General features: G+C 37.8%; 2 protein-coding genes and 1 long non-coding RNA gene across 4 annotated transcripts; 2 read left to right on the plus strand and 1 right to left on the minus strand.

Moving 5' to 3' along the window:
• The first annotated feature begins 788 nt into the window (after window positions 1–788).
• rtn1b (reticulon 1b) lies at window positions 789–40,122 on the plus strand. Of its 2 annotated transcripts, XR_014536853.1 has the most exons (11): window positions 789–1,307; window positions 1,390–1,863; window positions 20,138–20,887; window positions 21,714–22,490; window positions 36,447–36,654; window positions 37,392–37,530; window positions 37,832–37,901; window positions 38,020–38,066; window positions 38,157–38,215; window positions 38,857–39,009; window positions 39,042–40,122. XR_014536853.1 is itself a non-coding variant. In XM_083561949.1 (10 exons), exons 2-10 carry the CDS (start codon window positions 1,671–1,673, stop codon window positions 38,897–38,899), a joined length of 2,286 nt encoding a protein of 761 aa, XP_083418075.1. In that variant the 5' UTR covers window positions 789–1,307; window positions 1,390–1,670; the 3' UTR covers window positions 38,900–40,122. The 2 variants fall into 2 exon arrangements, 1 of the variants encoding a protein (XP_083418075.1); XM_083561949.1 differs by having other exon boundaries at window positions 38,857–40,122.
• Window positions 40,123–41,037: 915 nt separating this feature from the next.
• rd3l (RD3 like) lies at window positions 41,038–52,116 on the plus strand. The gene is made up of 4 exons (XM_083561864.1): window positions 41,038–41,195; window positions 49,260–49,309; window positions 50,246–50,545; window positions 50,638–52,116. The coding sequence occupies exons 2-4, from the start codon at window positions 49,269–49,271 to the stop codon at window positions 50,975–50,977; spliced, it is 681 nt and encodes a 226-aa protein (XP_083417990.1). The 5' UTR covers window positions 41,038–41,195; window positions 49,260–49,268; the 3' UTR covers window positions 50,978–52,116.
• On the minus strand, window positions 46,343–50,339 carry LOC310737516. Its single transcript, XR_014536840.1, has 3 exons — window positions 50,267–50,339; window positions 47,100–47,147; window positions 46,343–46,900 (listed from the first exon to the last, which is right to left on the minus strand). It is a non-coding gene; the product is annotated as an uncharacterized lncRNA (long non-coding RNA).
• Window positions 52,117–52,644: the final 528 nt, after the last annotated feature.

Genomic DNA, 52,644 nt, shown 5'->3' on the forward strand with positions numbered 1-52,644 from the left:
TTACGCTGGATGCCCTTCCTAACGCAACCCTCCCCATTTATCCGGGCTTGGGACCGGCACTAAGAGTGCACTGGCTTGTGCAACCCTAATGGCTGGGTTGGCTAGTTTGCTAGTTGGTTACCAATAATCTGCCTTTGTATCCTCTGGATTAAATCTCTCTAAAAAAAAAAAAAAAAAAAAGGTAGTATTGTAGTGTAGTGTTTTTAGCTAGCCTTTATACCCCACATGCCTTAATGGACCTTGGGATCTCATGATCCTGTTGCCAGTTAACTAGTTGTCTTTGCAAAAAAAACTTTCTGGTACTATCCACCAAATACCAGGAACATCCCATAAGACCTACTTTTTTTGGAAATGCTCATACCCAGCATTTCAATTCTGCTTCCAATAACTTAAAGAGATGACTGTTTAATTACATTTACACTCTTATCCAGAGTGACTTACAACTGAGTGGTGCTGGGACTCATGACCTTCTGATCAAAAGTTCATCGTCTTAACTACTAAGCTATCACCTCCTGTACACTTGCTTTCTAATTAAAATATCCCACCACGACAGATGCTATTGTAATTCAGCATGTGTGAATGTATATGTGTGTGTTATTTATAATTTCTTCCAGTATATAATATTGTATTGATAGGGCCAGTTTGCAAGTAATCTGCCTCTGTATCCTCTTGAGTGAATCTCGATAAGAAATAAGGTAGTACTGTAGTGTTATTTTGAGAAAGTTGTGCTCTGGGTTCCTCTAAACAGTGAGAGTGTTTTTAGCCACACTTTAATCCCCACATGGAGCCTTGTGGGCTCATGATCCAGCTGACAGTTATCTAGCTGTCTTTCCATGGACCACTTTCTGGTATTATCCACAGCATCCAAGGAACGTCGCACAAGACCTGCCATTTTTTGGAAATGCTTAGAAACTACGTCTTCCAATAGTTTTGAGAGCTGACTTATCATTTACATTTACACCCTTATTCCTAGAGACTTTCAGCTGTGGTTTAAAGGCCTTTCGGGATGCTGCTGGGATTTGAACTCATGACCTTCTGATCCAAAGTCCACTGCTTTAACCACCAAGCTTGCTTTCTAACTAATATATCCTCTCGCGACAGGTGCTATTGTAGTGCAGTGTATATGTATATATCTGTGTGTGTGTGTGTGTGTGTGTGTGTGTGTGTGTGTGTGTGTGTGTTATACAGTACATGCCAGGTATTCACACAGTGTATACAGTAATATAGTATTGATAAGGGCAGCTTGCTAGTTGGTAATCAGTAATCTGCCCCTGTATCCTCTGGAGTGATTCATTATAAAGAAAAATGTAGTGTAGGGTATTATTTAAAGAAATTTGTTTTTTCGGTGTCCTGACCGTAAACAGTTAACAGAGTGTTTTTCATCCTCAGTCCGCGCCCGTCCTGAGCCTCAGACACGGTGACGTCAGCGTCCAAGTGCTGAACTGAGCGAGCCATTTTCGCAGGCGCGTGAGGACGAGCTCAGATCGACAACGCTCGCGCGCCGCTCTGTCTGTTTTTATTTATTTTGTGGTTGTTGTCGTTTCGTCCTCCCTCCCTGTCCTGATCGTCTGCTCCTGTATTTGCGTAATTTTTTTGGTTTTTTTCCCCCAAGAAAGAAAACCGAGAAAGGAAAAAAAAAGATCGGTGTGTCTGAGGCGCATCGCGCAGACATGTCGGTGAAGCCGAGCGACGAGGAAGCATCGGAGGGCGCGTGGTACGGAGACGATCTGGAGAACATGGAGCTGTTCGGGAAGAAGAGCACCTCGGGCCGCTTCGAGGAGCGCGAGGGCGAGCGCGAGGGCGAGCACAAGCAGCACTCCCAACATCCGCCTCACCCCGTCACCATGGAAACTGCATCTACAGGTAACTTTCATTAGGCCAAAGAGGGCAGTTTTACTTTTACTTCACGCTTTTAGTCCCAGAGAAACTCCTGAGATCTCAGGGTTTGTAGATGGTGGCTCGAGAATAACAGCTGCTTTTACCGACTAACTTTTATCCCGAGGCCATTGGACCGGAAGCTCTACCTGTGTCTGTCCAGAAATTATCGGGTAGGGTTTTTATATAGTCACGTGGACTGTTGTTCTGAGTGTTACAGATGTGCTGTAGTTGATTTTATTGTTAGTTAAAATGTTACTCTTTTAAAACCTGGACTGTCCACATACCCCAGCGTAAACACAGACACATGGCCATCACATCCATTATGTGCCTCATCCCCAAATGTTTATTCAAAGTCTGAAGCACACAGCTGACCTGAACATCTCCTACTGTAGCGTTACAGTTTCCCTTCACTGGAACTAAGAGGCCGTAATGTGTCCCAGCATGACAATGCTCTTGTGCACAGTGAGCTACAAAGACATACAAGATTGAAGTGGAGGAACTGCGCAGTGTCCTGCACAGAGTGTCCCGGACCTCAACCCTTTACCGAACACCTTCGGGATGAAATGGACCACTGACCTAACAGACCTTCTCACATTACATCAGTGCCTGACCTGTGTAATGCTCTTGTGGTGGAATAATCGCAAATCCCACAAACCCCACAGCAATGCTTCAAAGTGTAGTGGAAAGCCTTTTCAGATGTGATTATAACAGCGTAAAGGGAGTAAAGTTCAACAAACACAAATGGATGTGACCGTGAAGTGATAGATAGATAGATAGATAGATAGATAGATAGATAGATAGATAGATAGATAGATAGATAGATAGATAGATAGATAGATAGATAGGAAATATTAGGCAGAATGTACAGTAAGGTATATATAGATACACATAAATAAAGTAGTAGTGCAGATGTATGTAAGGCACAATATGTGTGATGAGATTGAGGAGTATAAAAATATGTAATATGTACATTGTATGTACAACTGCACAGAAGTTATATACAGTGTTTATACAGTGATCTAACGGTGTAGTGTAGAGTTCAGTAGGTTGATGGTGGATGGGAAAAAAGCTGTCCCTGAACCTGCTGGTTCTGGTGCGTATGTTCCTGTATCTCCTTTTTGATGGCAGGAGGTAAAAGCGTTTGTGACTGGGATGTGAAGATTGGGTGATGATGAGGTTGTGAGCTCCGCGCAGACATCTGCTGCGGTGAAGGTGTTCAATGGAAGGTAGTTGGGTGCCGGTGATGCGTTGGGTGATTTTGATCACCCTGTGCAGGGCTTTACGTTCGCACACAGTGGAACCTCCGTACCATACAGTGATGGAGTTGGTCAGGATGCTCTCGATGATGCAGCGGTAGAAACTCGTTAGAATCTTTTATTTATATATTTATATATATTTATTATATATTAATCTTTTATTCCTTTATAATACAAAAGGAAATAGGTGCATATCTCTCTCTCTCTCTCTCTCTCTCTCTCTCTCTCTCTCTCTCTATCTCTCTCTCTCTCTCTATATATATATATATATATATATATATATATATATATATATATATATATATATATATATATAATACATATCATGGGTATATACATATCATAGTATACATATTTATGGAAAAATGCAGTTTTGTTGTATAATAAGCAAATAGATGACATTTAAAGTATCTCCAGTGGTACCAGTATCTTCTTAGTAACAGAGATGACTTCTGTTAGCACCATACCAAAACTTCACCAGCACGTTAAGAGACAATGTGGACTATGATTACTTGGAAGATCTGTATCACTGTTGTCCAATTCAGATAATATTCAATCAATGACGCCAGTATAAGCTCAACATGGATACTTGAAACAGGATCACATTCCTTATTTTTGTGGTAGTTGTGGATCACTCCTTGCCCCGCTGTTGTTTTGAGTTTTAATGATTTTATTTCTTTTGTTCAGAGAGACTAATGGAAATCTAAGCTCTATGCAGGTGTAATATAATGTCTCATTTGCTTCTTTTTGCTCTCGAGACTCAGGAAGTAATAATTAATGAGCGTGATATAAGTGAGCAGTAATGTTGACTGATCCCTTTCTAGGATGTGTTTAGGATTTAATAGCTGAGGCTTATGCATTTTTTTTATTCCAGTGATAAATTAGTACTTTGCTAAACTAATGTTGACTGACTGCAGAGGTTCTTTTGCACATCTGATTCAGGTTCTTCTTAAATGTGTTAATATAGTAAAAGTATCTCCACTCAGTTTTTTTTCGGCTGATAAAAAACTGTTATTTAAATACCGCAACTAAACAGTCAGCTCGGATTTATAATATAAATATGTGTATGGCGTTTTTGTTGTTCTTTCAAAACCCCATGCTGAAGCTGACTAGCAGCTGCTAGTTTTTCCACATCGCCCGAGGGGTAATCATGTCCAATCACGACTTTAGAACATTCTGCCAGCTTTAACTGTTTCTCCCTTCTTTCCACTGCCATCTCCTCTGTCTTGGGTGTTGGTGCGGTTTTGAAGCGAAGTTATATTGCAGCCCAAAACAACATCAGATTTTGTAACTGAGCCTCCAGACAGAAAAGTAGAAATATCTGTTTATAAAGCCTTTGTTGCTATGTTTGCATGTTTCGCATTGCCAGAACGCGCAGATAACCCCTGGAAGTGTGGAAAACAGGAACACTGGCGTTTGCTAGAGTGGAGCAAGTTAGGTCAAGGAAATCACTATCATCTGTCTTTTGTCTGGAGCTCCAGTTACTGAGTGTAATGTTTAGGGGTATCACTTTATGCTTACATCATGGCCTGATCTGTCTAATCTGACCTTGTGCTCGACGATTGATTTGTCCTTTCCCGGTTTAAAGTGAGAGATTGCTTCTCTCTACATGGTGTCTTATATTTGTTTTCCATCACAGTATAGGCCGTGACTAACCTTCCTATAACTATAGATGTAAGTGCTGATTAAAGTTCAACACATTTTTGTATTCAGGTCAGTTAATAATCACTGAAATAGTGTTTTACAACTATGCCTTGGGTACACTGTATCCTGTTTGGCTAAGAAGCCAATATAAAGAGATTTCTGGTTTGTCTTGTAACCCTCAATTATATTTCATGGACTAACACACATGGAAACTGAAAATATTTCATTGGTTTGTTTTTTTGGACCGCTGCTGCATAAAGATCAACATTTGATACACTGGGAATTATTACTTGTTCAAACTCGAATGTGTTCATGTGTCATTAATGTGTTTTGATAGAGACGAATTCATATAATATTTTGTAATGAATACTAATTTTAAGGATTGAATTAAAAGCAAATAATGGTGTTCTAAATACAAGCAGAAAGATCGGGTTACTTACTCACGAGTCCCACAATATGCAAGGGTTCTTGTATTAATTTCATATCTGGGTGATGTAAAGGCCCCTTCCTGAAGCCGAGACAATGGTAAGAAAACGCCCACAAATGATGTTTGTCTGGTCAAGGTTATCTATTGTTGTCTATTGTTGTCTGAAAATGTTCAATCTCATGAGCAGTTCATGTACGCACTCTACCCCTCTTAGAACTCATACTATATTTACTCAGTGGATGTGCTTTATGTTCTGTTTCAGGAACTAATACATTATGCGAGTAGAGTGAAGAAAGTGAAAGCTAGCACCACATTATTAGCAGCTCTATCTGCAATTCCTCATACATACGAAGTGCACAGAATAGAAGAGATGAATATGACTGATTGGAGCTTTGCTGTGAATGTGCAGCACAGTCACTGGCTAGGAATGTGGCTCACAATAATGTATTTTTTTTCTTCCTCAGTCATGTTGTGTTTCTGTATATCTGCAGTTATTTCCAAGCTGGCAATAAGGCTTAAAAACAGATTCATAAATAACCATGTGTTTTTAATTTTTTTCCCAGAGCAATTATCTGTATATCTGGATGTATAAAACCTCCACAGACATTGGATCCAATGGAAATTTGAATTTCTTCTCATAATCTATGAGGTCTTATCCCTTAGCAACCATGCGTCTAACATTAGCATTGATGAACATTTCAATAATAGCATAGTAGTTGCGCAGAGCTGCCGTGGATGCTACGCATTGCTCAATTCTCAACTATAAGCAAGATAAACATAAATGCTTTAAATTCATACACATGTTCATCAATGAGCTGCCATTAAGCTCAATTGCATGGTTATTTATTAACATACATGCAATATTAAATGGGTTGTTGGCATGTTCATGATTGACTTGTACATTTAGAGTAATATATAGAATGTATGTACAATATAATAATCTGTGCATAAAACCATTCTCTGTGGTTAAATAAACTTTATTAATGAATATATATATATATATATATATATATATATATATATATATATATATATATATATATATATATATATGAATATAATGAATATCTATAATGAATATACTGTATATATATATATATATATATATATATATATATATATATATATATATATATATATATATATATATACTTCATTAATAAAGTTTTTTTACCTCAGAGAATGGTTTTATGCACAGATTATTATATTGTACATACATTCTATATATTATACTATTGGTTGGTAAGATGAATACTATTACTAATACTAATACTATTACTAATACTTACTTACCATTGGTAAGATGAATACTATTAAACCATTCTCAGAGGTGAAAAAAACTTTAGAGTTCAGAGAATGGTTTTATGCACAGATTATTATATTGTACATACATTCTATGTATTATACTAGATGTAGACTATACACACACACACCCACACACACACACACACACACACACACACATACGCACACATACGTGTATATATAATACATATATACCTGAAGGGCAGGTGTTAAATATATTAAATATAAACCTTAAATATATGTCCACTAGACAGAATTATGTACAAATTATATATTGTACTGTATGTGTCTGACAAATCAGTATGTTTACTGTATGAAGCTTTAGTGAAACAATTATAAAGTTTATTAGGTTGTATTATATTAGATATGTACTGCACATGCACCCGGCTTATCCTATAAGCTTAAAAAAAACAAGCCCTTAAAAGGCTTTCATTTGCATTTACACCAGTGTACAGTACATCCATGTCTTCATACATTTCTTTTAAGTTTGCTTTGTGTTTAATAAGCAGTGGAACGGCCATGATAAGTTACTTCTATGGGCCTATTCTCTTGTATTATAGGAAAACTATAAGCAATACATTTTTTTCTGTTGTATTATAAGACGCATTGATCTTCAGTGGTTTATCCTAGCCAGACTTCTAGTTCATAGTTTAGTTCTTTGTACACATTGCACTTCATGTCCACTGAGTTAGGCCATCTTCTTTTGTGTGAAGAGCTTGATGATTTTGAGGATGTCATTTCCTGCAGGTATTGAGGTTAATCGAGGTGTGCTCAGATTTAGCATTGGTTGGTAAGATGTTTTAAGTGTTTCTTATAAGTAGAAATTTACACACAATGTCCGCCTTAGTACCGGTTCCTAGCAGCTCACCTTCTCCCAAATCACACAAGATGCTGAATGAATGACAGTGTGATGTGTGATGTGGTATCAGAAAGTTTCAAGACTAGTTTTGTAATGCACAGTCACAGGGATCACCGACCTTCATAAGTCAGAGTGCCAAAAGACGTGTACATCGCGAGCAGTGCAACTGGAGCTAATCCGAACACGTGCATTACCACGACTGCTATTCTGACCACGTGCGCATTTTCTCACCAGACTCTCCCCACGCGCGGGTTTGTCTCCGGAAGCAACACGATCTCACTTCTGCATTCGCCCTACTCACCAGATTTGTCTCCTGCGGACTTTGCCCTCTTTCTGAAGATGAAGATTCATGTCAGACAATATAGGCGATACGACCGGCATAAATACTGTTATTTTCTAAATATAATAATAATCGTGAATCCACTGTGTTGTTTTTTTGTTTATTTTGCTAGCTTGGGGGTTTGAATTTAGCGGTAATGTATTATGTGTTAGCGGCCGGAGCAGCCCCTTTAAGAAGGTAGCGGATGGAGGTAAGGCATGTGACCGAGGCATCATGACATGCATCAAGAGTGAGTCATAGACAGATGTGGTGGAGAGAATCCGGAAATGTTCAAAAAATAAAACATCTTTCAGAATCAGATAATAAATAAAATGGAAATAATGTGGCCCGGTACCAATTGACCCCCGGACCAGTGCCAGTCTGCGGCCTGGGGGTTGGGGACCACTGAGCTAACAGATACTGCAATTCCGTTATTATATAATGTGACCTTTTTTGGAACATAAGGTGAAGGTTAAAAGGTTAAACCAATAAACGTTATAGGTTTATAGGATAAAGGCTGTTTGAAAGTACAAAACAGAGGCACCACATGCGCATGAACCAACATTATATAGTTGATATAATGCTGTGCTTTTCTTGTAAATGGGACTTAGTTGTACCAGAGTGCTTCAGTCTTATGTTAAAATTTATCTGACTGAGTAGAATACGTCCATAACTCCACTAGTTCTCGAACTTGTTAAATTTTTCACTTGACGTGAGTTGGCATGCCTGTGATTGACAGCTGTGAGGTTATGTTGCCCCGTCTGTTATTGAGCTCTTCCATTTGCGCATAAATAATGGAGTGGATGGTGAGAAGCATAAAAGCATCAGTGTGAGACAAATGAACCGGAACAGACGCGGGAAGAAGCCCATCCAGTTTTTACTCCCAGTCTTCAAGACACTGTTCTACTGAGAGTGCATATTAAAGTGTTCATTAAAAAGGAAGTAGTTTCACCTTTAATGGTTTTGAAAGTAGTAAAAGGTGTGATTCAGACAATTTCCAAAACTTTTTCATGGGGGGGCATTTTTTGACCTCTCCTCAGGCATTTACGATAGTACATTGAATGTCATCAGATTCTGAAACCACCCGCAGGGGTGGAAAAAAAATCACTTACCCAGGCACCTTGAATAAGCAGATTATGTATCAGGGCTATTAGTTTGTTATTAGTTGTTGCCAGGTGTGCAGACTAGAGATCCTGTACCTGTTTGTGACGTATTTTAGGAAGTACTGTATATTTAAACAAAATACACATCACGGCTTAACCACAATGCATGCGTTTTTGTAATGATCTGCAGAAGAATTTTACACATATCTGCTTTTAGATTTGATTAGCTACAATAATAAATTGAAGATTCACACTGTCTCGGGACTCTATGCTCAGCTTAACAGCCACAAATTATATTTTATTATGCAACGTGAAGAGACACAATGCGTCATGACCAAATTTGGCATTGCATATAATTTGTGTAAGGGTGCAAACATGACACACCTCCTCAAACACTGGGCTAGAACAGAAAAATAACTATGACTGACAAAGATGTTTCAGTTGTAATGTTCTTAACCTCTAAGCATTTTGGTCTATTGTGTACTTTTTGTTTACAAAGATTTTTTTTTTTTTTAAGATTAAGTTTTTGTGGTGGAAGAAGAATCAAAGGAGAAACGTATTTTTGTATTAAAGTTACTTTAAAAGCTTTATTATTCATAATTAAAAGTACACAAAAAAATACTTTTTTTTATCTTTTATAATTTTACTAACATTGTATTACAATAATGCTTTTTTTTGTTGGTGTTTTTTTTTTTACCTTTTTGTTTTCCACTTTTGGACATCCATTATTAAAGAGTATCCGTACTTAGCTAATGCTTATAAATAAATCCCATTCATTCATCCACCACTTTACTCTCCATTAATTAGGTTTTCCTATCACTCAGGCTTTGTTTTTAAATGTGGTTTGCTTTGTTTTGTTTCAGAATCCATTGCTTCATTCATTAGAGCGGCTGCAATGCAAATTCAGGCTGTAATAAAACCACACATAGGCTTCCGAGCACGTGTGCTGTCACGTGCCGACTACGGTGTTGTTAGTCCCTGCATGGAGCATCATTCAAAAATTAGTCAGAGAACAAAAACGAGTGCAGAGAAATTTGAATTCCCACTGTGATATCTGAAGTGCCTCCAAATCAGCCATTAGCTCTGACTAAGAGCTACTGACCTGGCTTTTCAGAAGCTTTTAAAGCTTTGGGAATAGATTCACTTTGCCGCATATCCAGGCACCATGGAAACATGTTCATGTGCACTACAATGATTAACATCATCTACAAGTGACTTCTCGTTATTATTAATTTACTTGCAGGGCTTCGATTGTTTTGGTTTTTGAATATTTTACTAAATTATGTCCAAAATATTTGAATACTCTAACAAAAAAACTAAAAGTTTAGCTTACACGAATGATTGAATAAAAGAATCCCGACAACAGGATACAAGTTATATTGTATGCAAATCTAAATAAACAGATTATTAACTTATTAACACTCCAAAGTGTCGGCTACTGCACTCTCATTTACTTACCTTTAACTGCAGGTTTTTAGCAATGCTAACTATTAAACCAGAGCAGCATAGGACACATATTCAGATTACATCTGGCTGTAAATACTGTTGAATTAGCTGTTAACAGCTTGCAAATAGAATTGTAAGTCTATTTAATAGGGAGAATGGGACCTTTTTCCCCTTTTAAAATATGGGTACATTTAGTTTTTACAAATGACTCAAGTCCATTTCCAGAGATTGCATTTTTTCCAATGTATTCACTTGGATGCTTCACTATTAGACTAATACCTATCTTTGTTACAGCAACAATTCTTTGCTTTACTGTAATTAAGCACAGTAATATAGGTAACAGACCAATCCTGTAAAGAAATATAATTCATTATATTGTAAAAGTCATGTTGAATTCCAGTATTTTGACCTGGTTTTATGGCTTGTCTTCTTTAAAAGAGTAACAGTAATAAAGGATCTGGACCAGTGTGTCTTCTGGAAGCTACCTGACCGCCTTGCCTTGTTGATAATGTGCATACAAGAGAAACACAAGGGACTTCAAGAAGCACGCACATTTTAGTAGCAAACACATTAAACAGATTATTTTAGCAGAATACATTAAAAGCTAGCAGGCCTATAGAAGTACTCTAAGGCATTTCTCTTGGCCATAAGACAGAGAAGACTAATCCACTTCCAAAAACCTGCATAATAAAACCTTTAAACATCAAGGCTGGTCTAGTTAGTAATGCGCAATCTCGCATTAAAGAAAAATCACTTGAAGAACAGTACAGTGTCTGAGAGACAAAAAAAACAGACTTGACTGGAAAGAAGCAACATCACAGCTTATACACAGGAAGACAAATTAAAGCCTTTCAGAAAGAAACACACTGTGCAGCCTCATTACCGAACATCACTATTAGCCCAGCGGTACAGTGCTTACACTAATAAACATCCATCTCTCCAATTTCAGCTGCAGTGCATCGTTAGCTCTGTCTCCTTCAGCCAAACACTGCTGACATTTAACATCTCTCATTTTTGACACATTTCTGTCAGTGTTAGAAAAAGTGCTGAGAAATACTACATAAATGATAGTACAGTAAATGCCAAAAACTCATTTAAAATTAGAAATGTCTTGTCAACTGATCAAATGAAACATTTATATAATAAAAAAAATGGTTTAAAAATAATTTTCAGTGTGAATAAACTATTTTATAGGTGAATATACAGCTGTAAGTAAAATATCATGTAAATACCCAGTGCTTGTCATTAGCTAGACCAGGGGTCACCAACATCGTCACCAGGTCGCCCGCAAGGACCACACAAGTCGGCCACCCGCCTTTTCTTAAAAATATCTCACCATAGTGCCACTGACCAGTGAGCTGCATCAAATTTTTTTTGTTGCTATTCTTTTTTAAATCTGTCACAGATAGACCAAGATTTGAAAACCGGAGTATGGTTAAAAACCTTGTCTTTATTTAGTCTGAACATATACAAGGCAGAGGCTTGAGGAGAAGTACGAACCGGAGAGCGGGTATAAACCATAATGCAGGTAGGATCCGTAATGTGGGTAGGATCCGTAACGGGGGTAGAATCCGTAATGCGGGTAGTCCAGGGAAGATCACCAATGTGAACCGTTAAAGTCAAACCTATCTTCAGCGCTTCTTCCGAAGCGGAGCCTGGAGCATGGGGGTACAGGGAATACTAGTGGTAGGAAGTCAGTTAGACCTCTCATGGCAACGAGTAGACCGACAGTGAGTGAGGTGGAATCGGGAGCTTATAAAGGGGAAAGGTAATAGGGAACAGGTGTAGGTGATTAGAGCACGGAGAGGCTGAGTGAGAGTTAGAGCCTTGGAGGGAGGCATGGCTGGTGGTTCCCTGACTAGATATAGATGAATATCATTAATTATTAATAATAACATATAATTAAAGGTAATTTAAGCAAATTTGTTCTTTCAGAAGTGTGTCAAACTGGTAGCCCTTCACATTAATCGGTACCCAAGAAGTAGCTCTCAGTTTCAAAAAGGTTGGTGACCTCTGAGCTAGACTCTGACTTACTGCTTAGCCAATTTATATTAGCTTCTAAAATGGATACTAGTCTAACCTAGTGATAGCAAAGGAAACAGGTTAGCATTTAAATAAATCCAGTTACCAAATTAGCAAAACATAATGCAAATGTTTTTGCAAAGTTAATGGAGTTCATGCCTTGTAGCAAGGCAAATTAGGCACCACATTTTATATACGTTTTTGCATTACCCCCTTTACGCCTGCTCATCCTTAGAGTCAACACTGTTTTCTAATGTGAATAGCTGTTGCGTTAATTAGACTGAAAGGCATGAGAAGGTCACAGCAGATGGCGACATGATTTTTGCATAATTTTAGGATGCTTTAAACAGCAAAGCAAATGCACAGAAGCCCCTTTTAGTCATGTACAGCATACAGGCTTTATAAGAGAAGACAGGACAGATTTTTAACAGCTGCTTTTAAGGTCTAATTAAAAATGGTTTTTTTTGTTGTTGTTGGACACATAATAAAGTAAAAGTGAACAAGTAAGTTTTCAATTTGATTAATATAAGAAGTAAATCAAATTACAATCCCAACCCTGCTTGATTTAAAGATTCTATACAATTTTATTTAGATAAGGCTTTACTAATTGTCTGGATTAACCTGTGTATGCTGATGACAGGAAAGGGATCTGTTGGATGAGGTAGCTGAGACTAGCTACTGGTTATTGGGCCAGTCAATCTCAAGTACAAAGCACAGAAATCAGTAGATTAGTAGACAATTTACTTGGACACCTACACTATATAGACAAAGGTCTGTGGACACTTGACTATAAGATCTCTATGTGCTTTCTGAACATCCCATTCCACATCTAGTCTCAGTTTGCTGTTATAAAAAACCTCCATTCTTCTGTGGAGATGTTCCACTAGATTTTGAAGTGGTGCCACAAGTACCACAAGAGTGGTAGTCAGGTACTGATGAAGAGTGTGGAGGCCTGGAATGCGGTCAGCGTTCCAATTCATCCCGAAGGTGTTCAGTTGGGTTGAGATTAGAGCTCTATAACAGACCAATCATGATCTTCCTCTCCACCCCATGTATCTACCATATCATCATGGAGCTCATTGTGTGCACAGGAGCATAGTCATGTTGAAACAGGTTTGGGGTAAAATAAAGAAAAATCACTTCTAAAGACATTCTAAACAATTGTGTACAAAAATACAAAACAACTTTTTTTGGGAAAGAACCACATATGGCTGGAAAAGTCAGATGTCACAATACCTTTGTCCATATATTCACAGTGAATTTGTATAGACTACCAGAATTCGGGCTTTCCCAGACATAATAACAATAAAAAACAAAATATAATTTTGCTTAATTAATGCTGCTGTATGTAAGATTTTAAAATGTTTCCCACTTCATTAGAAAACTGATGATGTGACTTTTAAATTATGTAAATTTGGGTTGGATTTTGCCCTTGTCCACTGTGAGAGTTAATTTCTCAATATGACAATATGCACTTTAAGGCTCTATTACAAACTACACATATTAAAAAAGGATCTATTATTAATCTATCATGAACATACTATTAACAGTATTTCAGTACTACTATTGCACTAATACTAATTAGCTAGTATGTGGTTTAGGATGCAATTTTAATGTTCGTAACATTAAAGGATACTCTGTGGATATAATTATCTGCTGACACTATTATTTTTTTTCCATCCAGAATACAGAAATGTTATAAGAACCTAAACATTATTGTACACAACTGTGTGACCGCCATCATTACGTAGTGGCAGGTAAAGGGGCAGATTCTCCAACATTCAACCAGTGGTAGTTATTTAGACAGCTTTAACAGTTACCTAACAACATGGCATTGCATGATCCAGCATCAGTGTGTTTGTTTATTGCCAACTGATCATCTGTGCCATGGTATAATAGTGGACAATCTGCAAGATCAAAAAAACAGCATAGGGTCTACAGAATGAGGCGGTTTCCTAAGGTTAGTTGACTGTAGTTAAAGCTGTGCTTGTTTAACAATAATCACAGTAAATGTTTGTGCATGACCTTGGGGTGACATGACTCACTCCCGGTGGTGCTTAATGCATTTCTGAAGCTAATGGTAGTGAGCTAATGTGCCATTTCCGAAATACTGTGTGGAGGACAAAAAAAGTCCAACCAGTCCTGAGATGTGGTTTATTTACAGTATATCTATCTATCTATCTATCTATCTATCTATCTATCTATCTATCTATCTATCTATCTATCTATCTATCTATCTATCTATCTATCTATCTATCTATCTATCTATCTATATATATATATATATATATAGTTTTTGTGGTATTTGTTATCTGAACAAAGTATTTACTAAGCCGTTTTTGACTCCTATATGAGCTGTAAAACTTCTATATAACCATTTAATTGTATATATAAGCTAAAAGACAAAGATCACTGGAGATGAAACATTCTCTTTGCAGCTCTACAACTGGGAAATGACACAAATTACACACTACATTATATAACAGATAAATGCCTTACCTGTAGAAAGAAAGCTTAACCTTCATCCCTCCTTTTCCCTCATATTGGACTCTCTGATTGCCCCACTTTCCTGATTGGCTGCCAAATTTTTGTCCAATAGTAAAAAGCTTTGTAATTTGGATAGGCATACACAGAAAGACAAAATCCAAACCTTATAGAGTATGTGTTTTGTATTAGCCTGCACTCTGCCACCATCTGTGCTCAAGCCACACACAGAGTAACTTGATCGTTGTGAAGATGAGGAAAGACCCATCGCTTGTCAGTATGGATAAAGCTCAGTGTCATCACTGGACTGCTGCTTTAGGATCATGTAGGCCCACACTGTCTGTCTAACACTGCTGCTCGCTCATTCACACAAACACACACTACTGAAAGGCATGGCCAAAACCAGTTTTCAAATGGAGATTATAGAGCTAGTCACAGAGCTATGGTTCTCTGAAACTTTATCACTTTTCACTCCTCTCTGTCTCTTTCTTATAGACATATTTAAACAAATGAAAAGTGGGCAGCTCGTCTGTGTCCCTGTCAAGAGTTCTTGTTAACAGTAATATACAGTGGATGACAGTAGCCTGTTTGCTACGTTTCTTGCCAATGAAAAGAAATATTAACAAAATATTTAAAGAATATAAAAGGAGTGATGACGCTGAGCCAATACTCTGATCGTCAGGGGGCCGATACAAGCGGAAATGTTGGATCGTATATCAAAACGGAAAAAGAATGAATTTGATCCTATAACATGATAATAAAAAATAATACAAGTTTGATTCTTCTGGAACTGGAATGTTTCTATTTATGCTTTATAAAGCATTATATTCATTATAGTTGTAATGTAAACGATTTGTGTGTTTAACTGAAACAAAAAGTGTTAGTTACGTCAAAGTCATATTTGTTAGCTGCAATTATATGTAGCTTCATTTATTTTGAAGTGCGTCAGTTGTAAATATTCATATCGAAGCAATACATATTCATAATTCATGAATGGATATCGATATTGACTGATGCTCAAGGATTCAGTATTGGTATTGAAAAAGTTAAAAGTATTATTGTGCCATCTATATGCATCCTATACCTACTCTGGGGTTCCTTTAAACAGCTAGGGCTGAAAATATTTTCTGCTTGAGCATGATTTCACATGTCAGGAAAATGCAACGGTGATAAACTGGCGTTTGATAAAGAAACGACTGAGTCCTGCACAGCGACTCTTTCTAGTAGGAAACGGATATTGAATATAAATGGATGAATAAATTAATATATGAAAAGCTGTAACCAAATTAGGTGATTTCTAACAATGTGCTGATATAGTATTTATCAGTGCATTGAGGTTGTCATGCTCTAAATTCAGAGTGAACACACAATAGCAGCATTTAAACCCTAGTCCACTGTAAATACCATGTGCATAATTGCACAATATCAGGTCAAGGCCTGTTCATTTTGTTTAGCAGATAACTATCCAGGGTCTACAGGAGTGGGATTTAAACCACTAGTGTGATCCATTGGTGGCTCAATGCAACCAGACAGCTGACCTTACATTGCGTTTTTAATAATGGTGGTGTAAATTGTAAAAGACAAAATGCTTCCTCTGGCTGGTCCTCTCCTGTCATGTTCTTCAAAATCCCTGGTTCGTTGTTCTGCTTTTTTTGGTGCACAGCACCATAAAAGCATACTAGCATATAGCGATGTGGAACTGTATGATACTAATCTAATCAGGATAGTTTCAGTGCTGTATAGCATTGAGACCCATATCAGCAGTGCTCTTCAGCAGCATTAGTCATGTAAAACCTGATGGGAACACTATGCTAAGAGGCCACATCAGCGGTTCTTTTGGATCCCTGTAAAAGGGTATTATCTTTCCTCCTGCCAGTCCTGTTTAAAACTAATAAATCTGTTATGGATAATCTTTATTACCCGTTTCTCCATTTCCCTCACTGCCTTTTTCTCTACTTCGAGTCAGTAGTACCAAGAATGAATGTTATGCTCCTGTCTGATTTTATTACATTTACACACAGAAATCTCTTTTTGTTAGTCCTACATCACTTACACCTCAACCTATAGCTGTGTCTGTTTCCACTTCCTGATGCCCGGCTACAGAATAAACTGAATCTTCATAACAGATGGCAAAACCCTGCGATTTTATTTATTTTTATTTTTTTTATTTTTTTTACTTGGCTGCATTTTCATTCATGTAATTCATAGATCCTCTTAGTATAATTCCTTTCTAGGTGCTTTAGGGGAGGAGTGATTAGCTGGCACAAAGCGCATTAGTGTTAGCACTGTAGCAAGAGCCTGACACACCAGTAGCTCAGCCGTCCTTAAAGGTGTACTCTAGCATTTTTCTGGTTGGAGTATAACATTAAGGAGTATTTAGAATTATAAAAAAAAAAAAAAACACGGTCCATTGTTAAAATCCATAGAGTGTAGAGAAGGGTCTAATGTATATGTTATATGATGTTACATTATTTTCAGATATTTTTTAATCCAGCAATGTGCCCTGAAAATACCCACGTTTTCATGTTTTTCACTTATATAGTACTTGTTTTTCTCTTCTACTCATATTTTGTTTTTATTCAAAGCAGATTTCAAGCAGATGAAATACTTTCATAATCTGCTGTTGTTTCAAACCCGAGTTCAAATATTTTATAAAATGTTTCAATAAGGTCCACCTACATTAAAAACAAACATACTATTTCACATTTTGCCAGTATTGTTGCATTTTCACACAGTTTATAGCAGTCTTTTTAGTGCTGGTGTGTGTGTGTGTGGTGTGTGTGTGTGTGTGTGTGTGTGTGTGTATGTGCGTGTTGAGGTAGTGTAAAATTATGAAGTTCTGACTGCAACAAGCAGGTCAGCTCTTTTGATACCTGACCTGTCATTAACACCAGGCCATGACAACGCAGCCAAAGATACTTTGTTTTTGGCTCACTGTGTTATGTCTAGCATTTTTTAGCGATGTATAACATTATAACCTGGTCTTGCAGTGCCAGTTAGTGCATTTATCCCCCCTTTCGGGAGTGTAATTAGAAAAAAAATGCAGTTTCATAGCGTTTTTCTACTTCACTTTATTTCTAAACATTATATTTTTCATTGTTTGACATGAAAATCTTTCTAAAATAATGATTTTACACATGAAAGCCATGCGAAGCAGCCGTATCTGTGTTTAGAACATTGATTATTGAAAATGTATTAACTATATTAATACAGCAATGTGATCTGTTTTGTTTCAAATTATCAGTCACAGCTTCATCACTGTCATTGTCAAGGTGGAGTCAGATTCACTCTCGATACTCTGAATAGGGCACTAGTCATATACCCATTCACACCTCAGGGCTCAGGTGCTGGGATTTGAGCTTATGACCTCAAGCCAAAAAAGTCTTAACCACGAAGCATTGAAGAGGAAACTCATGTAAACTCACAGAGAAGATGTGAAACTCTTCCCAAACATTAACCTGAGCTCAGGATTGAGTTCCATGATGAAGGTTACAGCCAGAGATAAGATAACCTTCATTACTGATGCGCGTTGATATGTTTGCCTCGTTTGTCTTCTCTAACATTGAGATCATTACGTGTGTCATTGCCGTCTCACCTCCTCTTTCTGTCTCTACTCTTAACGATGTGGATGAGTCATGAGTTTCTCCACAGAATGCCTGATGTAGCGGGTGGAATGTGGGCTTGAGAGTGAGTGGTGATGCATATTATAGCATTTACACACACTAATGCTCTCAACCCGAGTGAGTGGCCTCCTATGTCACATTAATGTTTTTCATCTTTTTCTCTGCTAACCATCAGGTTTATACACTAACTCACAAGACTTAGTATTTGTCTGCTTATTTTCTTTGATTTGGCAAACGTATCAGACTGAAACACTCATCTTGAACAACTTTCCTCATTCAAAGTGAAAAGCATTTTAAATACAATGCTTTGCATAAGAATTCCCCTCTCTGAGTTTTCCATATTTCATTGTGCTATGGCCTGGAACTGATGTGGACTTGTTTGGGATTATATTATATTATAATTTAAGGCTCAACCTGAATAGTCGAAGATTTGATGCTTCGATAGGAGAAACCTGATTCGACTACCAGTCTCACAATCGAATCTTTACAGAGGTGTTAAGCAACGAAGATCATGCCATTTTGATTAAATGGGGGTGCTCAATGTATGATTTCACAAAGAATTACCAATTTTCTTCCAATAAGTTAATATACAGCCTATTATGATAATGTTGTAAATAAAGATGTGAAAAGAAAGAAGCTTTTAATAAATATTTGCAATATGCGTGAGTAAATCCAACCACCCCTGTGACTGATTTCACTTTTCATGATCCGTGAATGACACAGGAGAATCTTGCCAGCAGGGTTTTAAAAAAATATAAAAGTATAAATGTAAAACTTTCTGGAATATTCTGTAAAGGTATATTCTGTACTAATTCAATTCTGTAAATAATTTTTTTTTCAGGGCATCGATGTTGCCCCCAGGTTGACAAACACAAACACACACATGATTCGACTATCAGTCGACTTTAGGCACGACTTGAAAAGTCTGATTCGACTATGTAAATCCTTCGTTGAGGACACCCTGATATAATTTATTGAGATTGGGCAATCAGTTGCCACCAGAAGGATGCTCTAGCATAATTAATTTAATGCATTTCACCTTTGGACAAATTAAAGTGATCTCACATCATCTCAGTGTTAATACTTCTCTTCCTGATAGGCCCCAAATTTATTTAGAGAAAATCCCAAAACAAACAGCATTCTGAAGATGAAAAAGCTATTGTAGGGTTCAGCTTGGTAATTACATATGATTCTGGTCAGTGAGAGTCACACACACACACACACACACACACACACACACACACACACACACACACACACACACACACACACAAACCACTGATAGATCAAAGAGGAAAATCAAATCCGTTTCGATATTATAGATTTTGATCTAATAATGTTCTAATACAGATATATTTAGCTGTAAAATAGTACATTGGTGGAAAGCAATGCAATTCTGCCACTCACTGGCTTTTATTGTCCATGACATCATTGTTGGAGACCTTCTTCCTTTGTAACGTCATCTCCTTCGAGCAGTGGAGCCCCAATACCAGCACAGATGTTGTTACCAGTAGCCTTCTTGATATCTTTTCATGTGTAGATGCTGTGAGCTAAAAATAGCATCCCAGTGGTGCTCCTTAACCCCATGTATGTAGGACAGTGTGGAGCTGGCTGAGCAGATTTTTTTTCTAGAGAAAGGTAGGGGTTTAGTAGTGCATTTTACACTCTGAAGCCCTTCCCCAATCCTTGTGTGACATTGTTGCAGTTAGACAACAGATAAACATGTTTTTTTAAAGCATTCAGATTATGCGCGTTTTTTTTTCCTCTACAGATAAATCAGAGACAGATCTCTTGAAGAAGTCCATCATTGATATGGGTGACCCATACACATCCCTGCTGTCCGGTTATTCCTCAAAGATGGATACCTCCTACTTCTCGGGTGATATCAGTGGAGGGGAGCAGAAGCAGAAGGCTGGAATGGATGACTTCATCTCAGGCCTGGATTGCCAGTCTGCCATGTTCAGCTCAGACTCTGGTATCGAGATGACCCCAAGTGCTGAGCTTGGCTACAGCGCCCATAAGCTGCGTGACTCAGACAAGACCCCCGATTCCACCTACAACTACATGGACATCAGGAGCAGGGAGGATACCCACAGCCAACAGCAGCCTTTGGAGGATTGGGGGATAAGTGAGGCAATGGAATCTGCCCCTCTATCCAGCCTTAGGGGAGGGCATTACTTGGAGAAGAGTCCCTCACCTGTGGAAGTGGAGACATTGGGACCCTCTGCAGCTGCACTTGATTCACACACTTTCCCCTATGTAGAAGAACCATCCGATGACGAGCTCTCTGACTACCAGGCCGACCGCTTACCTGGTGCTGAAGAAGGTGCCAGTCTAGTAAAGATCACTTTAACCGAGACACCCCCCTTGTCAGTCTCTCCAGTGGACATCCAGCGTTCCTCGCCTGTTGGTGTTTCTGAGAAAGAGAGCATCCTTAGCTTGGGGCTACAGGGAGTGCCCACTGTCACACTGTCTGAGCCAGAGGATGAGAGTCCAGGATCTTCCACTCCACCACTCACAGGTGAGCATTAAAAGGTATAAATTGGCATAAGACTGCATAGGGCGATCTATGAATTGAACTCATTTGAATTTCGATTGGCCTCGTTTAGTCCAAAATGAAAAAATGTTGTGGAAAACCCAAATTAGAGAAAATGAACAGCAAAATGTATTTGTTGAAGTACAGATGGAGAAATAGAACTTAACTCTTTTTAACATTCTGCTTTATCAAGAAGTGTTATTTATACACATCAGACACCAGTCATAACATTATGACGTCATAGCATTATGGCGGTGAGTGAATAACACTGAATATCTCTTCATCATGGCACCTGTTAGTGGGAGGGATATATTAGGCAGCAAGTGAACATTTTGTCCTGAAAGTTGACATGTTAGAAGCAGGAAAAATGGGCAAGCGTAAGGATTTGCTAGAGTTTGACAAGGGCCAAATTTGTAACTGCTAGTCGACTTGGTTATACCTGGTCGGTGTAAGTTTATGTCCTGCAAGCCAGCTACAAATGTGTTTATTCTCCTTAGATATTCACAGGCACAAATATACAATGCTATAAAATCTCAAAGACAAAACTAACATTACTAATATGTTATTAATAGGAGAAATTAGCACAAACATGTGCAGAGAGTTTATGGTGAGGCAATAGCGGTGTGCTGAATAAAGTCTTTAGTGTATGCAGTTTGGTGCTGAGCCTCTGTCCCTCTGAGTAACAGATTCCACACATGCTCTCTCTCAGTGGGATTTCTCAACACAGCAGATGGCTACAGCCAAGCAGGTGATGAACCTGCAACAAAAACACTCACCTCTTTTCATTCTTTTTTCCCCTCTGTTGCTATAGAAGAGTCTGACTCTCCATCCGATTCCATGATCCATGCCACTGAAGTGAAAACCCAGGAGAAAGCTCCAGAAACTGCATCACTGGTCTCTCAGCCTGCCCTCAAATCCCAAAGTCCTTCACTGGAGTTTAAGAGCACTCCAACTCTTCCCCTATATGCCAAGGTTACAGATGCTAGCAGTGGAGACTCAGGTGATTCAGAGATTGAGCTTGTGTCTGAGGAGTCAAGCCCACAGGCTCCCAGCTCTGCCTACATGACCTTCAGCAAGGCTCCCAGCACCCCTCCATCAGCCCCGGCAACTACTCAAGCTCCTGTTTCTGTCTCTATCCCTGCCTTTAACCCTCCCCCTGGCCTTGCTTCTGCCCCCATCTCTGCAGCCATGCAGTACAGCATCCTGCGTGAAGAGCGAGAGGCAGAGCTGGACAGTGAGTTGGCCCTTGAGTCCTGTGAAGAAGAGAGCCCTAAGAGATTTCTCCAGGACTCCTCCACCAAGGTAAGCAAAGTCAACACACAACCAGCTGAACCACCATCCCCCTCATCTACAGTGACCGCTGCTCCTCCTGTGAGCCCTGCACCACCACCTGCTGCTCCCGTCTCTGTTGATGCTCCTAAAGAGAAGATAGCAAGTGAGGCAGAGAATGAGAAGACAAAACCAAGCAGCAACATTTCAACCCCTAGTCCAGTCCTGCCTGAACTGAAGGTGGAGAAGCCTCCTGAGGAAAGGCCAGCAGAGAGGACACTTTCTCCTGATATCTTCCAGGGAATAACTAGAGAGAAGGGTAAGGCTCTATGAAATTTAAATTCTTAATTTAAGAAGTGAATAAGATTGACGTGTGCTAAATGAACCGCAAATTAATAAAAGTAATTCTTAGATAGATCTTAGGTGTCTATGCAGGAATATATTTACTGTAGTCTTGATCAGGGTTTTAAAACTGATCTAGTACATTGAGTTCTACAGTGCCCTAAAATATAAACTTGGAATGTCTGTGGCAAAATGGCCACTCCTTGCTATAAATATATGGGTGGAAAGAAGCGAATTTGGCAGCGAAACCAGGAATGGCTGGTTTTTCCCAAAGCACAGTAATCAGTCATCTGCCAATAACTTCTGACTTTCACTGGTTATAGGGCCTATATATATATATATATATATATATATATATATATATATATATATATATATATATATATATATATATATATATATATATATATATATATATGCCTGGGTACATTTTTACCTCTAAACACAGCTTTGATAATAGAATTTAGTTAGAATACTGGTTTTGTTTGAACCCAGGTTCCCAATGCTGGATTAATAATTTGCAAATCAGCAATTAATAAGTATTAAGGCTATAGTAGTAGTAATGACCAATTCAAAGTTAAAACCACTTCAATTTTGTATCTGTTACACAAGCTGCATAGTAGCAATTACAGATCCCACTGTTAAATCACTGTTTCACATAAGAGACAAAGACTTTCAGCAGAATTGAGAAAGGTTTTGACTACATTATTAACTTCCAGTAATGTTTTTTGTCTTTTGCCATATACAATTTCAAGGTAGACCTAAAAAAAGAAGCATTTTTATACATTTTAGGCTCAAATCAATGCCTGTGAAAATACAGCGGTCCCAGGGGCCATACCCATTAATTTATAGCTATAGACAAAAATGTGTTCCCCGTGGCTAGAATGTGGTGCATTTCCATTTATAACAGTAATCGCAATGGGACGGTTACAGTCATCAATTTGGCCAATGGTGTGCCACAGCATTTCGGTATGAAACCTCTGTTTCTTCCCTGTTCTTGCTATAGATTTGCTGCAAACAGTGTAGCTTCTGTCTGACTGTTTCAGCCTGATGAGTATCAGAAAAGACAGGAAATTGTAAATCCCTGATGTCGAATGTCTCGATAAGGGTGGGGTGTGGTTACTCATCATTTCCTTTGATTACCTTTATGATCAAGATAGTTTTGTATTTCAGGTTTTACATAGTCTGTGTGTGACTTTTTAATCTAAAGCTTAGAATATATAAGATCAGACGCTTAGTGGTTTTTACGAACACATATTAAACTAAAGTCAGGCAGGTAGTCTTGCTACTGGATGCACTGATTACAAGCCTGTCATTGCAGCATGTATGCCTGCTCTTTTATTAACATCTTGAGTGCACTCTTAAATGCATAAGCACCCATCATAGGAATAGCCCAGCCCTCACACTATCAATTTTGCCAAGGCAGCCTTTATACTAACCTGTAGCTTATTCATTGCTCTGCTGTGCTTCTGCTTTATACACCAATATTCAGGCTTCTTCAGTGTTTAGCCACCAGCACTTTCTGCCAAAGTTATTTTATCTGTATTTATCTGAAAAGTTTAATCTTTGTGTTTGCTCCTAGCACTGTAAAAGTGAAGGAACTCTGTAGCCATACCAGCTGTTTGTTTTATTCTTTATGTCTGCTGACCAACAAAGGAAGGTGATGAATAGACTGCAGTATTTTTATTTCCTATGCGCTTTGTGCATCACTAATGGCATTATGCTGCAGTTAGGGCAGGGCTCTGTAAGTGCCTGTCGCATAATTTCAGGTCCAGACAAGATGGCCATTGATCATGTCCATCCTCCAGCTCCATTGGGGCTTAGCGGAGCAAACTTGCTACCTATAGCCCTATTCAGAATGGTTGGGAAACTGGCAAAATTTCAACAGTTTACACATGTTTTAGGTTTATAGGCTTTCTAATATTTTAGAAAACAGCATGCTTCTTCATGCCAACATAAACACAGTTAATTGTGGGAAATTAGAATTAGTGAAATATTTCAAATACATTCACTTTTGGTGCACCTCATTACACACACTCTGTCTCGCTGATGTTATTGCTAAAATCTGCACCAGAGACTGAACATCTGAGGTCATGGTTTTAAGTTATCCAACATTGCTATTAATACTTAGCAAGGAAATGAGTAAGCAGGAAAATTCCAGCAGTTCTTAAGGAAACCACCCCTGCTATCCAGAACAAAAAGAAGCAGAAAACCCTAATCAACATACACACACACACACACACACATATATATATATATATATATATATATATATATATATATATATATATATATATATATATATATATATATATATATATATATATATACGGTATATATATATATATATATATATATATATATATATACGGTGTGTATATATATATATATATATATATATATATATATATATATATATATATATATATATACGGTATATATATATATATATATATATATATATATATATATATATATATATATATATATATATATATATGTTTTTATTTTGTTTCCCCTTTTGAATCAGAGGAGACCGAAAGCAACGCATATATATATATAATATAATCCCAGTCTACTGCAACCAGATGTTCCAGATAAGTGGAAATCACTTGTTCAGGGAATGCCTTTTTTTTAAGCTATAGACAGCATATACAGATTTATAATAGTTATTACTGCAGAGTCATGTCACACGCTGCTTTGTGCAGGACAAAATATTGTGAAGTCACTTTCTGGAAGTCCCCCCACCCCCCCCTTCTCCCAGAGTAGCAGTAGAAGGACAAATCGTGGATAATGGAACATTGGTTTATAGGACAGTGAGGCGTAGGATGATCGAGGAAAGACAAAACTAGAGAAAGGGCACAATGCTTTACATAACACATGACCTCTATAGCACTTTACACTTTTCACAAACACATATTTAGACACATGGGGCTCACATTTCTACAAGGCATTTGGCCTATGCTACTTGTTTAAGAGCAGCTCAACAATTTGCTTGTATCAACAGTAAAACAATGCTTACATAACTAAAACATTAAGCTATTGCTGGCTGTAGTATGTATATACATAACATCACACAAGCATTTTTGCAAACACTACCATTTCTTTTTGCCATGTCATAACAGCAAACCTGTGTTTCTGAGTGCTTAAGAAATCTTTTTTTTTTAATGATGACTTCCTGCTAAAAGTAATACTTCAAAATTCAGAATAATTTTATTTTGCCTGATGATTCTTTAGAGTGATGTTGCTAAAATATAACATTTGTGATAGTGGGATGTTTAGGAATGAAGAAGCTGAGAAATAAAGCAATAAAATAACATTAATAGATTCCTAATATCTCAAAAAACACTGACTAATGAGGTGACGCGTCTCTCGGTAATTGAAAAACAAATCAGTCACCTCTGTTTGTCCTCGTGCAGTAGTGGGGTGTGTGCCATGCCGAGCAGGATCTAGAGACACTGCAGTGCATGAAGAAGCATCCAAAAAACATCCGTCATGTCTCCGCCTTACATTTACAAGTGCTGGAATTTGAATCTCGGCTCTAATGAAATCTCCGAGCTGAGAGTCCCAGAACGTGTAGTAGGCCTTTTCTGAGAAACTCTACTCATTTGAACAGCCACAACCCGAGGGTCCTCTTTACCAAGATTATTATATCATATATCAACATCTTGTTATGCAAATATTTACTCATATAGTCAAATAAATATTTCTGTATGTGGCACACATTAAGCATTTCTGTTTGATTAAGGCTAAATGTGACACTTCCTTCAGTTCTACAGCATCAAAGATGAGTAGTGCTGCCCTCCTTTGTTTATGTAGACTCACTACAGCTGCAAAATAGGAAAGCATATAAAAAGGATTTAGACAATTGATTATAGCTGTTTAATTTTAGACTTGGATAATTTGCTGTTTCTGAGAGTGGTGTAATGTCTCTGTCAGTACATGAGGCTGGGAGATAGCTGAGAGGGAACTGATGGTGACATTTACTGCTAATGCAATGAGAAGTTCAGCTTTCAGGTTTCTTAACCCATCGATTGTTTGAGTCGAGGGAAGGTGAGACATATTGTTTCTTATTTCTGAAAGCAATACAATTCAATTCCAAATAATAGACTTTTAATCCTAATGGCATTCAGGTCATTTCTAAGAGATTGTTTTGAAATAGGGCAAAAATAAATTTTTGAGGAAAAAAAAAAAAACCTGAAAATGTACAAATACAGATAAATTGTTGTCAACAGACAACTGAATGTATTCCATAATTATAAGTAGTATTAATAGAGAAGTACTGATCTTACCTTTTTAATCTTAGATGTTCGAGTACTACGTTTTGGCAAATACTTGATACTGATTTGGTATTAAGAGCTAAGCCAATTTTCCTTCACACTTTTGGTGCCAAGTTATGCAAAATATTAGTGTCCCGATAGCAGCAGGCTAAAATAAGCTATATACTGCTTGGGTCTTTTTTTGTGTTTTTAGATGTAGCCCTTTTCCTTGTTCTTTCTATATAATGGCATATAATTTGTGAACCATAGATTTAAAAAGTATCAAGTCTCTATCGTGTCTTTATTTCTGCTCTGCAGTAATTGTCTGTAGTCTTATATAACTATTTTGCACTGCAAAAAAACATGTATTTCGAGGTCAATGTTTCTGCATCCACCAATTAATTGTAAATAAAGTTCCTATAGCACATAATCTGCTAGATGTCAGCAGCTAGTGAATCGCCCATATGTGGTGTTTAATTGAATGATATTTATAACTTTTGATGTTTAATGCATCTGTCTAGTGCTGACTTCAGAGAGAACTGACTGACTTTGCTCGAGGCTTTTGGAAGCAGGATATCATTCAGGGTGCTGCATTCTGTAAAAAACTGTGACCATTGAACTACAAAGAGGGATTATTACTTTCCACACTAATAATAATTTGGATGTATTTCATTTTAATCAACATGATCTGCAAAAGCCATTTTTAGCACAAATGTGGATGATTCTTCCACTTGCATGTTTTCCAGCTGCCTGACTGACATAAATTCACTAAATTATTATTATTATTGTTTTTTTTTTTTCATTAACAATTTATTTCACGATATTGATTTTGTAATGAAATTTCTATTGGAGTTGTCACGTGCATTCATTTTATTTCCTTCCATTAGCTTGCTAGCTTCCTTGACAACGCACAGTCATGGATAAGAAGCGTAAGGCTAATTTGATTACAGCTATCTTTTAAATGCAATAAGGCTCAATTATCTACGAGCATCAGGGTTATATGATCTAATATGTTTCATGCTTTCATTGTGTTTGCTGTCTCATCGAGATATAACCCTTTTATGCGTGATTTTATATACATTTGCTCTACAGCGGTTTTTCAAATTTGTTTGTAGTTACAGGAAAGCGGAGGCTCTTTATCTAGTACCCGTAGGTGATATTTCCTTTGCATCAGTGTACACTGTCCTAAATACAGGGTGTGGTGCAGCGGCTGGAGCTGGAGTGTACATGCTGGCTTGCTCATGAGAAACCTCTAGAAGGATGCTTGTAATTCCCAGTTTCAGCCAGCAGAGTGCTCAGTCCTCGAGTTCTACAGTTTTGCATGAGTCACTGAGCACCAGCCCATATTTGACAATGCTAGCATATACTTTTACCTCTTCAAAAGAGTTTTTTGGACTGAGTGAACCAGTGTAATGTTGTATTTACTGATAGAGACTTTTGAACAGTCTCTGGATGAAAGTACACAAAGCTGATCCTGCACAGGGATTGAGCTTAACATTGGTGTCAAGACAGAGATATGAGAATTGGGTTTAAATGTAGAAATACAGGATAGTGGACACAGTAAGAAATATTATTTAGAAAAAAAGTCAATTGACGACATTAACAGTTAAAGCCATACAACTACTTGTTTTCATTTTCTCAAATCAGTACTTTTAGTGTAAGAAGAATGGCTCATGTATTTTATTACAAATCTTAACAACTCTCTAATGCGTGTTTGTGAAATTGTTTAAATAGCAGCGATCGAAGCACTGCATAGTTTGAAAAGCGTAGAAGCCAAGTTGTCAAGACTTTGTTGCTTTCGAAAAAAATACAATCACGATAGTCATGAACAAAAAAAGTGGAGTTACAACTATTTGAACTCTGAACAAAGATAATCTTGATCATTGTGTTTTTGCTTTGTGTGTGGTTACACACTTTTTGGACGTGTAAATGAATGTCATTGATGTAGATCATTTGCTTGCTTATTATTACTTATTCTCCTCATTTTAATATGTTAATCATCCATCATTATACTTGCTCTGGCAGAATGAAGTCTGTACAGCAGGCTTTTGTGTTAATATTCTTAACAAAGCATGGAGGTATTTTTATGATTATAATACAAGCACACAAGAGATTTAATATCTTTAATATCCTATAATTCTCGATATGCTATTAGTCTACATTAATAATGTAAGCAATTTGTTAATTATATGATTTGGGTTTTATCACTCAGCTACTGAACACAATTTGAAATGTCATCTATATTACTTAAAGATATCATTAGCGTTAGTAAGTGCAGTAGCAGGCTTCTTTAGATGATAAATTACTTAGTCGCTGTTATATGATTTTCATTTTCATTACTGCTTTTAATTATAGTGTGACATCATAATCAGGAACATACTGATGACCCTCTATGACATAATTTCAGGCTCTTCAGGGTTCCAGATTTTGTCATGGTATAGCTGTGATCCAACAAAACTATGCACATCGTTAATTGTGGACACACCGGTTTGTTTTAAGAAAATGCTAGGAAAATCACAATCTGTACTAGTATGTATCTCAGTATGATGCCTACTAGGAACACAAAGAAATGAAAAATCTGGGACGAAACCGAAGATTCAGGATGCACTTGGCCGAAAACCTGAACCGAAAATGGTTTATTTTAAATGATTTTAAAATACTGTCTGTATAATGGATTGTATTCCTATTCGATTTTTTAATTTTGTGAAATTGTTTTAATCTGAACTGAAAAACTACAAAACTATAAAATAATCACACTGTTAATTTTTTTTTTATTATCACAACAAAATGATATTAAACAAAATATTTTATTAAATAAATTCAATATATTATTCTCCATTGGATTTTTTTTACATAATAAAATGTAACAATTATTGTGCAAAACAGCAGTAATACAAAACTAAAACCGTACACTAAAACTGTAAACAACAGATGTAGCCAGAAGTTGAGAAAAAAGCCAAGGTGTTTTCAGGTGGTGAATTTTCAGTTTATGTTTTTGGCCTTTTTTTTTCTTTCGGTGAAAAGCATAGTGCTGTTTGCAGTCGAAAATGCTGTGCATCCCTAATGCCTACTATATATTTGTCCTCATGTGTCCTATAGCTGGAGGCTAACAGAGAGTGCTGAGTCATTCAGCATATCCCGTATGATGTCACATTACGCAATCACACATCCACATACTTATCTTTAGAAGCTATTGGAGAAAAAAACATACTAATTCTCAGAAAACTTGTTAGTAATTAGGTTAATGGAATATATTAGATCAGATAAAATGTATACATCTGATTTATTTATTTTTTTCATTGTAATAATTGTAATTAAACAACCTGCTCGTGCCGTAAAAAATCTTCCAATCAGTCGTTGATTATTGTCGTATGTTAGATTGGCTCTAGTTATCTATACGTACAAAATACTCTTAGTAGCTCTTGTCTTCTTTTTATATCTGGCCATCCTCCTTCTAATCTCCACTAGTCGGCAGCAATTACACGATCCACCATTACACACTTGTTCTCCTCCTCCCTTTGCTCACTATCCCCTCCTCTTTTGGCTCATTCATGCACTGGTGTGGGGTGGGGAAAGAGAGAGAAAGTGATAGAGCGATTGAAAGAGAGAGAGAGAGAGAGAGAGAGAGAGAGAGAGAAGTGGTGCAGCAGAGCAGGAGCAGAGGCACAGCAGATTGTTAGCGTGTTAGCAGTAGCCGATCATCACTTCCTCCCCTCAACATGCAGAGCAGCACCACAGTAGCCGCAGACTCCACCAAGATGGAGGGATTCTGGAGCAACTGGAAATGCCAGGGTATTTATTTGTGTGCATGTGCATGTATGTGAGATGGTTCGGGTTGTCTAGAGAGAGGATGAGGATTAAGATGAGGATGAGAATGTGTGCGCAAATCATGATGAGGATGAGAATGTGTGCGCAAATCATGATTGGCTGATTAAACAAAGAGGAGAGACGAGTGTGGATGCAGCATGGAGAGATGCTCGAGGTTATGCAGATCCTCAGGTTTAGACTACCGCATAATAGGACGGTCTGCTGCGTCTCCTCGTTTAAGGGTCTTGTCTGCGTCAAGGCAGCCGCCATGATGAGCATCAAATGAAGGGGGGGTCTGAGACAGTCGGACACGCCCTTACTCAACCCCCACCGACCCACTCTTTTCATCTTATCCATGCATTTTTTTTCTATATTCTTTCAGCATACTCAAGACAAAGCTATTAGAAAAAATAAATTTTCACCTATGTATCAATGTGTGCATGCATTTGTGCTTCTCCTGCTTTGTGTCTGGCTAACTGTAACGTTTCACACCGGCGGCAGTTGTGTGCATGAGGGAGGTTGGGGTGTGGCTACGTATAGCAGGCCAGCTCCATTTGCACACAGCTCCAGGTTGCCATCAGCAAATTTGCCATCTTTTTGTGCAATAGACAGCTGGTGGTCTGTGCCAGACATATTTATAACCATGTGTGTACCGTATGTGTACAAAACTGTGTCCGTTTCAAGGCATGTTAGTGATGGTGAATGTGTTGTAGAATATTCTGTGGAAGAAGGCCTGTGGTATTAGTAATTATCTAGTACTTGTGGGCTTTCAATTCTTTATTGATAATACAGCTATGCGTATGTAAAATTTGAAACTCTGCAGTACCACAAGGACCATCCACATAATTTTCATTCTAAAAGCTAAATGTACGTAGGTAATTGATGCTTTTTGAACTTCATATACAATTAGTTACCATTATCTTAAATCTTCAGCTGACAAAGTGTACTTTAATTATACATTAATGCCCGTATACTGTATATTAATGCCCATTTGGCTAGATTTGTTATTTCTCCGTTTCTCCGAAACGTTAGTAGGCAGAACGGCAAAACGAACTAACCCGACACGTGTTTCACCTCTGACACTCTTCTAGCATCTGCCTTGTGGTCTTTATAATTAGATTTAGTATAAACTCATGTCAAGCTGAAACATTTTTATCTCTTACGAACAGGAATTTGAAAAAAAAAGGAGATATTTTCTAGAAGAATAACTATTTTTGTGGAAATACACCGCCATTGTCTTGTTTAGCCGCATGATGTCATTGTCCATTTTTGATCGATTTTGCGCTTCAGAAAGATACAGACCTCAGCAGTGAGGTAGTGCTGGCTCTTAGATCAGCATTTTCTGTCTTTAGGAATGCTTTCCAGAAAAACCTAGGGTGTGAGGAGCCATCTTGGCTGTGTCACAAACAAGGCCTTTCTGAGAAAAGCTGGCACAAGATGAGGTACCTGTTCATGACTCATGAAACAAACTGACTCAACTAGCCTTTCAGAATATAGTTAAAACTAATATAGACGCTAAACTAGTATATAGTGGATAGAGTTCTGTACAAAGCATTTTTGCATTCAGTGAGCTCCAATCAAAAGAAGACAAGATTATGGCTAGATTAGAGCCGAAAACGAAGATCAGATTAGGCACAAGAAAGATCAGCAGAGCGACAGCACATCAGGGCCTTCACATCAGTGTGTTACAGCAGACGCTGCTTTTGATAAAGCCACCCAATTTGGTTAAATGTAGATCTCCATCGGGAATAAGTAACCTAGAATTTACACAGAAGATCCCTCTGATTGGTAGTTTTATTCTGAAACACTTGCACCAGCTCTACTCTCCTCATCTGCATGCACACCAAACTGCAATACCAATTTTGAACCTTTATAACATTTATTATAAGAAATAATAATTATGCATTGGTTAGTGATTATACTATTTGGAGAAGGTTCCCATGTTAGCAGATGTTTAGCCATCAGATCAGTAATATCTCTTGTGAGTGGATTTTAAGTGTGATCATCAGTTAAGGTTTTAGTCTGCTTTCTAAAATTAAGAGACAAATATAGAAAAGAGTTTTGTCTAGCGTGCATGCAATGCAATAATATTCATATTATTTAATGATTTCAGTAATTGCCATGCTGATTCATCAGGCTGCATTATGTCCTCAGTCTGCAGTCTGGCTGCAGGCTCTGGCTAAAGATTCGACTGATTGTTGTTTTGTTGTTTTATTTTCTTATTATTGGACACAATTTTGTATTTTAGCATGCTGTAATAGTATAACATTGGTCTGGCCTTCTGTTTGCAGTCCCCATGAGGGCACTAAGCTCAAACCCCATGTGTGGCTGGAATAGTGATTAAACTGGGCTTTTAATTACAGGTGAAATTATCAACCTTGCTTCCAAAGGATGTTCGGGTGTTCAAGACCTTTAAGTTATTTGGAAAACAATATATATTTAAAAAATCTGATAATATTTTGCACAAAATCTTGCTAGTAATCACCTTATGGCTTTATAAATATATTCAGTGTGGCTATTCGCTAGTTATAATCACATCGCCTTCAGTTTCGGGATCTAAAATGTATCGCAGACATTTATTTATTGTTCCGACTGAAGGCGAATGCAAAACAGAATTTCTTACTGCAACACTGGTGTGGTTTGTTTACACACACCCAACTATATTTGGATTTAAATTAGGTTGTGAAACATTAGTTATTTGACTTTGTTATTCCATAGAATGGATATTGCAGGTTGATTTATGGTACTCTGGATGGTCAGGTAAGATTTCTTTAGATTTTTGGTCCTCTTAGTGCATCTGCTACCCAACACCACCACCCCCACCACACGAAATTGCTTTTATTCAAATCGGTTGTGTTTAATTACATTAGTCATCTGGTGAAGTATATGGTGCTTGATTTCCCTTTTTGCTGGCAGACACATCCGACTGGTCGACTTCTATAAACAGAAAGTGTTTTAAAATGTAAAAATAATATTATGGTCAATTTGGTTTTAAGTTCGATACTTAGAACACCATCACAGCTCTTATACATTTTCCTTTAAACAAAGGTTTCCTTTGAACAAAGTGTCCCATTGCTTGTAATTTTAATAATATCCTAATTAGATTTCTCATCCTTGTTGAGATCTAAACTTGCCTAGGCAAGATCTAGAATATTTATCACATTTAAAAAACTCAGTGTTTCCTCCTACTTTGTTAAACTTGAACTCATTTCCAGAGAGGGCCTTTATCTGTTGCATATACTTTACAGCACAGTGAAAGTCTTACTTCAAATATCCCGGCTTGTTAGAAAGCTGAGGTCAGAGCACCGGGTCAGCCTTGTAGCAGAGAGGGTTTAGGGCCTTGCTCGAGGGCCCAAAAGTGGCAGCTTGATTGTGCTGGGGTTTGAACCCCGACCTTCTGATCAGTAACCAGAGCCTTAAGCCTTTACTCAATTACTAACTCAGTAACAGTATCCACTGCTCCTCAGGTACATTTATGGCATTTGGCAGACGCCCTTATCTAGAACGACTTACAACTGGGCAGGGGGGTTTTTGTTGGAGTATGCACACTGTTTGGTATTTTGTAAATTGGGGGCCTTTTGGGGTCCATGTAAAAAGATGGTAAAAGTTCAAGTTCTGGATTGCATTGTGAAGAGCAATCGTACCTTTTTCTATGATTTAATTTATATGAATTATAGATCAAATCTAGTACTAACATAACGGAATCTATGAGCTGTTACATGGCAGGTACATAACTTGCAGGATAGCCTACTAACCTTGATTGGAACAGTAGCTGTAGGGTTGATTGATATTGATCGGTACCATTGGTAACGGTGTAGAGACAAAGGATGTGACAGTAACTGACTTTCCACAGATGTATTTGATGAAATAGATGTTAAAACATATATTTGACATACAAAAGGATGTTGTCTTAATAATGGATTGTCTCAAAAACAACCTTTGTTGGCTAAAACACGAACATTGGCGTTCCTATTTGTTATAGCTATTGCACAAAATTAGCTTCATTACACGTATCTTAGAGTTTTCACAAATGTTTTAGTGGCGTAACACAGCTATAATTATGAGACTGGGTATAACTGGCAAATGAATCTGTGTTAGCACTAGCTTATTCTAGCTAATTGATGCCCGTTTGTTTGTTTTTTTTCTCTCGTCTATCGTCCCAGTTCTTGCCTGTGCTTTCCTTTCCCGTCTAATCCTTCCCTCCCCTCTCACCTCATCAGAGCCTCGTTACTCTGTCTGCCAGGCCTGTCATCTCTGCTTTTTAGAGACCAAACGAGGCTGGGATTGCCTGGGAATGATGGAAGACGGTTGCTATGGAAACTGCATCAGCGCTCACTCCACTGCACCCATCTCTGTTTCCGTGGCAACCGTGCACCAGAGGAGACATATTTTTTTTTGCCATGCAGGCTTTAATTGGAAACTGTGCAAATTCTGGGAAATGACAGGTCTCGGAGAGCGAAATTGCTCATGTTCATGCGTACGCCTGTTCACGGCTGCCGACGTTGTTTGTGCCATGAGAAAAAAAAAAAAAAACACTTTCGTGCTTGCAGGCCGTTCACTATTTGTACATGAGATTGATTTGAATTTTTAATAAAAACACTTAAATGCCACTTTAAACACATTAATGGCAAAAACAAACTACTCTATGTATGTAGTGTATGTTCTAGGTGGGTGTTTTGAGTGAAGTCTTAACCACACCCTGCTGGCACACTCTCACACACACACACACACACACACACACACACACACACACACACACACACACACACACACACACACACAAAGGACCCCAGCGAGCATGTGCAAACCCAGTGTGGAGCTTTCTGAAACATTAGCTGCTAGCATAGCATGCTCAAAATAATGCTCCAGTTTTTAAAGCTTGCTAGTAGAGATGGAGATGTGACACATTTGTGTCTAAAAAGCATATTGTAAATGAAAAATTGTATAAGAGAGCGCAAGAGAAAGAAGGAGAGAGAGAGAGAGAGAGAGAGAGAGAGAGAGAGAGAGAGATAATATGGATAATAATCACTTATTAATATACTTATATTAATATGATATGAATAAATAATCACTTAATAATTTACTCAATTATTGAATATTATAAATTATATATATATATATATATATATATATATATATATATATATATATATATATATATATATATATATATATATATATATATATTTATAGTTTGGTTTCTTAAATGAAGGTACATTTTATAGATTTTTTTGAAAGGTTGTTATTTTGACCGTTAACTGTATAATGAATGTGAATTAAAGTCACAGGAAGCAGGTTGTGAACTGAAAGGGGGGTTGGGGGTTACAGTTTATTCATATGCTAATGTATGTGGGCACATATGGGGACTCGTTTATTTTCGTTGCCAGTCAGGTTGGAGTCACATGGTTGGTAGGCTTTTTTGTTTTTGTTGTTGTTATTGTTTTTGCTGGTTTATTTTTACTCACCACTTCAGTGATTTAGAAGTCTTGGACTTTTTGAAAAGTTCGTCTTACAAACAATCATCGTCCGTATAACCGCATCACATGTCTCATCATGTTAACTGGCCGTGCTGAGCATCTGCTCCCAGTCTGTTGCCATGACCACCATGCTGCCCTTTAACTAGAAATGGAAGGATGAGAGGAGTGTGCTGGAGCAAAATGGGGTAGGGTGGGGGGGGGGTGTTAGTTATATGAAATACGGTTAGATGGAGAAGTGTGACAACAAGAGCAATCTTAGCCATTTAGCTGATTTGTCCTATATTTTCTTTGATGCTATTTTAAGCTCAGGAAGGTTCTGGCTCACACACAGACAGTGGAAGATAATAACTTGTTTACTCTCTCTGTCGTTCTCTCACTCTCACTGTATAGCGATGGAGCTGTTGTACTGGCGTGATGTAAAGCAGACAGGCCTGGTGTTTAGCAGTGTGCTGCTGCTTCTCTTCTCTCTGACTCAGTTCAGCGTGGTCAGTGTGGGGGCTTACCTAGCCCTGGCCGCTCTCTCTGCCACCATCAGTTTCAGAGTCTACAAGTCCGTCCTCCAGGCAGTTCAGAAGACCGATGAGGGACACCCTTTTAAGTAAGACTTGTCTATGCATGTCTCTGTATATGTTTTGAATGAAGCAATATTAAAAATATAATGTACATTTTTATAAAGATTAATATTTCATCATTAGGGGGGGAAAGAATTTCTCTAACATGCCTATACAGTATGTACTGACTTAATTGATTGTTGTGATTTTCTCTTAGGGAATATTATTGTAGTTTATCTAAATGTCTCCAAATGCCAAAATTTGGACCCAGTGGGACCGATTAGCTCATTGTTTCAGCATAATTCGTCTGTGATTGGTCAAAGTCAAACAAATATTCGCGAAATTTGGGACATGGGTGCAGAGGAGGGACATTGGGTATATCAGTAGAAGAATGCTGAGGATGGAGTCACCAGGAGGGAGGAAAAGAGGAAGACCAAGGTTTATGGATGTGGTGAGGGAAGACATGCAGGTAGTTGGTGTAAAAGAAGCAGATGTAGAGGACAGGGGGGAATGGAGACGGATGATCCGCTGTGGCGACCCCTAATGGAAGAAGCCGAAAGAAGAAGAAGAGAATATGCCATCTCTCCCAACCAGACAGCATGGCCAAATTTGCTCTTTATACTCAAATTCTGATTCGATTTTGCGTTTGTCAGATAAATAAAAGGGTGAATGCTTTTCTGTCCCATCACAACAGAAACCCTTACGTTTTATTCACGCTGTATTTCTGTCTTCTCAGCATGAGCGTTTCCATTAGAGACTGAGTGCTTGTGCGTTTGTTGTGCAGGTCATATCTGGAGTTGGAGATGTCCCTGTCACATGATCAGATGCAGAGGTATGCCGAGAAAACCCAGCACTACATTAACAACACTCTGAAGGAGCTGCGCAGGCTTTTCCTAGTGCAAGACCTGGTGGATTCACTAAAGGTATTATTATTATTATAATAACATTAATAATAATCATCATCATTTTTATAGGGGATTTGTTTGTTGAGTATGACAGTAAAAACAACTTTGTTCCTATAATGGCATACACACTATGTGAGAGAGTTTTAATAATGAACGATCCGAGCTTCTCCACTGCATTTCTTTTATTATTATCTGTACATTGTGTGCACATTCGCTCCATATGCATAAACAGCAGGCAAAAACATTCAGATATGGTCACACACTAATATTGAGCATATATTATTGCTGATATTATTATACTAATATCATGTTTGCTCAGTTCGCAGTGGTCATGTGGCTGTTGACCTACGTGGGCGCTCTCTTCAATGGCCTCACTCTCCTCATCATGAGTGAGAAGTCATTTTATTACAGCTCCCTTTATAAAAGCAAACGTTACTTTTTCTTTTTTTTTTTTTTACATTCAAAGGATCTAACTGAACTGATCTCATTTTAACTCCTGTCCTATAGTTGTGGTGTCTATGTTTTCCATGCCGGTGGTGTATGAGAAATACCAGGTATGTATAACATAGACATTGTTCTCATTGTGCTTATAATTAGACATTTCCAAAGAGCATTCTCAAATCTCTTCCTCTCTTTTGTCCCAGGCACAAATTGACCAGTATTTGGGACTCATAAGGACTCAAGTAAACACGGTGGTGGGGAAGTAAGTCGTGGCATCCTTTCACACTACGGGCAGCACTACACTGTTTATTTGTAGCCCATTGACCACACTGAGGCTAAGAGACGAGATCATTTGTTTTCTTGATGCACAACTACTGTTTTTTTGCCTCACACTTCTCCGGCTATCTGATTATTGGGCTAAAAATCCGAATAGTGTTCCGTTCAATGAATGTGTATCGGATAACTGTTTTCTAACTTGTGTAGTTCACAGTATTCACATTAAAACATTCTTAGAGAATCAGCTTCAGAAACAGATTTGATTCTGTCCTGCTTTTCTTTTTTCGAACAAAAATGTTCTGATTCGCTAGTAATTGCACGGAAGTTGTATTTGAATCCTTTTTTTTTATTTAAAACTGAAAATACAGAGAACGTTTTAGAATGTTCTCAAAAAAGGTTAGACAAGAAAGCAAAGCCTGAGATGTTTAGTAGTTTTTAGATCACTAAACATTTGAACATGCCTGTATATAACATGGTTTCTCAAATATTTGTATGTTCATATTTACATACAGAATTCTTATATATATATTATTATATAACACAAGGTCCACAAGACTACAGAAAGTGTAAATAGAATGGCAAATCTAAGACAAACATTTACAAAAATACAATTCTTTGCCTCTACAGGATCCAGGAGAAGATTCCAGGGGCAAAGCGAAAGGCTGAGTAACCATCTCAGAACCGCTGGAGAATACAAGGAGGTCATGACAAGGCTTTCCCTTATTATAGGGAGAGTTTCTCATTAGTTCATGGGATTACACCTAAACACACACACACACACACATACACACACACACACACACACGCACACGCACACACACACACACACACACACACGTATGTGCATTAATAAACACACACTCACACACACACACACACACACACACACACACACACACACACACACACACATGCGTAAATAAATGTACAGAAACACATGCACATGTACAAGTTACTGGAGCGTAGTTCTACTTTGTGCACACTGTGGTGTTTAGAGCAACAGCCGAGCCGTTCAGAGAAGTCCCACCCATGCCCGATAGCTATAGAAAAAACAAAAAGAAGACAAAAACATGCTGTCTCTCAAGCACTAAGCTCTAGTAAATAAAAAAAAAAAGAACAAGAGTTGTAAGAAAAACGGAACCAAAAAAAAAAATCTGTGTTTTGTGTTGCTTATTAAGTGCATGAAGTCAAGAGTCTTAAGTGCTGATGCGTTTCTTCTTTTCTTCTGGTTTTCCTGTGCTCTGGGCTTTCTCAGCTGCGCTGAAGACGTTTCTCTGTAGTGTGTGAACGATGTCTTCGGCTTTAGTGCTCTCCTGTGATAGTCTCTTCTAATTCCCCTTCTTCTTCTTTTTCTTCTTTGGGGAAAAACGTCCAATAGCAGCTTTTTTTTGTGTGTGGCACTGGGTGGGTCTACTCTTTTCTCACTATACCTGGAAACATATACACTTAAATATTCTATCAGCTAGACACGTGGACATGCCAAGGTTTACTTTCTTTGTGTGGCAAAAACAGCCAGTATTTAGCAGTGATTTTCTGATTAGGTATGGTAAACTAACTTGTAAATGTTTTTATATATATATATATATATATATATATATATATATATATATATATATATATATATATATATATATATATATATATATATGTTACAGGAACTACAGAGATTCATGTTTTTAGGTACTGTCGTCAAACTTCTTTTAAGTGAAACGCAAACGGAACGAAAAAAGAGACGGAGGAGGAGGAAGCTTAAAGCAAGAGAATGCCAGCTTTGGTGATCGTGTCCATCTTTGTACCCTGTTGAGTGTAGTTCTTCTTTAGCCATGGACTCTTAACTATTTGCACTTAAAATGTACTCACTGCTGAATGCGAAAATAAATGTTCTTAAATGTATGCTGTCCAAAATCTTTTCTTTAATGCAAAGAATATATTTTATTCCATGGTGTCAGTAAAATGGATGTTTTGAGGCAAATTTTTTTAAGTCTATTTTTTTAAAGATAATTATTGTATGACTTTCACAATATTGGTTTGGTAAAAAAAAAAAAAAAAGGTTTACTCTTCCAACAAAACATTCTATGCTGCTGAGAAAATTGTGAGAATGAAAGATTGCATTACATAATATGTCACTTTTCAGACAAAAAAAAATATGATGAAGGTTGTCGGGTTTTACTTAAAGCATGTTTGACAGTCAAAATCTTTCGAAACGCCGTAAAAGATTCTCCAAGATGCTTTAAAAAAATGCTACATATAAATCCTGAGACTGTTGTTACTGTACAGCGATCAGGCATAACATTTTAACCACCTGCTTAATATTGTGTTGGTCCCCTTTTTGCTGCTAAAACAGTTCTGACCCATTGAGCATTAGAAGCATTAACTCAGCAATTTGAGCTACAGAAGCTCGTCTGTTGGATTGGACCACACGGACCAGCCTTCGATCCCCACGTGCAGCAATGAGCCACTGGTCGCTGGTTCACCACGGTTCCTTCCTTGGAGCACTTTTGATAGATACTGACCACTGCAGAGCAGGAACATCCCACAAGAGCTGCAGTTTTGGAGATGCTCTGACCCAGTCGTCTAATTATCACAATTTGGCTCCTGTCAAACCCATTTTTTTCCTGCTTCTAACACGTCAACTTTGAGGACAAAATGTTCAATTGCTGCCTAAAACAAAAGACCAAACCAAATATTGCACTTTTATACATGTAGCTTAGACTTTTCCAAAGTACTGTATATGTGCCCCCCGGGATGAAAGGTTTACATAGCGGAAGCTTGGTGCTTAAGCTGATTAGGGTTGCTGATAGGAGCACACCTCTCACCGAGGCAGGATATCAGGATGGTGTCCGTCTGTCAGCTCCCAGTGCCATGCTAAAACACATAAACACACTCGGCACAAGGACACACAAACACACACATACACACACCCCTGTGCCAAGAGCAGGTGGCATGGACACGGGTGCTGTATGGCGGTAAGTATAACAAACCATCAGGATTTTCTTAAAGAATAAATCCTAATGAACACTAGGATGAAGGTGCAGGAGCTACAAGAGATCAAGTTTCCAAAATAAATAAAAAAAAAACAGATGAGGTTTATTTTCCACACATCTGACAACTAACTGAACCCATAAAATAACAGCTGTATTATATATAATATAACCAGCCCTAATGATTTGTCTTGTATAGTGATCAGAGCATTGTTGTCTTGTAGGAGAACAATGGCTGCTTAAAGGGATATCAGATATGAGCTGCTTCTTCCCCCTGCTGGTGAAAATGATTTCACTTCTGTTAGGTTCTAAAAACTTGCATCACCTTCAAGTGGGAGGGTTTTATTTAATTAATTATTCCAAAATATAAACTATTATTAGATACAGAACTACTGAACCTGAATTTTTGAATGAATTTAGTGCAATTTTGGTTTAAGTATGTTTAAATACGCTGATTCGGTTTTATTTGTATTGCACTTTTTAACAATGGACATTGTCCCAAAGCAGCTTTACATAGAAATAAATAACAAATAGGTTATCAAATATCAATTTATATGTTAGTTTTTAGGTTTAACCCATATAAGCAAACCAGTGGCAGTGGTGAAGAAAAAAAAAACTACAACCCTGAGATGGTATGAGGAAGAAACCTTCAGAGTCAAATTGGACCCCATTCTCATCTGGGATGCACCGAATGTCCATTCATTACAGTTCCATCATTGTTGAGATGTCCTGTTTAGTGACAAGTCTTTAAATACAAAAGTGTTCATGCAAATTTCAGTTTTAAGCCATTATAGTAGCCTGTTTCTATTCATTACTGTCCAAATCCATCCTCAAAGTTTTAACTTCACTGATCTTTAGGCTGTTCATGTGGCACCATCCTCAGCTGCACAGAGTGTCCACAATAGAGGAGAACTAAATCCAGAGGTAGAACATCGGGATGAATCAGGCAGATCCAAAGAGAAGAAAGGAACAGGGGCTTAAATGAAGACTGGTTTTAAACACATGAGGGGAATTGCCAATGTAGGTGTTACTGTCATCAGAGCACTGAAATCAGACTTTAGAGATACAAATCCAAGGGAAAGAAAGAAATCACAAGTTTATGTAATTATTGAATTAGAAAATTCACCAGAATTCAGAAAGACACCTGGAGATGCCCCTCCCTTTCAAGACACGCCAATAATTACCCGAAAATAAAGCTCTGGCTCTGGGGCGGCCTTAGCATCTAAAAAGAAAGGATGACTATGTTACTTTTATGGAAAGTGTCTGCTGAAAGAGACAAAATAAACAGCATAAAAACATCTGTATGAAGTCTGGCCATTATTTAGACCAGTGCAGGTAAACTAGAATCAAAAACTGAGATGATTCAATGATTTTTTTATTTCTACCATCAAGTTATTTATCGTGTTATGCACCAGTGATGTTCTTTCTATATGAAAAGTCAGTGTCTGGAACATGATATACATATAATCTCGGATAACTTTAATCCTGTGTCATCCGTATGCATTTTTGACTTGAAAACTACTTGTGTGGCCAAAAGTATCTGGACACTTGATCTCTAAACCAGTATGTGCTTGTTTAACATCCCATTCCAGATGTAGCTGTTCTTTTCTGTTGTAATGACCTTCACTTTTCTCAGAAGGATTTCCTCTAGACTCTGTAGGGATTTGTGATCTTTTTACAATGAGAGCATTAGTGAGATCAGGCACTGGTGTGATTAGGGGATCAATACATGTTCCAGTTCATTCCAAAGGTGTACAGTGAGGTTGAGGTCAGGGTTCGTTGCAGGACACTTGATCTATTCTATACCAACTTTGGCACACCATGTTTTCACAAAGATTTCTGTGCAGAGGGATATTGTTAAGCTAGAACTTTTGGTCTTCTAAGCTCCAGTGAATGGAAATCTGACTGCAACAGAATACAGACATTCTATACAGTTGTGTGTCTTCGTGGGAACAGTAATTCATTGTTGTGGGCTAATTTTACTGAAACGTCATAACCTGAGACAAAGCAAGGGGAAAATGTGCTACATTATTTTTTGTCACAGCAGCGCCATCTTGTGGTTAATACAGTATTTGTGTTGTACTGAACACTAAAATAGAAACAAAAGAGGATCCAATGTGCAAATCAGTTATAGTATGGGTGGGATTAAAAAATGTCCAATGACCAAATCCGTCTCTATTTATTTATTTTCCCATTGAGAATCATATTTCAAGGTTTCTTTATCATTTTAAATGTGCTTGTCTGTTTCCATCGAGTTAATTACTATTTACTTTACTATTTACCATAAACAAATTCCATGTCATTTTACCTTTTTCTAAGGAACTCTGGATACTGGTTAGAGAAGTTGTTTGGAGTTGCTTCATGATCTACTACCAGATATTCCACAAGCTTTTCTCCAGGGAGCCATGCAATCAGTATTCAGTGCGCTTTTTTTGGTGTGACAGATTTAAGGTATAAGATTTAACTAAAAACGTTTACCCAAGGACACAGCATTGTCAACCTCACATCCATCTAGTACAAAGGTACACATCCACACGCACGCACGCACACACACACACACACACACACACACACACACACACACACACACACACACACACACACTGCGGTTCGCTTCGGCTTCGGGAATCGTCTAGACCCCTGATGTACCTGCAGAACGGTCAGCTGTGCCTGACACACACACACACACACACACACACACACACACACACACACACACACACACACACACACACATACACACACACACACACACACACACACACACACACACACACACACACACACACACACACACACACACACACACACAAAATAAACCAAAGCAAAGTCTGTCTGACATATGACAGCTGCTGGGTTACACATACCCCACAGCCAGAGCAGAAGATGTAGCCAGACATGACTTGTTAAATTTCTCTCCCTGTTCCCAGTATTTTTTTATGCTGTCAGTGTGCAACTGTATCCTGTATAGAGTCACGCAATTTATTCCTGATTTCTCACCCAATCTATTAATGCCATTTGCCTTTAATAAAACAAAATTGCCTAATACATGATACTTTTACTATGTGATCTCTGTATTGTCACCTGATGGTCACAATTTTACACAATTCTTTTGCACAATGCACCTCTGTACTTGCACTGTCATTTGCACTGGACTGGATCTTGTATTGGAGTGCTTTGAGTACAATTCACTCATTCTGACCACTGGATGTTCAACATGGCACCTCATTGCAAAAACTCTCTGAGGATCTGAGAATTAGAATTGTTGCTCTCTAAAGGATAGCCGAGGCTATAAGAAGATCAATAATACTCTGAAACTGTGTTTCAGCACAGTAGCCAGGGTCATACAGAAGTTTTCCAAGATGGGTTTCATTGCTTTAGAGGTTGCAGAAGCAAAATATTCCCCCTGTCAGTGCTCAGACCATGCGCCGCAAACTGCAGCAAGTCGGTTTGCATGGCCATTCTCCCAGAAGGAAGCCTCTTCTGAAGCTGGCGCATAAGAAAGGCCGCAAAGAGTTTGCTGAAGACAACCTGTCCAAGAGCATGAATTACTGGAATCATGTCCTGTGGTCTAATAAGACTAAGATAAACTTGTATGGCTCAGATGGTGTCCAGCATGTGTGGCGATGCCCTGGTAAGAAGTACAAAGAAAATTGTGTCTTGCCTAAAGTCAAGCATGGTGGTGGTAGCATCATGGTCTGGGGCTGCTGTTCAATGAAGAAAACATGGATTCCAACATGTACTGTGACATTCTGAAGCAGAACATGACAGCATTCCTTCAGTGACTGTGCCGAATGGCAGTTTTTCAAACACCCCGCTATCTTACTGAGGAAGCTGAAGGTGATGGTGATGGAATGGCCAAGTTTGTCTCTAGCCCTGAACCCTATTGAGCACCTGCAGGCCATTCTCAAGCAGAAAGAGGAGAAGCTCTATGTGTCTAACATCCAGCAGCTCCGTGATGTCATTATGGATTAGTGAAAGAGGATCCCAGCAACAACCTGTGCAGCTCTGATGAATTCCATGCCCAGGAGTATTAAAGCAGTGCTGGATAACAGTGGTGCTCACACAAAATATTGACACTTTGGACACAGTTTTAAAATGGTCACATGGTCACTTACAGTGTATTCACTTTTGTTGCCAGTTATTTTGACCTTAATGGCTGTATGTTGTTATTTTCAGTAAATCTGTACTGATTTACAAACTACACATTCAGTACTTTAAAATATACAGAATTTCATTTTTTATAGTATTGAGAACATGTGAGGGATGTAACTATATATAGGTGTATATATATGTATATATAGGTGACCTTAAATGTTGAGCTATTGTATGAGTTGCTAAGTAGTTTCTGGTTCTATAACCTCAAATGACTGTATAAGACTGTAGAAAGAACATTATTCATAATCTTACATTCAGGTGCTCATGTGAGCTTTCACTCTCCAGTGTTCTGTATTGTTGAAAGATTTATAATCACACTCTTGATGTCACCCAAATAAGGATGGGTTCCCCTTTTGAGTCTGGTTCCTCTCAAGGTTTCTTTCTCATCTAACATCTAAGGGAGTTTTTCCTTGCCACAGTCGCCATGGCTGCTCATCAGGGATAAATACACATCATTTACCTTAACTCTTAAATTCTGTAAAGCTGTTTTGAGACAATGTCTGTTGTGAAAAGCGTACAAATCCGTATGTATTCAAATTTCAATAACAACATGTGGATGCTTGTTAATTTTTTTCTAATGAAGCATCTTAAAAATGCATATTAAACATTGTGTAAATATAGTCATGGTTTTTAAACACATTAGATATAACTGTGTTGCTCAGCACATTATTGTGTCTGCTTTTCTTCCGTGAGTCAGACAAGCAAATGGATACACTGCACTGTTCCTAAATTTGTCACAGGTCCACATAAAAAAAAAAAACAACAGAACCTAGAATATTCCACTTTCAAGAAACAGATAAAAAAAAAAAATAATAATAATATATATATATATATATATATTTTTTTTTTTTCCTTTTTTTTTATCTGTTTCTTGGAAGTGGAATATTCTATATTTTTTAAAGAGAGAGAAAGAGAGAGAGAGAGAGAGAGAGAGAGAGAGAGAGAGAGAGAGAGAGAGAGAGAGAGAGAGAGAGAGAGAGAGAAAGAGAGAGAGAGCAAGACATTAAATCAAGCCAAACATTATGTACATTAAGTAAAGCCGTTTCCCTAATTTTTTTTCTTGTAATGTACACAGTGAACAGTGAACAGTGTACATTACTACACTGTAGTATTAATTGTGCACTGTAATTTAAGTAAAAAACAGAGTGTGTTGGTGCATGCACAGCAGTGTGAAGCAAGTAATGATACATCATCCCCTGCCACCCTGTCTCGCCATTTCAGGTCAGGCTATGCTGAGTGTAAAGGGAAGGTCAGTGTGATATTTAGGCTTGATGATGTACAAGGCTTCATTCTTAACAATATGACGCCCAGCAACAGAGCCATGCCAGAATTTCCCCCTATCACTCGAAAGTGAATGATGACTCATACAGTGGCATAGACAAAGCTCGTCACCTTCGGTGAAATAAAGAGAGGAGTCTGAGAGAGAGTCTAATAAATACCAGTAGAACACTGAAGCGCTCGAGGAGCATGGATGACATGTCAGTCGCAGTGAATTCCTAATTCGCTCCTCCTAGAGATGGCACTGTCAGAACCTGTAAATGTAAAAGAAGTATTTGAATAGGGGAAGACACTCTGTGGTAAAAAATAGCAAATCTCCTGTCCAGACAAGCCCGAAGATTTACTTTATGTACAATCCATGCTGCACGCTGTTAATCGCAATTATAAAATATTAACAAAATGCAATATAATAATGGATGGAAAGGTTAATCCATTCTCATGCAAAGTGCACACCTATAAAGACAGATCCTCTTTGGTGAAAATCATAATGGATCAACTTTCCTGGAAAAGAAAATATGTAGAAATGAATAGATTAGGCTTTAAGTATATGAATATAACCACCTGTACAACAGGTGATTAATAAAAACAAATGTACAATTCATCAAAAAAGCATAGTATTGATTAATATCATAGTTGTTTATTTAATAATGTGACACTTGCTATTTGTGCACAATTTCTGACTGTGACAAAAATGTAGACCCCTGATCTCCCAGACTAACACAAAAACATATTACGTACAGCATTACAAAAAAAAACCCTACCCCTCATTTTCTTCACTCTGACCACATCATCTTCTTTGTTTGCAATTTTGATCATACTACATAATAATACAATTAAAGTACATGCAGTGAACATACTGTAAATATACTGATTATGTTCCAATTTTTTAATAATTTAGATTTGCTTCATTTGGCATTGTTTTCTATGGCGTATTTGATCTCAACTAAGCTGTAATGTAATGCTGACCAATGGTATGTTTCTACATGTGCACAGATGGACCTGCTTTGTTCATATGGACAGGACTGAGGTCTGAAGCCTGACCCAGTATCAAATAGAACCAATACCAGCTGCACTTCTCTGATTATGAGTCTCAATGGACAAACAGGCCAGAAGGCCACCCAGAGGCTTCCATATGGCAACCAACTGCTCTATTTAAGAGGCGGTTCTGACCCCAAATACTTTTTTTTTTATCCTTTTTTGACTTTGAGCATGGTTGGTTGAATGGTTGTCTTCAAATGTGGGCATTTCTTTTGTTTTTTTAGGGACAGTGATACCAAAGTGATACCACAGACAAATGATTAGGGAATTGATACCTCAATCAGGGCATTGGAGCAAATGGTTAGGACAATGGAGCTCATGAGTTTAATTTCAGCATTTCTCTGCCCTTGAGCGAGGCCCTTAACCCTTAACTGCTCAGATGTATAGATAAAAAAAATTGTCGAACTGAATAATGGTGTCGTCAACGTCAACGATTCGTGTTTAAATGAAGTGAAGTATCATCTGCTGCTGATACTCGCCATTATACCTCTATTTATTTATCCTTATTTATATTTATAATGGATCCATGGATCAGACATTAGCTTCAACTGTAAGACTTATACCAATGCATTTATCTAATACAGAGACTTCCATGGTGGATGTTTCACTCAAACACATTTTAAAAAAGTGTGTAAAGATTTTTTTTTAAGAGTTGCAACATCTGAGGTAAAGCTGTACATTTTTGATCCGTCCAACAATCAGTAAGACAGAAGAGGTTTGCAGTTTACTAGAAATAGATAGAAAAAATGAACGAGAGTGAGTAAGAATGGAGACAACAGTTTATAACTGAAATGAAATGCATGATGATGGGAACAATCTTGTTTAACTATAAACAGAAATAAACTTGTCATTCTTTATTTCAAAAAATGTTTCATTTTGGAAAACTTCTATAAAATTAGAAAGACAGGGTATGCAGCTATAGGAAAATAATTCATTATAAAGTTATAAAGCATTATTATGCTACATCTTTTTCATGATTCTTATAAAAACATGGTTTGTGTGTTGTGTTTTAAATTGTTTACTAAAATCTCATTCTATATATAAATTTGATGGTTTATATATGAGTAATAATTGGACTGTACTCCAGAAATACAGTGATCCGTAAAACTTGTTCATGAGTTCATAGATTCATGAGTGGAAGTAATTTGAAAAGCTTTAACGCATAAATCCTTCAGGCTAAAAACATCATAATGTTTCTTTACATACAACCTGAATATTCTTCATAATCTCACCTTTTTAATAAACACTGATTTGAGAGGCTTCTGTGCAAAGTGTGCATGTGTAAGCCATCACATCTGTGTGTGTGTGTGTGTGTGTGTGTGTGTGTGTGTGTGTGTGTGTGTGTGTGTGTGTGTGTGGTTGGTTGGGGGTTGGATTGAATGGAAACAAGGTCAGCAAGCGGAGGCTGGTTATCAGAGCAGGGAGACAGAAGGCAGTTTGCTGTTGGCAGGAGAATCAGTCACTCTTCCTCTCTCAACTTGCTCAAACTGCTATCTCTTACACATTCTCTCATTCATTTATTGTCTTTCTATTTACCAGTCTCTCTCACCTGTTTAATCTTTTCATGATTTTAAGATTTAACATATGGAGTCACGGCATCATGGGTATCATTCTTTCAATCCAAGGTGAGGAGATTTTTTAGTATTTATTTAACATGTTGGTTATGCAATTGACCACACGGCTGTATCTTTTTTCATAAATTATTCTCATTATTTATCTGTTTATTTCTACCTGCCTTATTTCAATGACATCTATCTCTCTTTAATCTGTCTGCAGTTTTCTGCCTAACTCCCTGCCTAACCGTCTTCCTTTCTACATTTTTTACCTAACTGGGAGTAATGTGTGCCTTCTGTTTGAATTAATTTGAAGCTAGTTTTTCAGTTCACTTTTTACCCTAGATAAAACTATTGGGAATTTGGTGTGTCTGTATTTTTTCTTACTGTGGTTCATAAACAGCATATTTTTCTTCTAAATGACCACATGTGCTGTGAGTAGTTTCTCCACAAGAATTATATAAGTCGATAGACATGACCTGAAGATGTTTTCTCCATTAGAGTTCCATTCCATCTAAAGCAATCTTAAGGCTATATAAAAAAGTGTAACTTGGAGTGGGAAGGAACTGAGAGAGAAACAAGAATGACCATGAGTCTATCAAGAAACAGAGTAGGCTATAATATAGAAGATAATTCATTTAGAATCTAACGCACAATTGTGTACAAAGAACTTATTACTTATAAATACCACTGGACCATTCAACCATTACCTCTTCACATTGTTCTTAAGATAAGATAAGATAAGATAAGATAAGATAAGATAAGATAAGATAAGATAAGATAAGATAAGATAAAACTTTATTATCCTGGAAGAAAAAGGAAATAATTTTAAAATAAATATAAAATTAAAAGAAAAGTATTTGCTCTAACAAAGAATGCAAACACGTAATAGTTATAGTAAACATTATAGTTATAGTTAAGAAAAAAATTTGAAAAAATAATAATAATAATAATAAATAATGATAAAAAAAAAGATATAATATGTTTATCTGTACTTCTCTATCATAGTCTTACAATGCCATTCCAGACCTGGTTGAATTCCTCTCATCAGAACGATGAGCAGGGTCCAAACTGTGTGGCTTCCATGGGCCCGAGCTGTGTGTTACTCCAGGAGCTTCTCTGGCAGTTTGAGCAGAGAGAGTGTACGGCTCTTGAGGAAGAGCGCCGACGTTGTTATGACTCTCCAGCATATAGCCGACCTCCCACCCGGGACAGCTTGCTTGCCCTGATACCAGCATCTGAATGCAGACTGTTAGAACGTCTGTGTGCCCAAATCCCACCATCACACACAGCCACTGTTCTCTTCAGGTATATGTATGTGTAGCTGTGTGAGTATGTGGTGGCACCTGATCATTAATAACCATAGCGTGTGTGTTTGTGTGTTTGTTATCTCTTCTAAGATTCCGTGAAATTCTGGCTCACAATTATGTCGTTCCCTGGGAGCTTGTGTGCATCTTCAAGCAAGTGCTCAGGGACTTCCTGAGAAGGCAGGAAGAAGTGGCGTACAGGAGATCTTGCCCTCCAGCCTCACCAATGCTCCTTCCCGTTTCTCCTCCATTTGCAGACGCCAACACTCGTGACCGAAAGACTACAAAATCGTCTTCTTTGGAAGGGCAAGAAAGGCATCGAGAGGAGATCCCAACTATATCCAGCTATGTAGACAGGCATTTGAATAGTGCTTATTTGTATACCGTACGAAAGCACTGTCTTCCCTACTGTCGCTCTTTCCCGTATGACTAGCCCAAGGTCTACCGTGCTAAACCATGAGTGGCAGAAATAGCTCAGAGACACCCTTCCACAGTGTCCTTCCCACAGTCAAAAACCCTCCTCTGGATATAAACAAGACAGCACTAGAGAGACCCTGTTTGAGTAGCTCCTTTATTAGCGATCGATCATTGCGGGACAAGGAGAATGCTTGGATGAGGTCAGATCATTGCTTATTTACATGAAACAGTGAGCACAAAGAGTCTAGAAAGTTTACCAGTCAGTTGGCTTTGATTAATTATAATATCAACTGATTAACTTGATAGGAATTTACAACTATACTGTGTCATTTACTAGTCACAAACTGAATCCAAAGATTTATTTCAAAATCATGAGCCATTTAAACTCAGTAAGCAACAACACAACAGTCAGCCAACTTGCACAGATAAATCAGCCTGTTTTTGGCTTTTTTTTCAGTTATATATTTAGATTACAATGCAGCACAGATTAGCCTGAGGGGAAAGAGCAGGACAGCTCTCTTTATGCTTCAGTAGATCTCTGGATGCACTGATCACACAAAACACAAACGTGTGTGTGTGTGTGCGCACCAATTAACTAATGCAGTGTTTTCCCATCTTTGTGTAGCAGCTAGGTGGAACAGGACATACCGTGCACAAGCTAGAGCTAAAGCAGGACATACCGCACATAAGCTAAACCTCGAGGAAATGCCGAAAGGAGGGACATTGTTCCCATGAAATACTCGCTGAGCCAAACTGGCATTGCTTCAAGGTTTTCCTTTTTATATAACTGTTCCTCTGTGGGTATTTATGTATCATAGACCAAATATTGCCATTTCAGCCTACAGCCAAATGTTGCACTGTGTTTTGTTATTAAAATTTGTAATGTCTTATGTAAAACTTAGGTTACTTAAGTACTTGCAATGATTAAAAATATGAAAAGTTAACAAATTGCTTGTGATGCTTTATTTGGTCAGAAAGTATTCCTATCAGTTGCATTGTCAGTAAGCATTTTCGCTCAGTGACGAAAAGAAGAACAGAAATGAAATGTATTACATGCTTAAATATGTTCATTGTGATAGAAGGGTATCTGCAAGAGTAAAAGGGAAAGTTTATAAGAGTGGTGAGACCTGCTATATTGTATGGTATAGGCACTGGCAGAAAGACAGTAGGCAAAGCTGGAGCTGTCAGAGTTAAAGATGCAGATGAACATTTTCATTGGGAGTAATGAGGATGGACTGGATTAGAAATGAGTTTATTAGAGGGGCCGCACAGGTAGGAAGTTTTGGAAACAATGTGAGAGAGGCGAGCTCGAGATGGTTTGTTTATGTGCAGAGGAGGGACATGGGGTATATCAGAAGAAGAGTGCTGAGGATGGAGCCACCAGGGAGGAGGAAAAGAGGAAGGTCAAGGAGTGGGATTATGGATGTGGTGAGAGAAGATATACAGATGATTGGTTTGAAAAAGACAGATGTAGAGGACAGTAGTGATGGGTTGTTCATGAACGATTCATTAATTTTCCACTGGACGCACATGAGCAAAGCATAGGTCATGTACAGGAAACAGAATGGAGTAGTTCATCTCATGAATCTTCTGGTCCTAATCATTCGTTCTTTTGTAATGTGACTCCCAGAGACGCTACACAATGCAATAGATCGGGTTATTTTTAGTCTGAATCTTGACATT

Source organism: Silurus aristotelis, assembly GCF_946808225.1.
Source record: "Silurus aristotelis genome assembly, chromosome: 15".
In the NCBI taxonomy this organism is placed as follows: Eukaryota; Metazoa; Chordata; class Actinopteri; order Siluriformes; family Siluridae; genus Silurus; species Silurus aristotelis.

Excerpts from the sequence above, each read along its gene's own strand:
- rtn1b (XM_083561949.1), top strand. The coding sequence starts at position 1,671 with ATGTCGGTGAAGCCGAGCGACGAGGAAGCATCGGAGGGCGCGTGGTAC. Across the intron at positions 1,864-20,137 it reads CATGGAAACTGCATCTACAG|ATAAATCAGAGACAGATCTC; the intron begins GTAACTTTCATT and ends TTTCCTCTACAG. Across the intron at positions 22,491-36,446 it reads GGGAATAACTAGAGAGAAGG|CGATGGAGCTGTTGTACTGG; the intron begins GTAAGGCTCTAT and ends CTCACTGTATAG.
- rd3l (XM_083561864.1), top strand. The coding sequence starts at position 49,269 with ATGGAGTCACGGCATCATGGGTATCATTCTTTCAATCCAAG. Across the intron at positions 49,310-50,245 it reads TATCATTCTTTCAATCCAAG|TCTTACAATGCCATTCCAGA; the intron begins GTGAGGAGATTT and ends TCTCTATCATAG. Across the intron at positions 50,546-50,637 it reads ACAGCCACTGTTCTCTTCAG|ATTCCGTGAAATTCTGGCTC; the intron begins GTATATGTATGT and ends ATCTCTTCTAAG.